Source organism: Arachis hypogaea, chromosome 17 (genome assembly GCF_003086295.3).
Source record: "Arachis hypogaea cultivar Tifrunner chromosome 17, arahy.Tifrunner.gnm2.J5K5, whole genome shotgun sequence".
Taxonomy (NCBI): Eukaryota; Viridiplantae; Streptophyta; class Magnoliopsida; order Fabales; family Fabaceae; genus Arachis; species Arachis hypogaea.
The window spans coordinates 105,160,657-105,225,957 of record NC_092052.1 but is presented as its reverse complement, the minus strand read 5'-3'; the positions used below and the strand labels follow the sequence as shown (position 1 = coordinate 105,225,957).

The window sequence follows — 65,301 nt, the reverse complement described above, 5'->3', positions numbered from 1 at the left end:
GGTTCAGTTTCTAAACCATTTAAAATGGTTTAGTGCAATTTCAGTTCAGTTTATGAAAAAACTGAACCATGAACACCCCTACCCTTTAGGCCACCACCCCAAAACCGTGACCATAGACCCTTTTAGGCCACCCCCAAAACCGTGACCATAGACCCCTTTAGGTCACCCCCCAAAACCGTGACCAATGATCCTTTTAGGTCACCCTTTTTTGAAAAACCGTTACCATAACCCATTTTTTGTCACTGTAAAAAACCGTGACCATAGACCCCTTTAGGTCACCCCCAAACCCGTTACCATAGACCCTTTTAGGCCACCCCCAAAATCGTGACTATAGAACCCTTTAGGCCACCCCAAAACCGTGACCATAGACCTTTTAGGTCACCCTTTTTTGAAAAACCGTGACTATAGACCCTTTTTGGTCACTGTAAAAAATCGTGACCATAGACCCTTTTAGGCCACCTTTTTTTAAAAAACCGTGACCATAGGTACTCTATGGTCACCCTTTCCAAAAAGACCGTGACCATAGCTTTTTTTTTTTGTCACCCTAAAAAACCGTGACCATAGAGGGTCTATGGTCACGATTTTTTACCGTGACCAAAAAAACCGTGGCCATAGAGCCAAAATGTTGTAGTGTGTATTGAGAGTCTAGGATGTTGCCTAGCCAAATCAAGCTTATGTTGAAGTTTGATTTGTCCCAGATAGGATTATGTTGAGTCTTAGGGAACTGGTGTTTGAAACACTTAATTGAAAGTATAGTGAAAATTCACCAACATTGTGGTGAACACTGGATGTAGGTTGCATTGCACAGAGCAACTGAACCAGGATATATGCTGGTGCCATTTTCTTCTTCTCTACACTATTTTGTCTCTCTGCGATTTATGAGACAAAACTAAATTGTCTCCTGTACAATCCTTCATGCAGACAAACAAAAACAAAGTTTCATTTCTTGGTTTTAAGGGTTAATCAATCAACTTAAAAGAAGGCCATAGATTCAACCCCCTTTTTCTAGGCCATCAAGAACCTTCAAACAATATACTAGAAAGTGTTAAAATACAAACTCTTTATGCATACAATAGCATGAAACATAATAACAACCAAACCGAGAGTTTTCTACACAAGAATCTCTCATCCAAAACTAACATTATGATAGCAAAATAGAGTATTTAGCGTATTAAAAGTATTTCAAGTCTTTATCCTTGATCATCAAAATATAGTTTAAACTAAGACATTAAAAGCCTAATGTTATTTATTCAGTAGGTATCACTGATCACTTTTTTCTTGGATGCTTGAAACCAGGATTTGGAATGAACTGGAATATCCTTGATGCAGTACTTTTTACTGCCAGCTTCTATTGTTTAGCTGAGACCCCTCCAATTATTGTAGGTGATGGAATCGATGGTGGAATGTTCGACTGAATGGGGGTGGTTGATGTGGCCTAATAATAGGTTGCTTGGCTCTAGCACTAGGTGAAATTGGTGCTTGAAAATTGGCCTGACCTTGCGACGATGGTGATGTCATAGTTATCTGCATATAACAAGTAATAACTTTTTAGATTGTTAGATTATAACCCTCTGTATTAGAAGCACAACTTATTCACTATCTTTTAACTTACCACGTTAGGCATTAAACTCGAATTTGGTATTTCTGACAGAACCTTATGCGCATTAACATTCATTGATATGAGCTCTCCTTCTATGGGATGTAATCCAGACTTGAACTTAGAGGCAGAAGAATCAAACTAGTACATAGCTTTGTAATCATGATACCCCAACCCTTTGAATAGAGTTTTCAAATAAAAAAACACAGTAAGTCAATGTCTATTTCGAAAAATTTGTCCAATTTTCACCAATATACAACAACACACTCTTATTATCTCGTACAAAATGACCTCCATAGTGAAAAATGGAAACTGCAAAATACTCCATCTACAAACAGAATTAAAATAGAACAACATTAACAAAATCGAAACTACATACTCAAATATACTATTATTTGTTGCTTATAACTACTGAACATGATGTATTCTTCTAACAAAAATAAATCCATACAGACTAAACACCATTACAACTCACAAGTTTTTATTGTCACTAAACTCTAACCATCCAACATAATTAATGGATTAATCAAGTAAAGTATCATTATATTCTATAAATTACCTAACGAAAATTATGTACTCACCTACTACAATGTAAGTATATAGTGAAAATCTTGTTGCTATCGTGGCATCCACCACAACGCTTCGTGCGATTCAAAGACAACGAAAGTAATTGACGGCTGTGACGATGATGAACGGAGTCCTAACATTGACAGTGATGAGGTGATTTGAGAGATGAGGTTACAGGGGTATAGGGTTTCTATGTAAAATGGAGAGTGAATGATGGGGTTTGATATCTTTTTGAGAGGATGAAGACATATGGAGGAAAAAAAGAGGTGAGAATTGGGCATAATGTTTCATCCTATTTTGGATACGACGACGTTTTAATTAACAAGTCAGGGACTGTTTTATCCTCTTTGCACACGTGGACACTTAACGGCCACGTGTGCGAGTTAACGTACCAAGTTAGTAATCTTTATTGATGAGTTATGTCGAAAAATAGACTAGAGACTGAAATGTCTAGCTGATGAAAGAAAACGATGAGGATTGATCTGTGTATTAATTTTTTTGGGAGACTAAAATATCTATTTTTAAAATCTTTGGAGATCGAATGGACAATTACTCAAAAATAAATGAAACGTAATCGTTATGGATAATGGATAGTCCACACATTGTAATTCTAGAGTAACAAAAATTTGACAGAGTTGCCCTTGCCAAGACCAAAAACACAATAAAAGAATTGTTTTGAAAGAGTTAAAACTTAAAACTGAAAGAACTACTTTTGAAGATTATTCATAAACTTAAAATATACCTTTTTGAATATTTATATTCTTTCATACATAAAATTAATAAAGAGGCATGACGAAGCCCTAAAATACAGTAAATTAAAAAAAAAACATAATGTTATAGGAAGTTAACTTTTTCTAATCAATATTAGTCAATTGTTTTAAAATTATTTTGTTTATCTGAGATTCTAGACTCTAATTTATAAACTATTAAGCCTAAATTTTTAAATTATAAATCTTAAATTCTCTAAAAAATTCAAATTTTTAAAATTAAAAAAAGTTAGTTAATATTGTATAATTAAAAATTAATTTCTTATATTTTTTCAATGAGTAATGCTAGGAAGACAAAAAATACAATCAGAACTTGCCTTATTTAGCATTCATTAATTGTCGTAACAATTAATAAATATTAAATAAGGCAAGTTATGGCTATTTTTGGCTAATTTTCTTTGATTACCAAACATTTCCGTTTTTCAATATATATATATATATAAGTAACTAAAAGTGAGCATGTTTTATCGTAACTAGAAGTGACTAGCTGTACAAATATTTTTGCAGTTATTAATAATTAAAAGAAGAGTTTAAAGATATTATTAATATAATTTAATTTTAATATACTATCAATATAAAATAATTTTATACGTTTCTAATTATGTAATATCCCATCTATTTTAATAGCGAGAATAATTGTGAAAAGAACAAATTTGATTAAACGAACTAGTAATAGGTTTTAAATAAGGTGAAAGCTCAGGTAAAGTTGACTTCATGTGAAGTTGATATCTGAGAACAGTTAGATAATTCATCTAACTGTTCTCAGATATCAATTTTACATGAAGTCGACTGCACCTGAGTTTTAACTTTTAAATAAAACTCTTATTAATAACAGTCATTTAATCATGTTACAAGTGGCAGTTATCAAAGTTGTACCGATAAATTTTGTCTATTTTTTTTTCTGAATAAATAAAGTTGGTCTGTTTTACGTTACCTGTAATGTAATAAGCTGGAATCGTTCCCTGCTGTAACTACTGATAACCAGTTAAGTAGCTGGGAGAAAGATGAACATAGATCTAAAATATGTGTCTTTTGAAATAACTAACTAATAACCTAATTGTAAATCTAAATATCACTTCTTATAAGCAGTTCATTAACGATATATATACAGTATATACTGTAGCTTTACGAGGTACGTCACAAATATAATAATAGCGAAATTGCAACCTGGTGCCGGGGTCTTAAAGTATTGGAACTTTAGAACGGTAATAATGAGTATCACTTGCATGGCACATATACTATTTTTAAATAAAAAAGAATATAAATTAGTATTGCTAATTAGATTTTCACGAGAGAGAGAAATCACGTGGCACGGTAGCTGGAAAGAGACCCACGTCAACATCAAATACATCGTCATAGACTCCATCATTTAGAGTTTGAAACCGAAATTCGACAATGTTGTTCCAAACCAGCTCATCGGACCCATTCCCCTACAGTTCTCGAAAGATAATGCATCCAAATACGTACAACAATTCTCCCTTCGTTCAATTTTCCATGTTGGTTATCTGCGCCAAAAATCTCATCCTTTTAATTCTCATCAGAGTCTCAGAGTCACATGAGCTAGATGTTCAAATCAAATTCTCAATCATGCATTCAGTTTTGTCTGATCTTGCATTTGGACCTGTTAGAAGTGAGTGTTAAATAGTTATCAGGCCAGTTTTAAATTACCAAGATTGGAGTTTAGTATTGTTCCCTAATGAGATTATATTTACCTCTAATAGTCATGGTACATCAATTCGTAGATCAGGACATAAAGTTGCGGCAAATCTTCTTGTTCTAGATTGATATCTCCACGAGATAAAGGTGTACACGTACAAAATTTTGACATTCAAGTCGATAACAATATACAGGAAAAGTATAGAATTTTTTATAATATTTGAAAAAAAAAATAGAGAGAATTCGAATAAATTTGTACAAGATAAGTTTGATCTAAATTTCATCTTTTATGAGTTAACATACTTCACTCCAACAAAAATTATTTTCAGGAATAATAACATAATATTTATTATATGTCTTATTTAATTTAAATTTTTTTGACAATAATATATTTTCTGTTATTATTATATGTTATAATGATAATTATATACATTTTGTGATCGTTAAAAAGTCTTTATCAATAACTATATAATTGTTACTAAAATTTTTTAATGGCAAAACATAAATTGGCTATTATCTAATTGAAAAATACTACTTGTACAACAAAATTCAGCCTTTATTCAATCTTTAAATCTAATATTTTATTATTTTAATTTTTTAATTAATTATATTTCCTATTTTTAAGGAACTAATTTTATTTTAAATACTTATCACTGTAAAATTTGTAACCACTTGCAATATATTAATTTTTTGCAAACTAAACCATAAAACTCGTAACAACTTTTTGTGTACTAATTTTTAAAAAATAAGTGAAATTTTCAAAATCAATTAAACTCACTTCAATTATTTTTTTTATTCAAAACATTCAAAACTCATGTCAAAAATACATCTAAAATTAAATAAATAATATAAACACATTCAAAATTATGTATTAACACATCTAAATTATTCTCATTGTAGTTCTAAATTACATATTGAATACAGAAAAATTAAACTCAAATACACATCCAAAATTATAAGAATGCATTCTAAATATTTTATCAACACATCCAAAATTCATGTAAAAAAACTTATATATGTACATAAGAACATAATGAACAACACAAACACATCCAAAATTAAGTATTGACACATTCAAATTAGGTTAACATTACAACTCCCAAATCAAACATATGAGTGCAAAAAAAAAATTATAATCACAAATACATTAAAAAAAAACACAGACACTTCTAATATTATACATAAATTTAAAAAAAATAGAACTTTTTATTAAGCGAAAAAAAAGGATAACATATCTTCATGAATGAACTTAACCAAATTTTTTTAGAATTTTGCAAGCAGAAATACCAGAGACAACAGAAGGAGTGCGACGTGGGGGGAGAGACAAGGAGAAGCGCGGGAGAAGGGGGCGGTTATGCGTGGCGCGAGAGAGGAGACCAGGGACAGAGAGAAGCCCATCGATGGAGGAGGTGCGGGGGTGTACGCAGGGGAAGTGCGCGTCACGGGAAGAACGCGTCGCCGAAGGAGGAGATCGTCGCAGAGGAGTGCCCAATGCGGGAGAAGACGAAAATGGCCACAGACGAGGAGGGAGAGGCGATGCAGCTCTGGATCTTTACGGAGCAAAGATTTTACTAGTGATTTAAGATGGTTTAAGATTTATTTTAGAATTTTAAATTCGAAATTTTGAATTCTAACTAATTTGATTTTTGGATGTTTATTTAAATTGTAATATATTAATAATTAAATATATTAAATCTGAAACAAAAATTTAAAATTTAAATTTAAATTTTAGTTTTATTTAGTTTATATTTTAAATGTGTATTTAATTTTAAAAAGACATTAAATCTATTTATAATTTTTAGATGCGTTTATTTTTTTTTTTTAAATTATTGTAATAAAAAGCTGAATATTGTACAACTTTTAAAGGATACCTAGTTGAATTGTATCTAATTATCGATAAATATATTGGTCATTATTTTTATTCTCACTAAAAATAAAATAAATAATTACTAAAAAAAAATTTTCAACCACCCTGAAAAAAGGCACAATTTTAGACTTAATTTAAAAATTAGAGCATAATAAAAGTTGTATTAAAATTTGTAGATAATTGAAAAATACTAAACCGTTAACATTTTTTCTTATATTTTACATTAATTAATATTAAATAATTTCTCTCTTTTTTATATTAAAAATGTTGGTTAGTACCCTAACATTCATACTTATTTATAATATTAATGTACTAATAATAATATTGATACAATGTATGAGGGATCAGATGTTGAAGAGTCATCATCTTGAAAAGGCATCATCTCCATTGGCTCATTCTTCTTTGATTTAATCTACCCGTAACCAGATAGTTGATATCCTGATGATCACATGTGTGTCATGTGATATTCTAAAGAATATAATTATCCACTTCCTCGTACAAATGTTTTTCTAATCTTAAATAATGATGATAAGGTTTATTTACTTGAGTAATATGAGAGAATTCCAACGAGTCAGATTACCCATTTTAATTAAGATTTGAAATTAAAAAAAAAAAAAAGTCACTTGGATGAAATACAAATTATTTGAGGTCTGACAATAAACAAACACAAATAATATATCAGCTAGGACCGCGCGCAAGGAAAATCAAATAATAAACTGACGACGGTGTTCAATGCAATGGCATGCATATCTTCACCATGTGTTTTCAATCATTCTTTGGCCTTGCCTTGTCTGATCTGGAGCAATATATATATATATATATATATATATATATATATATATATATATATATATATATATATATATATATATATATATATATATATATATATATATATATATTAAATATTTGTTAGTAAAATTATTTATTATGTGACATACTTCTTTTGTTTTGAAATAATCATCTATGTTCATTTTTAAATTTATTGATAAATTAATAATACATGATTTCCTAAAAAATAAAAGAAATACTTATTTAAAAAAAGAGAATAATAATATGGCATTCATATTTCACCAAAACAGTTCCAATTTAAAAGATAAGTTCAATTAAATAACTAACTTTTTATATATTATCACTCAATTTTTTAAATTATAAAATTTAAATTTAAATTCTATAATCTGAATTTTAATCATAAATTTTAAATTCTTCAAAAATAAAGGTTAAAAAATTTATAATAAAAGTTAGTTCTCGAAATTTAACAATTGCAATTGCATCTACTTCCTAGAGGGACAGGAAAAATTAAAGAAAAAAAGTTTAAAAAAGGAAGGGTAAAGCGCATTAGCCGCTTCACGTTAAGGTCTTTCATTTGGACAGGTATGGATCATAATCATGAAGAATGGTGGTTGTGGATTCCTCTCTGCATCGAGTTCTGCAAACTAGGTTAAGAGTGTTGCAAGTCCCTAGCTAGTTCCCAAGTGTAGCCGTGTAGGTAATACTACTATTGCTCTTATTACATAGGTTTGGTTTGGCCTCACAAATTAAATTAAATTGCTTTGATATTGTACTCCCACTAGTCAATCGAATCTGCATATTTAATAGCCTTAATGAGCATACTTTATAGATCAATGTTTTTCCATTATTAATCTTCCGTGTTCCAAAAGTAAAACTTTGATGCCAGAGAAACGATAAAAGGTAAACATCCTTTGTTACCCTTTTCGTTTTATGTCGTGCTTGCTTTACATTTATACCTTGGACATGCCCCACTCTGTTAGTTAGGACGAAATAGAAGAAAATATATAATTTACAGTCCCCACCATAATAACCATTGTCCCAAACCCTTTACAAAAATAAAAATGCTTTTCCATAAAGAAATAAAAAGTTGACGCTACCTATAAGGCAGCAAAGGAGGGCCAGGAGCAAAGCGCATGTATCTTTTTTCATCTTTTTGAAAGGTTAAAAGTTGAAGCAAAGCAGGAAAGTTAATTCTTCTGTATCTTCCTAAAGTCAAAATTATTGTTAGGGTAGAACTGAACATGTTATTAAATAACTAAAAAATGATTGTACGTTGAAATAAGCTATCAATGAAAAGAGGCTAATTCTATAGTATCTACCGCTTTATGTTTAATTTTTGTTTAATTTATTTTTTATATTAAATTTTAAATATTTTAAAATTATTTATTTTTATAATTTTTAAATTAAATAATAATTCCTAACCTTTTTTAACATATTAGATATCACTCTTTAAATATCATAATAATCACCATGAAAAGAATTCAATATCTTTATTAACCGGAGATCATTTGTTACTTCTACATACACTAATTTGGAAATAGCATAATGAAAGATCTAATTTCAAAGGAAAAAAAAATAACGCATAATATGGTTAATATACTCAAATGATCCTTTTACTAATTTATTTATTTGCATATTATGATCTTAATAATTTAACTTACACAAAATCTTTACAGGTTTTTAAGTGAGTTGAAAATGAAGAGTTAAATCAAAAATTACTTTTAAAACTTAATAAATAAATAGTGTAGAATTCTAGTTTTAAAAAATTATTTGTGATTTTATCTCGTCTGATAGTGTTAAAAAAATGTAAAGAATAGAGAACGAATAGAGTAAGACTACGATATATTTTGATTTGGCTATGAAGTATAATGTAATTTATATCCAATTTTTACTATAATAATGATAAAATTTTTACTATAACAAATATAAATTATAAACACCAATTTTAAAAAACTGATATTCTTGTAAACCATTTAAGTTATACTAAACTTAGTAACTCATATAGGTGCTAAACTGCTAACCCAATTTAGTTAAAAAAAACTAAGTGCATTCTAACTCATTAGCACACTTTTAAAATTAAAATACTTAAACAAAAATTAAAATGACTTTTGTATGCACTATTTTCTTTATTTTCTGTATCTGTCAAAGTAAATTTAAATTTAAAAAAAAAATATGAACATACTCAAAAATAATGAGTCAAACATTGTTGCCTTCTTCTTTGATAGAAATCTTAATATATAGAGCTTGATTGCTTTTTTAATGTTAGAATATTCTTAATTTGATCAAACTAGCCATTGCGTCTTTAATGCTCTTAATTGTTGACATTGAAAGGAGAATCTTTTCTTTTTTTTGTTTTAATAATATGCAGGAGCTATCCAATTACTCATAAGCTTGATTCTTAGAGCATTTCTTGTTAAATTGTGTAATCTCTTTCCAAACTTGACTTAATATGATATTCATATTAATGTTGATAATTTGCACAATTCCATCTTGCTTGATTAGTCATACTTAATTGATTCCTATAATGTTAATCATAATAAATTAATTATACTAAAAAATAATTAATTATATTTATCATCACAAAATATTAAAATAATTTTTTACTCAACAACGTACAACAACATTCGGCACATCAGTTAAGCAAAATAACATCAATAGCAACATACACTAAAAGAAAAATATTAAGTACCGTCAAATTTACGTCAGAAACAATTGAATGATATAAAATTTACTGGTAAATATTTACTGTCAAATTTATTTTGTCTGACAGTAATTATTGTTGGAATTTCTGACAGACCACCTGCTCGAAAAATTAATTGGTTACTGGGGAATTTTTTTGACAGTAATATTAACGACAAAAATATGTTATTCCATGTCATATTACTGTCAGATTATTCCGTCAGTAATGACATTTTTTTTTAAAATTGAATAAATTGTCAATTTAAATTTTTTTACACAGTTAGTGGTCAATTCATAAATAATGAAGAATTTTTATTTAAAATAAAAGTCAAGTACATCAAATAAATATATGAAACAATAAAACAAAAATCTAATATCTACAGATTTAGGTAGTCGTCGTTAGTCCCATGGTGCTGAGTCGACGGTGCAGAAGGTGGTGACGATGTCCGCGTGCCACAAGCAGGGTCGATGCCAGCGGTGCGCATATATATGAGCTTGGTACACCTCCATATGAGCCTCCATATGCTACATCCGCTCCCGCAACTCTCTAAACTCTTGCCTAAGCTAATCCGTAGAAGTCATGCGGGTGAGGATCTCCTGATACCTCTCCCCATAATCGTTAAGCTTCTGAACCTACTGGTGAAGGCTGCGCTGGAGCTCTTGCACCTGGAGCCTCAAATTTATGCCTTTCTCTCGATAGACGGCTCGACTGGTGGCGGATGTAAGACCCCAAATTTTTGGAAATTAAATAATAAATTATTTATGATTTATTTTATTTATTTGAGAACATATTTTCAAAGATTTTTATATTAATCAATTACTTTTTTATTATTGATTTAAAGCTTTAGTGATTGAAAAAAAAAAGAGGAATTCATATGCTTTAATGTGAATAATTAGATTTTGAACTTTATTTTATAATTAAAAAAATTAATTTAATTATTTCTAATTTTTGAATTAGAGTATTTCTTTCAAAATAATTTATAAATTTATGAATAAATAATATTTCTTTTAAAGATAAGTTTATTGAATTAAAAATTAGTTTTGGATTATTTTATTACCCTTAAATTTATTAAAAAATACTTATACTAGCGTAGCCCTTTTTCCCCAAACAAAATCCTAAGTCCTTAAAACATATCATCCTAACTCTAATATTCACTAACAGCCGCCACTTATGCCCCAAACCCCCACAAACAACGAAAGAAGAAAGAAAGGGAAAGAAAAACGAAGGGACACGGGGAGGAAGAGAGAGCTGAGGAAGAAAATGGGGAGGGAAAGGAGACGGCGCCAGCGTGGGGCTGGGAGCCGCCGCCGCTGTCGTACACCAAAGGAAGAGAGAGAGATCGACCAAAGAAAGGAAGACAAAGGGAGAAGGGAGCGCGCGATGGAGAAGAAGGAAATTCTGCTCGTGCCGCCGCCACTGGATATTTGGTCATTGCCACCGAGCGTCGCTGAGGGAGGAAGGGCACAAGCTGGAGGAGCCATCGCACTTTGCCACTACCAGTTCCGTCGCGAGTTTTTCTGCTATTGGAAGGGAGTCCGACCGCCCTCATCGCTGGAGACTCTCCACCGAGCTTCTACTGTCGTCGCACCATAATCGCCGTCGCCATCGCCGTCGTCCATTGCCGCCGTCGCATCGCCATTGGAGAAAAGGGGGGAGAAGAAAACGCGGGCCAGTGGCTCAGGGGGAGAAGTTTCTGCCGTTTGTGCCTCTTGCCGCCGCCGCTGTCAATATGTCCACCGCTGTCGTTGCCGCAGGGGAGGACAAGAGAGAGGGTCGTGTGGATGGTGATCACCGCAAAGCTGTCGCTGTTGTTGCTATTTCTCGCCGCTGTTCTGTCACTGAAAAACACAGTCGGAGCTACTGGCGCTCTGTTGGCTTATTCCTCTTCAGCCGCAGTAAGTTGTTCTTGACTTGAAAATCCTTACCGCTAGTGAATATGTGTTCTGTTATGAGTTTGGTGAAGACTCTGAAGTTTTGGTAAAATAGGTTTGAGTTGCGGTTTTTGCATGTCGCGTTTAGATTTGTTGTGGTTGCTGCGAAAGTGGTTTGGAGCCGTGGTTGTGGCTACCACTATTACGGGCTGAGAAATAGGGGGTTTGACCCATTTGCTTTTGTGAATTTCAACGAGTTGAGGTAGGAGTTTTTCTTAAAACTTATTTTCTATTATGAAATTGTTATAAATAGATTTGATGTGAAAAATATATTTCTGTGATTATGTGAGTCTTGTGGATGTGATTGTTTGCTTGATGGAATTATTGGTAGGAGGTAGTATCGTCACCATGGACGGAGGCACGTATTTGGAGTTAGGAACCATGATGAACGGCTGATCCACTAAACCTGCAACCTGTGGCGTCACCGGCGTGGTCAGAGTAGAGGGAGAGGATCCAAAAGACCCGGGTCGGAAGAAATCCTCTCTCTACCTGAACCACGACTACAACCACGACCAGCAGTCTGATCCGCAGCATATCTGCCTATTGACGTGTCTGCAAATATCAAATTATCAAACAATTTCAACAACAATTGCTCAGCAAAACAGTCATCAATGTAGCAATGAACACATTTAGACAATTTCAAACACTTCAACAATTCAAAACCTAATGTATTGAATCTAACCTAACTTAATCAACCCAAATACACTAAGATTAGAAAACTAACCCTGAACTAACTTTGAAACTGATTCAAAATTGAAAGTGAAATTCTAATCAAATCTAAACTAAATTAAACTAAAATTAAACGATCAGTAAACAATCTCAGCAACAATTTCTTAGAAAAATAGTCATCAACGCAACAATTAATACAATTAGATAATACCAAACACTTCAACAATTCAAGACTTGATGTATTGAATCTAACCTAACTTAATCAACTTAAATATACTAAGATTAGAAAACTAACTCTAAACTAACTTTGAAATTGATTTAAAATTAAAATTAAAATTCTAACCAAACCTAAACTAAATTAAAATATAATTAAACAATTAGCAAATGATCTCAATAGTAATTTCTCAGCAAAACAGTCATCAACACAGAAAATAACAAAATTAGTGAATTTTGAACACTACAACAATTCAAAACCTAATGTAATGAATCTAACCTAAATTAATCAATCTAAATTACAAACCTTAAACAAATTCAAATTACAAACCCAAAAATCACAATAGCATGCTTAATTACCTATAAACCAAGAGAAATTCTAATAAAAAAAAATTCTAATTTTACTCTAAATCAACCTAATAGAAAAAAGTAGTTTAACTAAACCAAATTACTAACGAAAAATTAAAATCTAATCAAAGCATAATAAATTTAAAATAGAGAAGATTAAATTGAAAATTGAAAAAATTTCAAAATCAACCTCATAGCAATAAGAGTGGAGCAATGGTAGAGGTGGAGGTTGTGGCGGTGGAAGTGGCTCGCCGGAGTGCGCCTTGGCGGAGAGAGCGATGGACGTCACGATGGTGGAGGCTTGGCTCACGGTGGAGATTCTACTTCCCCAAATCAACGTGGAAAGTTGAGCGCGACCGGCGGTGGAGGTTCTGGCGAGCTGAGAATAGTGGAGCGACGGGAGGGGGTAGAGAACCGGCAGTGAAGGTGGAGGCGGTGATGAGAGAGAGGGGGTAGAGATGAAGAGAGAGAAAGGAAAATTTGAAATGGAGGAGACGAAGGTTTCCATTATCATTTAGGGCACCATTACCGTCGAAAAAATTCGACGGTAATGTTTTTCGTGTGCCGAAAACGCAGCGTTTCACTAAACAAGGTTACTGTCGGATTCACTCGCCGGTAAATCCGACGGTAGTGGGGCGCGCCAGAATTTCTTTTTTTCCTGCCAAATATTACTGTCGGCGTTACCGTCGGAACATTAATTCCGACGATAATATTTTACTATTACAAAGTTATAGCCAAATCCGACGTTAAATTCGACGGCAAACTCGTCGCTAACATCCAACATTAAATCCAACGGTACTCAACGTTTTTCTTGTAGTGATAGTAACAACGATTCTATTAACCATAATAATAATAACAACAAAAAGACTTGGTTTGGTAAAGTTTTTCAAAGAGGCATTTGTACTTTTCAAAAGTACACAAATACCTTATTTTGCATTTGGTAAATAAAAAAGCTCACGTCCTTGTGTTTGCCACTTTTAAAAGGTAAGGGTGCTTTTAAAAGTATCTAAGAAAAACTTTTTAAAGTTGACTTGTACTTATTAAAATTAAAAATTCTAATATAATCTTATACATTAATTAATATCTAAATTTAAGTTTTACATTAATATTTATTATAGTATTTTTTTATTTTAAAAATTATTTTACTAAACGCATTTGTTGTTGTTTGTGCTTATTAAAAACTATTTTTAATTTAATTATCAAATACTTATGCTACAATTTTTGAAAAACTAACTTTTAAACATTAAATTTTATAAGTTACTTTTAAAAAATAAAAACTTTACCAAACTAAGCAAAGACAACGACTACAACCAACAAGAAAATTATAAAGATCACAACAACAATAATAATAATGAGAACAATAATCTATATCCAAACATTTAGATATACAATACATAACAGAAAATTTTTTATTGTTATTGTATAAACACATCAATTTCACAGTAAACTAAAAATTTTACATTCATTTTTGAACTTTTATAATTAAAATTTTTAATTCTAATTTTTAAAATAGTAAAAATTAAATAAAAAAAATTAGACTACATATACAATGGTAAAAACATAATTTTAGAGGTGTTCGGTAGGTCGGGTACCGGACGGTTCGGGTTAGAACCCTGAGGTCAACGCTTCGGATGGTGGAGAAGCTCGTCTGGTCGTGGTTCCCTGGTCCCGGGTGAGCGAGGTCCCGAGCACTTCGTATGGAGAGGGGGGTGCCACCTGCAAAGACACTCCGACGCCCTTGTCAGAATATGTGCAGGCGGAGAGGAAATGGTGTGTGAAAGTGACGTACCTTGGGGGGAGAGCCAATCTCCCCCTTATATACATGTCAGTGGTGGGCCCTTCCAGTGGGCAGGCCCATACCCTCAAAGGTGTTGTCCCACGGCTGTGTGCAAGCCGTACGGGACGCGTGTCCGGGTCGGGTGGAGGAAGCATTACTGGGCCGGCGAGAACTCGGGTCGGGTTGACCCGCGTGAGTTTGGGCCAGGCCGTAACAGTGCCCCCGACGCGTCAGCGATGGCCGTGGGGGCCATTGGTGGCGCGTGATGTTTGCACTCGTGCGTTGTCGTTGGGTCGGCTGATCGTGGGAGGGACGCGTCTGTTGTGCGTGTGTCTCTTGATCTGCTGTGGCATCTGTTTGCCGTTTCGTTCTCCGCGCTGGGCATTTAATGCTCATAATGATTTGAAAAAACCCGTGCGCAAAGACCATCTTGCCCCTGCTTCCTTTCGTGCTTTTGGGGGTGGTTTTTAAACAGTTTTCTCCCTATCCACCTCCCACTCTCACTATTTCCAACTCCCTCTCTCCCTAACATCCAAAGCCTCCTGTGCAAACTCCCTCTTGCTTCAACTTTCAGTCCCAGTTTCCTTCATCTTTCCAGGTAATCTTCTGGTTTCTTTCCTCTGGTATCTGTGTTGTGTCTTGTTGTTGTGCGATTGCTGTTTGCGTTTGTTGCATGGCTAGTTTATTTTTGTTGAGAGGTTTTTCAGTGCTGGGGTAGGTGAGTTAGGGAAGGGGTACCATTCCAGGATAGGCTTTTTTGGGTGGTTTGTGAGGTAGGCGTAGTTTTTAGCCGTATCTGGTCATGATTGAGTTGAAAAGGTGTATTTTCTGAGTTTTTTCGGGCTCCCGACCTCATAGACTAACGGAGTGGTACCCCGCTGTAGGTATGCCTCGCGTTGTCTCCCAGTCTTCCGGATCTGCTGCGGCTTACGACCCGTATGCTTGGGTGACTGACGATATAAGGAGTTCACCCAACCAGATGGGTTTGGAGGAATTGACGGAATTCCGGCAAGCCGGCTACTTGTGTGGGGGTACTGACGAAGAGGCCAACTACGAGGCCATTGTCCCTGCTCCTCATGAGCGTATTTATGAGCTCAATTTTCATTCCCCCCGCGTCCCCGATTGGATCTGGTTTTATAAGTCCATGTTCACGCAAGTTGGCGTTCGGATACCGTTCTCCGAGTTTCAAATGGCGCTGCTGAACCGGATATCCGTCCCCCCGTCTCAACTTCATCCGAACAGCTGGGCTTCGATCCGCTGTTTCGAGATGGTCTGCGAGTACTTGGAGTTGCCGGCGTCGGTGGACGTTTTTCTCTTTTATTTCAACCTTACCAACCCTTCCAAACAGGGGAAGGCGAGAAAAGGATTTCTTTCTTTTCGTGCTGCCCAGGGTAGGAAGATTTTTAGCCTTTTTGAGGACTCCTACCATGGTTTTAAGGATAAGTATTTCAAGGTTCGTCCCGTCAAAGGTCGTCACCCCTTCTGGTTGTCGTTAGAGGGGGAGCGTCTCATCCAGACTTACTGGAGCTTTGGCGCGGGGTCGAATCCTTTTGTTAAAGTGTCGTACAAAAGGTTGTCGGCTGTAGATAAGCGGATAGCGAACGTCCTTCTTGCTATCTTTGAAAAGAACCCCGTGAACCCCCATCTTCTTATGGGTGAACGGGAGGCCGCCAGGAGCTATATTCGTGAGTTGTTTTCCTTGTTTGCCTATGTTTGTCATTGTTTTTTCTCTTTCCGATCTAACGACTAGTCGTGCTTGTTGTTTGTTGTAGTGGAAATGTCTGCCACCGTGACCGGTCTTGAGAATCTGATGAAGACCTTTTTTGAGGTAAGTGATGACGAGAATGCCGAAGAGAAGGACGTCGGCAAGTCGGAGGGTCCTTCAGGGGAGAAAGAGGGTCAGGCTTCTCCTGTCCGGGAAACCGAAACGTCGGGAAAACAGGCCGCAGGGGGTCAGGCTTCTCCTGTCCATGAGGAAGGGGGCGCTGACGGGCACGTGACTCTCACCCCTCATCCGGATAGTGACGTGGAGCTTATCCACACTCCCAAGAAGCGAAAGATGTCTTCCAGCCCGGAAGGGGCCCTTACCGTAATGGAGAGGAATTTTGATGCTTCCAAGTTCATTGACTCCCAACTGATACCCGGGACAGAGGAGCATTTTCATGCAACCGAGCTGTCCGGGCAGGCGAGGTGGATGTATCGCACCTTGCTTCGTGGGGCCGTGATAGCTCGGAAGGCCGAGTTTGAGTTATCCGGTATGGAGGCGCTTCGGAGGAAGCTTGAGTCTTCTGTTAAGGCGAACAATGACTTTAAGGCTCAAGTTGAACTCCTCCAGGGTCAGCTGTCCGAGATGGGGGGAAAGCTCAATGCTGCTGAGGAGAAGTCGTCGTTTGTTGCGGAGAGGTTGAAGGCGTCCGATGAGACCGTGGCCCGGCTTCTTGAGCGTGAGATGACATTGGAAGGTCAACTGAACGCCGCTCAGGGTCGGGTTGTCGCCTTGGAAAAGGAGCGGGAGCAGGCCGTCTCGGAGGCGAAGGCCGCTAAGGCAGAGGCCGTTGAGCTTAAGAAGAAGCTTAAGGTGGCCAAGGAGCAAGGGAAGAATGCCATCTTGATGACCGAAGATGCCCTGAAGGCTCAGCTGAAGATTGCTACTCCTGATTTCGAGACGTCGTCAATTGGTGTTTTCAAGACTATCCAGGACGGGAAAATTGTTGATATGCCGAGGAAATGAAGTCTCGTAACTTAGGATATTTTGTAATGCATTTGCTGAACAACCTGTTGATACTTTGTCGTTTTGTTTGCCTTGAACAATTTACTTGTCCGTTCCGTATTTTGACGCTTTATAAGTTATCGTCGTTTGATTGCTATGATTTTTGCTTGTTTCATTATTTTGTCATGTTGCCGTTATCGTGTTACCGTTTATTCTGGGCGGGCTTATTTCTTGTGCCCGTCTCGCCGTTTTCGCATTTGGCAGCAGTTCGGACCGATTCGGTCGCGTAGTCGTCGAATTGGTTGAGGCCTATGAGCCGTCTGGCTCCCGGGGTGATCAATCCCGGGGTGCCGTTTTAGGTTTTGGTCGCGAGGAACAGATATGAAGTAAGAAAGTTTTAACAAGTAAAAAATTTGAACAAGTGAAAATTACTCGTCAGTTGGGTAAGTATTTGACAAAGTAAGTAAACAAGATGAATTAACATGTGGACGGGGCAAATACTAACTATCTGGCTAGGCTCCCTGGTCGGTGAGCCGGTGGGTCAGGAGTAGAACCTCTTTAGGTTACCTGCGTTCCATGTTCTGGGTATTTCCTTGCCGTCAAGTTTTTCGAGTTTGTAAGCGCCCTTGCCGAGTACCTCCCTTACCCTGTAGGGACCTTCCCAATTTACCGCCAGCTTGCCTTCCCCTGGGGTCGGGACACTGATGTCGTTGCGTCGCAGCACGAGGTCCCTTTCTTCGAAGTCTCGTTTGAGGACTTTTGCGTTGTAACGCAGGGCTATTCTTTGTTTCAGCGCCGTTTCTGTTAGGTGAGCCATCTCCCTTGTTTCCTCGATCAAGTCTTTCTCGACCGCTTCGCTCATGCCCGCGAGTAATAGTCGGGGGCTTGGTTCGCCGATTTCGACTGGTATCACCGCGTCGACCCCGTATGTTAGGCGAAAGGGGGTTTCCCCCGTGGCGCTTTGCTCGGTTGTCCGGTAGGACCATAAGACGGAGGGGAGTTCGTCAGCCCAGTTTCCCTTCTTACTGTCTAGGCGCTTCTTTAGACCAAGAAGGATGACTTTGTTTGCGGCCTCTACCTGCCCGTTTGTTTGGGGGTGTTCTATTGAGGAGAACTTTTGCTTTATCCCCAGGCCAGAGAGGAATTCCATGAACTTCTTGTCGGTGAACTGGGTCCCATTGTCCGAGATAACGACCTCTGGTATGCCGAAACGGGTTATCACCTGCCTCCACATGAACTTCCGGCAGTTGGAGGACGATATCGTGGCCAGCGGTTCAGCCTCTACCCATTTGGTATAGTAGTCAATGGCTACAATGAGGTATTTGACTTGTCCTGGGCCTACCGGGAAGGGTCCCAAGAGGTCGACTCCCCATTGTGCAAAAGGTCGTGTAGTCGTTAGCGAACTTATCTCGGAAGCCGGTGCCTTGTGGAAGTTGGCGTTTTGTTGACACTTCGTGCATTTTCTGACGAATTCCTTTGAGTCCTTCATCATTGTTGGCCAGTAGTATCCTGCTCGGATGAGCTTCCTTGCTAGGGCTTTGCCCCCGATGTGGTGTTCGCAACACCCTTCGTGGACTTCTCTAAGCACGTAGTCCGTTTGGTCAGGGTGCAAATACTTCAATAGGGGCTGGCTGAGTCCCTTTTTGAATAGTTGTCCCTGTATGATTGCATATCTGGCCGCCTCCCTTCTTAAAGCTTTGGCTGCCTTCTCATCTTCAGGCAACTTGCCGAGTTCCAGGAAGTTGGTAATGGGGTCCAGCCATGAGGGGCTCGACTCCGTCAGGTGGAGGGCGACCGTGGGTTCCTTCACCATGCCCTGGATGAGCGACCGGTTACCCGATCCTGGCTTTGTGCTCGCAAGCTTCGACAAAAGGTCTGCTCGCGTGTTCTTTTCTCTTGGAACGTGCTGGATAATGACCTCCTGGAACTGGCTTGTCATTTGCTTAACCTTTTCCAAGTACTTTTGGAGGAGGGGGTCCCGGGCTTGGTAGCTTCCGTTTATCTGCGAGGTGACGACTTGGGAGTCGCTGCATACTTCGACCCTCGTCGCCCCGACTTCCCGAGCCAGCATTAGTCCGCCTAGGAGAGCCTCATATTCTGCTTGGTTGTTCGACACGGGGAATTCGAACTTGGTCGATTGCTCATAGATGACCCCTGCTGGGCTTTCCAAGATGACCCCTGCTCCTCCGGACGTTTGGTTGGAGGCTCCGTCCACATGAAGCCTCCACCGTGTGCCCGTTTCCTCGGGAGGGTCACCCGTTACCTCCACCAAGAAGTCTGCCATTGCCTGGGCCTTGATTGCGTGTCGAGGCTCATACTGTAGGTCATATTGTGAGAGTTCGATGGCCCAGGTCATCATCCTACCAGCCAAATCAGGTTTTTGCAGTATTTGCCGAATCGCCTGATCTGTCCTCACAACTATACGGTGACTCTGGAAGTATTGTCTTAACCTTCGGGAGGATACTAGGAGCGCCAGCGCCAGTCTTTCCAGTTTGCTATACCTCAGCTCTGGTCCCTGGAGTGCCCTGCTCACGAAGTAGACGGGCTGTTGTGTCCTTGCTTCTTCTGTAACGAGGACCGCGGCAAGCGCTTCCTCGGTTACTGATAGGTAGAGGTAGAGCGGTTCTCCGGCTCTGGGTTTCCCGAGGACTGGTGGTGCCGCCAAGATTTGCTTGAAATGGTTGAATGCCTCTTCGCACGCTGGTGTCCATTCGAACGTCATTCCCTTTCTCATTAAATTGAAGAAACGTAGGGCCCTTGCTGCCGATGCGCCGAGGAAACGGGACAAAGCTGTCAATCTCCCAGCAAGTCTCTGGACGTCTTTGATGCAACCCGGACTCTTCATTTGAAGGACCGCTTGGCATTTTTCGGGATTGGCTTCCACTCCTCTTTGAGTGATCATGAAGCCCAGGAACTTTCCGGCCTCCATGGCGAACGCGCATTTGAGCGGATTAAGCCTCATGCCGTGTTGTCGTAGGGATGAGAAAACGTCGTTAAGGTCGCTCAGGAGATCGTCAGGTCGGGCGGTCTTTGCGAGTATGTCATCTACATAGACTTCCACTGTTTTGCCCAGGAGTTCGCTGAATATCTTATTCATCAACCTTTGGTATGTGGCTCCTGCATTTTTTAGACCAAATGGCATTACCTTGTAACAATAGATGCCCCCTGGCGTTATGAACGCCGTTTTTTCCTCGTCGGGTCGGTGCATCGGTATCTGATTGTACCCTGAGTAGGCGTCCATGAAACTCAGATATCTGTACCCTGCCGCTGCGTCGATGAGTGCATCAATATTAGGTAGGGGGTAGCAGTCCTTGGGACAAGCCTTGTTGAGGTCAGAGTAGTCTACGCACATTCTCCACCTCCTGTTGTGTTTTTTAACCAGAACCACATTCGACAACCAAGTCGAGTAATCCAATTCCCGGATGAATCCCGCTTCTAAGAGGCTGGCCGTTTGCTTGGCTACCTCGTCCGCCCTTTCCTGCGACATTTTCCTCCTTCTCTGGGCCACTGGTTTGGCCCCTGCCTTTACGGCCAGGTGGTGCGACATGAGCTGGGGGTCTATCCCTGGCATGTCGGCAGGCGTCCAGGCAAAGAGGTCGGCATTAGCCCTGATCATCTCCATCAAAGGCTCCTTTATTTCGTGCGGGAGGTTTCTGTTTATGAATGTGAATTTATCGTCCTCCTCGCCGACTCTGAACTTTTCCAAGTCTCCTTCTGGCTCTGGTCTGGGTTTGTCGTCTACCCTGGCGTCCAAGTCGGCCAGGAAAACCCCTGACGCTTCCTTGGATTTTTTTTTGAGAGAAAGGCTGGCGTGGTCGCAAGCGACCGCCGTTTCCAAGTCGCCCCGGAGGGATCCCACGGATCCGTCATCGGTGATGAACTTCATCATCAGTAGTTTTGTACTGATAGCTGCCCCCAGGTCGTTAATGGTCTTTCTCCCCAGGATGATGTTATAAGCCGTCGAATATCGTAATATTACAAAGTCCGCCATGATTGTCCTCCGTCTTTGCCCTTGTCCCACAGAGGTCGGGAGTGTGATGATTCCATCTGGCTTGATGAAGTGGTCTCCTAACCCTACCACACCGTGCTGGTGGGTCGTCAGGTTGGAATCTCTCAATCCCAGGGCATCGAAAACGTTTCGGAACATGATGTTTGAGTCTGCCCCCGTGTCTACCAGGATTCGTTTGACGAGGCCAGTTCCGACCCTAGCCGTGATGACCATGGGCGGACTTTCCGGCACCTCGTCAAACCATTGGTCCTCCGGGCCGAAAGAGATAGGTGGGAGACCCTTAAGACTTCTAACAGGTGGGGTGGAGACCGCTAGGACCTTGGCATCTTTCTTCTGCGCCGATTTCGACCTCGGGGCGGTATTCCTGGCCGTCACCACGTTTACCACCGTGAGACCGTGGTCGTCACCCTCTGGTTCCTGTCGTCGTCTTGTTGGTCGGGATCTGTCTTCGTTGTCGTTGTCCCGGTTGCGTCTTCTTGGTTCCCTTATAAGGTGGGAGAAGTCGGCGAGTTTGCCGTCCCTGATAGCTTGTTCGAGGGCATCCTTTAGGTCAAAGCAGTCTTGGGTCTTGTGCCCGTAACCCTTGCGATACTCGCAGTAGAGGTTCTTGTTTCCTCCCGTCCTGTCCTTCAGTGGTCGGGGCTTCGACAGTATCCCCTTTTCTGCTATCTGTTGGTAAACTTCAGTGATCGATGCCGTGAGGGGGGTATAGTTGGTGAACTTCCCAACTCGGGGGAACGGTTTGGGTGGTTTACTCGGACCGCCGTCCCTGGCGTGTTCCTTTGGTCTTTCTCTGGCTTCGAAGTGCCGGGATTGGTTGTAGGCGGGCTGCCGTTTATTGGCAGCCACAACCCGGCTGACTTCCTCGTCATTAATGTATTCTTTGGCCACGCACTGGATCTCTTGCATTGTCCAGACGGGCTTTGTGGTGAGGTGTTTCCTGAAGTCCTCATTCGAGAGTCCGTTCGTCAGACACAAACTTGCCACTGAGTCCGTCAGACCGTCAATTTCCAAGCACTCGTCATTAAAACGGTCCAGGTACTTCCTGGTTGGCTCTCCGGGTCTCTGTGTTACCCCCAGCAGATTAATTGGGTGTTTGGCTTTGACAATCCTGGTTGTGAACTGAGCCAAGAAGGCGTGGCTGATGTCGGAAAATTGGGTCACCGAGCCTTGCGGGAGGTTGTTAAACCACCGTATTGCGGGGCCCGCTAAGGTGACTGGGAAGGCGCGGCATCTGACCTCATCTCCCACCCCTTCTAGGTTCATCCTGGCCTCAAAGGCCGTCAAGTGTTCCAGGGGGTCTTGCGTTCCGTCATATTTCATGTCTGTCGGTTTGTCGAAGTGTTTTGGTAGTCGGACCTCGAGTATAGAGCGGTGGAAAGGGGTCGCTCCTATTATGACGGGTCCTCGGGCAGTTCTTCTCGACTCATTGTTCTCGCGGTGGGCTTCCTCGTCGCCCCTGTTCGACGCGCGCCGCCTTTCGTGTCGGGCGTAGATGATGGGGTCGCGACTTCTCCTCCTGGGGCGTACTCGCCCCCCAGTGCTCTCTGACTCGTACTGGGGGCTCGGCGTGCGCCTCGAGCGGCTCCTCGAGCGGGAACGGGTGGGACTCCGTTCTGGGGAGCGTTGGTCGCGCTCTCTTTCTGCTAGCCTGCGCTCTAAGTCCTGCATTCTATGGCGTAGTTCTTGCATTATCCTGGCGTGGTTATCACCCGTCCCCCCCGAAGGGGCGTCTCTCGTGAGTCTGTGCCGCATCCCTCGGGGGCGACCGTTGCTATTGTTGGGATTCCGTCGCGCCGGCGCCTCCTCCGAGCACGGGAGGCGCTACCTCGGAACCTGTCCCAGTCTGGACCAGCACGAAGTCCATGAACGTTGTCCCCACAGATGGCGCCAATGTTCGGTAGGTCGGGTACTGGACGGTTCGGGTTAGGACCCTGAGGTCAACGCTTCGGATGGTGGAGAAGCTCGTCTGGTCGTGGTTCCCTGGTCCCGGGTGAGCGAGGTCCCGAGCACTTCGTATGGAGAGGGGGGTGCCACCTGCAAAGACACTCCGACGCCCTTGTCAGAATATGTGCAGGCGGAGAGGAAATGGTGTGTGAAAGTGACGTACCTTGGGGGGAGAGCCAGTCTCCCCCTTATATACATGTCAGTGGTGGGCCCTTCCAGTGGGCAGGCCCATACCCTCAAAGGTGTTGTCCCACGGCTGTGTGCAAGCCGTACGGGACGCGTGTCCGGGTCGGGTGGAGGGTGCATTACTGGGCCGGCGAGAACTCGGGTCGGGTTAACCCGCGTGAGTTTGGGCCAGGCCGTAACAAGAGGTTACTCATTCGATTGTTAAATCTTAACATGATATTTTTGTGTTCCATAAAAAAAATATTATATTTTTTTAAAATTATAAACGAGTATCTAAATTTCAGGTTTTATTTATCCAGCAAAATTATTAACTAGATTTTTATTTTCTATTTTTAAAAATTGAAATTAGAAACTTAACTAAAAATGTTGAAAAATAAAATAAAATAAAAAATAAAAAACCTTACATTATTGTTGTCGTTGCTCTATTATTGTCGTTGTGGTTAACTTGTTTTATAATAAGAAAGAAAAATTGTATTTTACCCCACAAAAATAGAAGAGATGAATTTATTTTAATATATTAAACTAAAAGAGACATAAATAAATAATTATTTAAAAAAATCTTGATTAATTTTGATCGTTTAATTAATATATATATATATATATATATATTTTCAAATTATGGTTGGAGTGCTTTATTTCCAAACTAATGTAAAATAGTTTATTGTCAAATATTAAACCCAATATATTATAATCTAAAAAGACTGAATATTACCACTATATAATGAATAATATCACTTTTAATTCAAATAAAATTCTGTTATAAATATATTTTTGTATTGAAGTAATATCATCAAAATAAGAAGTATAATAAACTGAATAGAAAAATTTAAGAACAACAAAATTTATTATTTTTAGCTAATATTTTTAATAATTAGTTTAATTCTTTTAGTCTAAAATTTAATAATATTATTTTAACTCATATTTTTAAACCTTGTTGATTATTTACTGATAAAAAATAATAAATTATGAACCGTTGACCCTAATTTAAATTTCATCAAAATGTACGAAAGGACTGATTAAGCTTGGTTATCATTACTTTACTTAGCTTTTTGAGAACTTTCACTTTTTCGCTATGTCTAGACCAAGAGGAAATGAAAAGAAAGAAATTATAGAAAGAAAAAATGGTAAGAAAATAAATTTTTACCTTCTTGTTTGGATGACATAAACAGTAGCAGAGAAGAGAAAATTCAGCCTGGGTTCCACAATTTTTTTTTTTTTCGCTTGGTATACTCAATAAAGTTATATATGTAATTTTACATATTTTAAATTTTTTCTGTTTTTAATATTTTTTTTCTAAACCCAAACACACAAAAAGAAAATATATTTGTCTACTAATTTTCTCTTCTCTCTATTTTCTTTCTTTCATTTCCTTTTCACAGCCAAACAAAGTATTCGTTGGATTGTGAATATTGCATTAGGGTTTTGCTCACACTAAACGTTTTTTAATACCGTAATTAACTTGGACTAATAAAAACTACAGTTATATCATTATATTTAGCTAAAATCAGTGAGACAGATGACATAATTACAGGCTATATATATATTTCTTTCACAGCCTTAAATGATGAACTAAAACGCATTAAACATAGAAATAGAAGGTAAGTATCTAGTTTTAGTTGCAGCACATGTTTATGTAAGGGGAAAATAAAGCTTCATTGCAATACAAATTAAAGTTGGTACAATTTTCCATTGCACCAATAATTGTAATTCAGCATCAATGCAAGCCAACTGGTCGCACATCAAAAGATTAATATGTTAATTAAATTTGTAGTTTTTTCCCTTTCCGAATTCTTAAAAATAAAAACTCCTATAGTCTAATCAAACCGACTTTATCAATAAAACGGAGAGGTCAGGGGACACGTATTAACATATTTACCTTATTACCATATAAACAGATATAGATATTAATTAGATACAAATAGCATATACACAGATCTTCAGCTGGTATAACAAAAGCATGTTTTTTACATTAACTTTCAGAAAAATTTTAGAAGTTTAATTTTACATTAACAAAAAAATTAGAAGTTTAATTCACTATAATTAGAATCATTGATGAATAAAATGTAGATCATCCGTTTATTTGTTTATCCCATATTTCAAATAATAACATTGTAAACTTCTAATTTTTTTGTTATTATTTAAGTTATTATTTAAAATGAATAATTATTTGACATTACTCTTACAATAAAGTAAAAATTATTGGAGAGAAAATTCGTATACTTTAACCATTGCATTAAAAAAAAGTCACATAAGTTTTTCTTCTTTTAGTATAAAGGAAAGAAGATTTGAAAAAAGAAAAAAAAATTGTTTATTAATATTTCTTAAAAAATACATAATAATCTATTTTAAATAATAATTTAATTATAAATTAATTTTATTATGATTTATTTAAGTATAATTAATAATTAAATAATTAAATTAAATATAATAATTTATTTTAAATAATAATTTAATTATAAATTAATTCTATTATAATTTATTTAGATATAATTAATAATTAAATTAAGATATCATTTAATTAAAAATTAATATATTATAAAAAAATAAATTACATATTATTTTAAAGAGTATCGATATATAGAACTTATCTCATCTTTTTCCACTTTTATTCTCTTCTCGTCCAGGCTCTTCCGGCCTTCTTTTTCAACCTGCCTCTTCTACTGCTACTGATCCATCACCCATCCTCCTATTCAACATTGCAACCTGCCCCCTCCACCTCTTCCACAATCCCAATCAACCGACGCATATATATAGTCACCACCATTACTTTGAGCATCCTTGTACTTGACTGATCTTGGTGTCCCAAGCGAAGCTCGGAGTAGTTGTGGCGCTCGAAGGTCCAAAAACAATAAGGACGGAAAGGGAGGCTCCAAATCTCTTTGGTCTTGGGGCACTTGTCCTTCACATTCACGTGCTCCCTTAACTTCTTTCCCTCCTTTTCTTTGGATCCTCCATCATCTTCAATACAAGTGCTCACAAATTTCATTATGAATCCCCTCTCTCATTACTCCAAGTTAGTCAATCAATCAATCAAATGAATTAACAACACATATAAGTCCTAAATTACTATGCAAATCGAGTAATCAAACCATATCAATAATTAAATGCAAAGAATTTAAAAGGAAACTAGAATTTTTCGATAAAATATTAAATTACCAGTAAATTATTACATTTCTACCTGCAATGTTTAAAATATTGACAAGTATACCATGAAAAAACAAAATTGATGTTGTAGTCATCAAAGATGGACTCTAATACAATTAATATAAAACTTGAGGTATAATTGAGTTTACCTAAAATTGATAGATAAAAACAGTTAAAAAATTTGACTAAATTTTGATTTAACGTTTCTTAATTATTAATTTCACCCGTATACCTCATCCCAAATTTCCACCTCTTCAGCAACACGCCACCCCCACCTTCCTTCACAATCAGTTTCTGCAGTCGTTGTCACAACCGAAGAGTAAGATGGCGACCCACTCCCATACCAGGGAAGGCCAACATACTGGTCGTCGTGCTCCTACACGGAAGCGGAGACGCAAAGGAGCCACTGGATATTACCAATGGAATTATCGAGCTGAAGGCGATGGCGAGGATGATGGTATAGAACCTCTTGATGACGAGGGTGAGAGCTTTGTTGAAGACATGCTCGATTATCTCGTCGACGATGCAGCGCGTGGGGAGCTCATACAAGTGGTTGCTGTTTAATTTTTGCGGCCTGGCTAAGGAGTGCAACAAGCTTCTTTGTCTTAGCCTTGAGTTTTTGGATTGTAATATAATTATTATTCTGTAGATTTTATATGATTATGTTATGTTTATATCTACATTTAAGAAAATAGATTTAACACTATGAATGCTTGATGATATTGGTGCTGTGAATTTGGTGGATAATGTTGCTGACTTTCATTGTTGGGAAGAGTTGGAGTCTTGGTAAGATAGATGGTGGTGGTAGAGGAGAGGTGGAATTAAAGTTATAGTTGAGTACTTAGAGTTAGGTTAGATTATACTAGCTAGGAGAGAAAGTTACAAATTTTAGATAGTTTTTTTAATTGAAATTCATTTTTTATAGGTATAAATATAATATTAAATTTTATGTATTTTTATAAATAAATTTATTAATATTTGGAATATTGTAAGAAGAAATAGTAAATTATTCTTAAATTACAAAATAAAGAGGATCAAGCCGTACAAGATGAGAGGTAATAGACAAAGAGTAGAAGAGAGCTAGGGAGGAGGCCAGGATACCGATGGTTGTGTGGCATAAGAGAAGAAGAGAATGAAGTTGGACAAAAAAAGTTATAAAGAAGGATATAATAGGAATAAAAACTATTTATTTGAATAGAACGGTAAAATTGATTTATGTTTTAAAATATTAGTAGTAAAATTGAAATATATTAAATATTAAGTATTCTTAAAAAATAAATTTACCCAAGGGTGGAGTAGTGTTGAGTGTTGACTATATATAGATGGAGAGTTAGATGCAATGCAATAAATAAGACAGGTAAAAATGGGTTGGTATCATAAATGGATGTATGTGTAAAATTGAATAACGACATACATGGTAATTATTTGTGTGGGAGTTTGTTGTTGTTGTTGTTGTGGTGATTATAAGTATATCGGGGTTTGGTGTCTAATTAAAAGAGCGTGGGTTTGTGCCTTGTGGGCGTGATGAGTGCGACGTATCGGATGACAAAAGGGAAGATTTCATATATCTCTCAGAATTTATTCAACGTGGAAAAAGCTACTAATGATCTGAGGAGAGAAAAGTGTCTTGTGTATGTGAATGCTACCTAGTAAAAATATTATAGATAATAAATATATATATAATTAATAATATTTATATTTGTAAGAGAGTGTGAATTATTTTTTTAATTTTTTTTTGGTGACTAAATTATTTTTTTAATTTAATTGATATAATTAATTATCTTTTTTTATTTAATTAAATTAAAAGTTAATTTTAAATTTAATATAAATTAAATTCTAAAAATTTTTTCCTCTACATTTATAATTCTATAATTTTCTTCTCCTAAATAAAAATTTTAAATTCTTATAATTTTAAAAAATCTTAAACTACCTTAACACATTTTATAAAAAATAAAAATATATTAAATTTAATCGATTTCTATTTATTGAAAATTAAAAACATTTAAAATTATTGGTTTATGACTTACAAAATAAAATAAATAATAATAAAATTAGCACCAATTTTATTAATTATGGATATTATATATATAAAATTATAAATATTATACGTGTAAAAATATGGATGTTAAATTAGAGAATTTAACCACTATTATACAACTCGTATTTTACATATAAATTAGGGCAAAAAACAGAAATAAGCCAAGGGAGAAAATAATTTACGTCAATCAGCCAAAACGAAAATTGCTTCATGAATCCACCAATGCACGTTTATATGTAGTTCGAACCAGCTAAATTCGAACTCCATTTCTACATAATTCGAACCAGCTAAGTTCGAATTATACACAAACACACGCACATACTAATTCAAACCAGCTTGGTTCGAATTACACACATAGTAATTCATGGTATAATTCGAATTATACTGTTAAAAAATTAATAATTTATTAAAAAAATTTTATTAAAAATTTTATTAAAAAAATTAATAATTTAAAAATTAAAAAATATATATTTTATTTCATACGTTAAAAAAAACTAACAAAATATTTAATTATGAGACTTCTTTAAAATATTAATGAGTTATCAATTCGAATTCCATACAATACTTTTCTGTCCATTTTTAATAGCTCATGAATATTTTTTAATAAATTTTTTAATAAATTTTTTTAATAATTTTTCTTAAATTATACTACAAAAAATATTTTATCCTATGCAAAAAAAAAATGGCTTAAAAAATGTTAGGAGTACTATAAAAATTTGTAATGTTCTAATAACTTAGGTAAATACATGCATGTACTCAAATTTTAAATAAAATACTCTATATAGTCAATAATAATTTAGAAATGAAAGAAAATATTTTATTCCATACAAAATAATTAAAAAATATATTTTATTCTATACAAAATAATTTTAAAAAATAGCTTAAAAGATGTTATGAGTACTATAAAAGTTTGTAATATTCTAGTGATTTAGGTAAATACATGATAAAAATATTTTTTCTTTAATTTCTAAATTATTAGTGACTATGTGAAGTATTTCTTTAATGTCCTAAGTCATTAGGACATTACAAATTTTTATAGTACTTCTAATATTTTTTAAGCCATTTTTTAAATTATTTTATATAGAATAAAATATTTTTTTGTGGTATAATTTAAATAAATTTATTAAAAAATATTCATGATAATTTTTTAATAAAATTATTTAAATTATATGGTGAGATATTACATGATTCGAATTACGCATCGAATCACTCTGATTCAAATTATATGGTGAGCAATTCAAATTCTATACAATACTCTTCTGCTCATTCTTGATAGTTCATGAATATTTTTTAATAAATTTATTTAAATTATACCACAAAAAAAGTATTTTATTCTATACAAAATAATTTAAAAAATAGCTTAAAAAATGTTAGAAGTACTATAAAAATTTGTAATGTCCTAATGACTTAGGACATTAAAGAAATACTCCACATAGTTAATAATAATTTAGAAATTAAAGAAAAAATATTTTTATCATGTATTTACCTAAATCACTAGAATATTATAAACTTTTATAGTACTCATAACATCTTTTAAGCCATTTTTTAAAATTATTTTGTATAGAATAAAATTTATTTTTTAATTATTTTGTATGGAATAAAATATTTTCTTTCATTTCTAAATTATTATTGACTATGTAGAGTATTTTATTTAAAATTTGAGTACATGCATGTATTTACCTAAGTTATTAGAACATTACAAATTTTTATAGTACTCCTAACATTTTTTAAGCCATTTTTTTAATAAGTTTTGCATAGGATAAAATATTTTTTGTAGTATAATTTAAAAGAAATTATTAAAAAAATTTATTAAAAAATATTCATGAGCTATTAAAAATGGACACAAAAGTATTGTATGGAATTCGAATTGATAGCTCATTAATATTTGAAAGAAGTCTCGTAATTAAATATTTTGTTAGCTTTTTTTTAACGTATGAAATAAAATATATATTTTTTTAATTTTTAAATTATTAATTTTTTAACAGCATAATTCGAATTATACCATCAATTATTGTGTGTGTAATTCGAACCAAACTGGTTTCAAATTAGTGTGTGCGTGTGTTTGTGTATAATTCAAACATTGCTGGTTCGAATCATATAGAAATGGAGTTCGAATTTAGCTGGTTCGAACTACATATAAACGTGCATTGGTGGATTTATGAAGCAGTTTTCGTTTTGGCTGATTTACGTAAATTATTTTCTCCCTTGGCTTATTTTTGTTTTTTGTCCTTATTATAAAATAAAAAATAAAAAATAAAAAATAAATATAAATAAAAATTAAAAAATAAAATTTTAAAAATAATTATTAACTCGTCATATTAAAATCAATAAATAAGCATACATATGCATAGTAAATAAAAAATATTAAAATTATGATCGTTTGGTGTACATGTAAGATAATTTGAAATATATAAAAGACACATAATTTAAAATTTGATAATATTAATTGTAAAAGCTCCTTAATTATAGATATTATATATATAAAATTATAAATGTTATGAGTTAAAATTATGAATGTTATTAATACAAAATTCTAGATGTTATTTATACCTTACCTAACTATAAATATTATGTGTATAAATTTATGGATATTATTATGAATAAATTTGTCAATTAAATAAATTAATTTAAGTATTTGATATTTTTTTTAAATTTAATTATAGTAAAATTTAAAAATACATGTGAATCAAAATAAATCATTTCACTTTGAAAAACATAAAACAAATTTTTAAATTATCAAAGACGGTTACTTTGATTTAAATGTATAATGTCTTTAAAAAAATATTAAAACATTTTGAATCATAATTTATTAGTACATATGTGAAATACTTTAAAATATATAATAAAATATAATTTAAAATTAAATAATATTAATTATAAAAATATATCAATTATGAGAATTATGTATATGAATATCTAGATGTTATATTACAAATAAAAAAATATACTTTTATTATTATAATGTAAATTAAATAATATAAATATAAATTATGTGTATTCATTTAATAAAAATGTAAATTGATAAACGTATGTATATTATTTAGTATATGTAATTAATATTTTTATATACAATAAATATTATAATAAAAAAATAAGCACATAAAAAGATAATAATTAAATTTTGTTCATCTCGTTAAATAAAATTAAAAATAGAAGATTTTTTACTGATTCTAGTTCTCTAAGTTTGGTTCCAAACTTTTTCCTTAATATAATTATTATTGAACACATGTTTGACCGTTCTCTTTGAAGGAGGCCACGGCACTTTGCTATGTCTATTTGTCTAATCATCTTGTGTTAGGTCAAAGTGATGAACAGAGAATACCTTGGATTCTTGGCTAAGTGGAAGGTAGGTCCTTTCAACGGAATCAAAGTGTGGCTTCGATTTGGGGGTGGGGGGAGGTGTGGGTTGGGTGGGGGAGCCTCCATAATATATATATATATATATATATATATATATATATATATATATATATATATATATATAATAAAAATGAATTAAATAATATATAAATATTTGTATATAGATATATTAGTAATTAATTTTGGTATATATATATGAAAGAGGTTATTTACACATAAACATACATGTAAACAATAATTGTGTTGAATTATATATGGTTACTATACTTTTTGTTTGAAATGTTTTTGACATGTATAATTCACATCCACGGTTAAAATAATTAATTGGAAATTATTTTGATAAAGATGTTTAAAATGTATTTTTTTAAAGATATTTTTTTATTAATTAAAATTATATAATTGATTAAATTATATTATTTTTGATAAAATTAGATCAGATAAATTAATTTGGACAAAAAATTAGTAAACCAAACCTTAAATCGATATAAATTAATATTTTTTTTTATTGAAAATGACTATAATAATCTTATAGTAGAAAATGACTAAAATATTCTTATTAAATATATTTTTAAATTTTGAAAACCTTAAATTCTAACCCTATAACCGTACAGAGAAAAGAAAAGGATTAAAATTTAGGATTCTCAATAAATATATATATATATATATATATATATATATTAAAAATATTTTAGTCATTTTTTATAATAGGGGATATTGTAATTATTTTTTATAAAAAAATATTAATTTAGACCGGTTCAAGATGTAATTTATCGATTTTTTGGCCAAATCAATTTATTTTAGTCTAATTTTAATAAAAATAATACAGTTTAATGATTTAATGTATTAAATTTTAATTATTTAAAAATATCTTAAAAAAAAAAACATTTTAAGAATCTTTTATCTAAGTGGCTCCCTAATTAAAATACTAGTATTTTCAGTACACTTAAAATTCTTCCTAATATATAATCCGCCCTTTTTAGCTTTTATAGCAATATGGATTTTTCTAGCACTCATTATTAAGATTTTTAAAGTGAAGCATTGTTTATGTAGTTAAAAATAAACAAATATAAACATGTAACAAAAGGAAGATAGAAAAGTTTAAGTTATATTAAATTATTTAAAGTTTCAAAAGTTTTCAATATCTTAGAAATGTTTAAAAAGTAGCTTTAAAACTCTAGATGACATTATTAAACGATGTAAATAGATGTCTCGTTTTTTTACATTTATTTATAACTACTGAACATTCCTTGTGTTTTTAAAATAAATATATGCTTTTAAAATTTGATTTTTCACAGATAAGTAAATTAATATTATATTTTTTTACTATTCTTAAAATTTGAATTCAGAATCATTTATTAAGAGAATAATTAACGACGAACTTATCATCTTATCTACTTCCTATATTTATTATGATTACATATGTATGTTTAATAATTAAAAGAATGACTTAACTAAAAAGTCCTCTAAAGACACATTAATTAAGAGAATGAATGAGAAAAATTTTGAACCTTTTTAATATATTGAATGTATAAAGCTTTAAAAATCTAGCCTTTAATTTACATTTACCATAAAAAGCAAGACACACAATTATAAGATGACATTTCAAATAATAGAAGCTAGTATGATTATACATTATACATGTACCCGTATTCGTATTTGGCTAAAGAAGTATAAAATAAAATAAATTATGATACACTTAAATAGTGTATTACCACCTAATAATTTGTGCCAAGACACGCTATGAGTCTCTCTCATATTTATTGTGAGGCTCACAGTGGCATCTTAAATAGGGTAGGAATGTGGTTACCCTTGTTGCCAAAAACTTCCAATCTGAATCTTCCACTTTGTCTATGTGCTGCGGCTGCACTAGCTAGGTGTGAACGACGACTATAGTCCTTCCTTCATTATTCAAGTATATACCAAGCTTGATTGTGTTTGTTCACGTTGGGCTTAACAAAGCGTTGCTTACAGAGTTTATTGGCATTCTGTCCACCTCCTCCGATCTTCATTCTTTTTGACATCAAAATTCTTGGGAGGTGGACATACTGCCAACAGAGTTCTGTTAGCTTCTCTTTGTAAAAACTCTTCGTGATATATACATGTATTTTTATATTTATCTCCGATATCCTTCCTTCCCTTAATTAAGGTAAAGTAAAGTTTATATATATCTACATGCCATCCATAACCACTATTCCTTTTTTCTTTTTGTCTCTAGTATCTCCTATAGAGTAACACTATGGGTTTATAATTATTCTTTTTGCCTAAAATTACTTTTAGTACGATTCGGGTGGTATTATTATTATTATTATTATTTTGTTCTTCTTCATGTGTACTCATGCTTTTGCTTTGATCTTTCTCAGTATTCTTCAGTTTGCTTTAAAAATTTGATGTGGGTTTAGATGATGTATGCAAAGGGTATAATAACCCTTAATTTAACCAGAAGCTGCTTCTGGATTTGGAAAAACCTTGTAATATATGCTAGTATTTGATGTCTCTTTTTGAAACCCTATAGGCTTCTATCTACATATTCTCTCTCTACTATTTTCGTGATTCTTTCTTATCTAATCTCCTTTGTGTACAATTTTCAGTTGATACTTGTTCTGTGATTTGGTTTTAGGGTTTCAAGAAGGTAATGATGATGATATCGATTACATCTCTCCCTTGGAGAGGGGTTGAATGTTTTTCTGTTTCTCTTTCATCATAACCAAATGAAGTTTCATGGTTTGGATCTGCACTTTAATTTTTGCATATGTAGCTCAAGTTTTTTTTTTTTAAATAATTCCCTTACATGAAAGTAGTAGATTTCAGTTTGTGACGGGTTCATGCACGATTGCCACAGATTGTGTCACTATAAATTTGTAATTTAAAAATATGGTTGAGTTAGTCTAGTTTTTTTTTATTGAAAAATCAGTTAAAATCTATTTAAAAAAAAAATTGATCTGATATTCAAAATCTTTTTTAACAGGGAATGAGAATGGCCGAATGGATTGTACTTAGTAGTTAGCATTAATTTAAGGGGTGACCTTTCCATTTACCTAATAAGTTTATACGCTACTCCACTACTTCCCTCTGAATGTAAGTGTAGCCTCATCATTAGGATCTGACATTTATCTCTTATTTTCAATGCAACACAACCAACCACTCTCTTCCCGTGGCGCGTGCATGCTCTTTGCTTAATTTTCATTAATTTTCATATGAATATGAGGGAACAGCTAGTAGCTAGCTAGTAAGTATAGTCACGGTCTATTAACAATTATTTGCATTATATTTTGCAGTAATAATCCTGATATATGTTGTACTAGTCAAAATCTCTTTAATTTGGTTCAAGTGTACGTACAAACCCCACCACACAGAGTGCAAAGGAATTAAGCCTATCTTAGAGGCTTATATTAATTCTGGGGGGACCATTCTATTGTCTTTATTGTAGCCATAAGGCACAGATTTGTTTTGACTCTGAAGTTGTAGACCTTCCCTTACCTTTCTTTTGCACACAGCGAAATTAGCAAACTTGCAACTACCTCATTTACTATTGAAAAATCTCACAGCGAAATAATGTGGTAGAAAAAGAAAAGGAAAATAGAATAAGAAAAAAAAAAGAGAAAATAGGAGTAGTACTACTTGAAAGTTGAAAACCCCAAATTGATACATGTGAACCTTATTACCCTTCCATGTGTTCACAAATTTTGATGGGTCTTAATTTCATAGTAGCCTTTGAACTTTGAAGATGCCAAATTAAATAAGTAGATATAGCTAACTAGCTAGGCATTTATCCAACAAAGTGGACCAAGGAAAGAATGAAATTTTGCATGTAGTTACAGTATATTATCCATTCTCGTTCCACCCTGATGTAATCATTAGTCTAAGTCCTTTTTTCTTGAGTGTTTGGCTTTGGACATTGGTGGTAATGATGAAGCTCCCACATTACAGTCAAACAAAACAACCTTTTGCCACAAACCTATAACATGAAATGAAGCATTGAGGACGAATGGGTGGATGCATGCTTTCCTTAGGATATTTTGGATATTTAATATATAGTTAATGATGCTGCTTTTTTTTGTTCATTATTTCAATTTTTTAATTTTTTTTTAGAACCTGTGTTTTAATTTCCTTATTTATATATAAAAAGAAAAGTTATGCATAGGAATGGATGTATGATGATCACTATGCATATTGCAAAATTAGAATCTTATCGTCAAAATTACCTCAAGAAAAGGAACTAATTAATATCCAAGTTTCATGGGAATTAATTATGCATAAAGGAATGGATGTATATCACTGTGCGTAAGTACATTACAAGAAAATAGGTATGTGGCCATGCTTTTTTTTTTACTATGTTTTTATAATTTTATATTTTCTTTTTTTATTCTTTTATAATTTTATTAGAATGGCCATAGGTTCATATATTTGATTGGAATGGAATTAGAAAAATGTGATCTTTTACTTTAATTAGCAATTGAGGTCTTTTCTTATATTTTTCTTTTACTTATACAGTGAGTACTTAATTTTTTTTTTAGAATCAATAATAGATCCAAAAAATTTTAATAGTAAAAGTAAAAATATATTAAAATAAATTTTGTTAAATATTAATATATATAAATAATATGGAGATATAGAAATTAAAAATTGTTAATCCACAACTTTCTTTTCTAAAATAAATTTCATTACATATCATTTCTAAGAAAATGTAATTTTTTGTTATTTTCAATACTTGAACTCAAAATCTCTTACTTAAATGATAAATATTTTTCTATTTCGAGTTCCTAATTAATTGTATTTTTATAATTTTTACACATTTAATAAATAAAAGAACTAATCAATATACAAATTAAACCTATTAATACATTAGAACTTTTAATTTGAAACTAGAATTATACTGTATATAAGTACCCAAAAAACTAGACTTATATATATAAAAAGTATATTGATATAAAGTAATGAAAACTCAAACTATTACTCATTGCAATTTCAAACTATTGATTGTCTTTCACTCCATTAAAAAGTTCATTTGTTATAATATTTATAACAAAAAAAAACCTTTTTTAACAAAATAACAGTTACAAATAAGATTATTTAAAATTAAAATAAATAATATTAATTAATGAATAGATAAGTAATATTCTTTCTTATAATTAGATCATCATTAGTCAGTAAAAGACTCCTTGTTAAACTTATTTTAAATTCTTTTACTTCTTATAAGGTCTATCAACTTTACGTTTTACTAGTATTCAAAATTTTTACCGAAACAACATTTTAGTTTTTACAATTTACAAAACATAAGATACATAATTTGATTTTACTTAAAAAAAATAAAATAATATTTTAGTCTTTAATATTTAAGTTAAATTCTAATTTTATCTCTAACGTTTAAAATATTTTATTTTTATTTCAAACGTTTTATTTCGTCTTATTTTAGTCTTCTAGTCAAAACTATAAAAAAAATTTCTCCAAAACCCTTTCTTCCATTGTGATTTAATTTTTTTATAGATAGCGACAAAAATCGTAACTATAGTTGTCGCAATATTTGTTGAGTGATTTGAAAGCAAAAGTGACAGAATAATAAGAGAATAAAGAAAATAAGAATAGAAAAAAAAGTCTTTTTTGAGAAGAAAAAAATTTAATTTTGATTAAAAAATTAAAATAAGATAGAATAAAACGTTCGGAATGAAAATAAGATATTTTAAACATAAAATTATGACTTGTCTAAATGCTAGAGGCTAAAATAATACTTTACAAACAAAATTAAAAAACTTAGCATTATTTTTATTGGCTTTTAAATAATTCTATAAGCTAATTACAAACATATTTGTGAGGTCAAAAATATTATGTATACATACAAAAATAATTAATTAATTATTATAAATTTGTATATATATTATTCATGTTAATTTATTTTTTTAACTAAATAATCAGTAACCAGAATAATTAAATTTATTATAATAAAATAATCTATTTTTTTTATACTAGTGGAATACTTTTTTTTATAAAATATCAAATAGTATTTCTATACATAATAACAAATTGTTTGCATATACGTTGGGTTGCATGATGGTTGTGAAACTCTGTTAAAAAAATAAAAAATAAAAAAAGGCACGTCATTCAGTGCAGCTCGGTCAAAAAAGACATGGCTGGGAAAAGAGCTACTTGAACAAGGACAAGTTAATAACTTCAATCCAATAAAACTTTTTAAAGAAATAAACAGTTGCATGTCTACATGCACAGCCCAAACTTCATGTCCATATATATTTCATCCGCCAAATTTAGACCTTCTGTAATTTTTATTATTATGTCTGAATGGTTAAAAGTATTGAAATATCATATTCTAAAAAGGATACCAACATATGTGAACATCTTCCTATACTATATAGCATAATATTGCTTGTGAATATGTTAATAGATTTTGCATTTATACTTTACTTACATCATTAACATTAACCTTTTATAAGTTTCTGATTCTGATTTTACTTGTCATGTATTGCTAGGGATTGCATCCACTGCACCACGTGAATTAGAAAGATGTACGATAACTATATCTTGAATGACTTGCACAACCGATATCATATTGATTAATTTTTGTAGTATATAGTTTGTGTTCTTGTATGGATACCTGAAGGGAGAACTCGGTCTTTAGGAATCGATGCCGAATTGTTATTTTTGGTGCCGACCTTTGAACTTTGTGGTAATCCGAGCTTTACTCCAAGAGGATGTCCAATCATGTAGAGCTTTGAGCAAGAAACAGGGGAGTGCACCTGCAAAGGCACTCCGAAATTTAAGTCAGTATTGAGAATTCAATGTATCTTTTGAAGATAAAATATCATATCTTTATAGGTGAGATAAAATAGGTCGGTTACGTTTCTATTGATCATCTGAATTAAAGAGCAATTAATAGGTTTTAATATGTGATAATGTCTGGTCGGACGTTTTTATTCCAGGATGTAGTCCGTTGAGTCTGATTGTAACGTATAACGCCGAGTTATAACGTAAAGTGTCGAGTTATAGTGCATAATGCCGAGTTATTATATATAATGCCGAATTATGACATCGGATTTGTAACGGTCATATCATAGCCCCAAGCTTAGCCTGACTATATTTTGATAAAGCAGGTTGAGCTTTTTTAGTTATAACTCGGCGATTTGAGTTATAGGTATGGAGCCCCCAGATCAACTTATTTTATTAAAATAATGAATAATTTGAATTTCAGACGTGATTTGAAGTTAACTTGTATTGGAAAGTGTAGTAGTCTTGTCATTGATTGTGCCTTTGATTTTTCCAATGTAATTTTAAACCGTTGATTTAATAAATGCAACGGTTAGGTTTTTTCATGGAATTGAATAGTTAATTTGAATAGTTGTTGAGATGATTTTGATAAAAGTGAATTGGTTGGGCGAGAATATTGAGTTAGTTCACCGTTGTTTGGTGATTTGATTGAGTTTGATTGCGCATGTGTAAACGATGCGACTTTGTGGTGCGGTTATTTTACAACCACACTTACTAACCGGCAAGTGCACCGGGTCGTACCAAGTAATACCTTACGTGAGTAAGGGTCGATGTCACGAGGATTGATGGACTAAGCAACAATAGTATTTGATAGGCTTAGTTAGACAAACAAAAATTGGTATTGAGATGCAGTATAAAAGAGATTAAACAATATAAAAAATATTGAAGAAGGGCAAGTAATTAAGTTGGGAATAATATATGGAGAAGGCAGTTAAGGCTTTAGAGTTATCTATTTTCTGGATTGACTTTTCTTATTAACTATTTTAATTATGCAAGATTTAATTCATGGCAAACTATTTATGACTAGACCCTAATTCCTTAGACCTTCCTAGTCTCCTCTAAAATTTATCAACTGCCAATTCTTTGATCAATTAATTCCAATTAGAGGGTGATGATTGAATCCTAGTTTATATGCCACAAAAACTCTAATTATCCAAGAGGTAAAAGGATTATATGTCACGTATCCTATTAATTTCAGATAATTAAAATTTAGGAGAAATAGTTTTCAAGCTGTTGTTCATGTAAAGAGCTTTTCCAAGTTTTACAAGAATTCAAATAGAAAGAGGGTCATACTTCCGTTCCACCCAAATTCATAAAATAAAGAGCGAAAACAATTCTTAAATTATAAATCCATACATAAATTAAAATAGTAAAAGCAATAAAATTAATCCATAGAAATAGACAGAGCTTCTAACCTTAACAGTGGAGGTTTAGTTGCTCATGGAAAAGAGAAAATAAGGATTCAGGTAAAAATGTACCCAGTTCCAATATGATGGCATCAGATTCCTTTTTATAACTAATCCTAATAAATTTAAAATCTAATATTTAAAATTAAACTTAAAATAATATCTTTTCCTAATTTAAGATTTGAATTTAAATTTGAATTAATTAACAGATCTTCAGTTGATGGGTGGGGACCACTTGTTCTGTCCATTCTGCAGCTTCTAATCTGTGTTTTTTGGACTGAAAATTGAGTTAAAACAGCCCAGAAATCGCCCCCAGCGTTTTTCTGCATTTTCTGCACATGGCGCATGTGACGCGTCCGCGTCGTCCACGCGTTCGCGTCATTTGTGCAGATTCCAGTCCACGCGTTCGCGTCAGGCACGCGATCGCGTCATTGCGATTTCCTCCATTCCGCGCGGTCGCGTGAGCCATGCGTCCGCGTCGGTATTCGCTGGTCATCTCCTTGGCTTCTTCTCTTTCTCTGTAGAAACTCCATCGAATTCCGCCAAATGCTACCTAAAATAAAAGTATTGTACAAAACTCAAAATAGCATCCATAGTGGCTAAAATATAATTAATTCTTAATTAAATTCAACAATTTAGATGCAAATTCACTAGGAAAAGATAGACAAGATGCTCACGCATCACAACACCAAACTTAAACTGTTGCTTGTCCTCAAGCAACCAAAACTAATATAAGCTTAGGATGTGAATTTGCATGAGAATGAGAGTTCAATTAATCCCATGTCTTCTCTTATAGTGGGGTTTACAACTGCAATCCTGAACAGTTTTGACATCTCACTTTATCCTTTGAAGTTCAGAATGATTGGCATCCATAGGAACTCAGAATTCAGATAGTGTTATTGATTCTCCTAGTTTAGTATGTTGATTCTTGAACACAGCTACTTTATGAGTCTTGGCTGTGACCCTAAACATTTTGTTTTCCAGTATTACCATCGGATACATAAATGCCACAGACACATAACTGGGTGAACCTTCACAGATTGTGACTCAGCTTTGCTAGAGTCCCCAGTTAGAGGTGCCCAGAGTTCTTAAGCACACTCTTTTTGCTTTGGATCATGACTTTAACCGCTCAGTCTCAAACTTTTCACTTGACACCTTCACGCCACAAGTACATGGTTAGGGACAGCTTGATTCAGCCGCTTAGGCCAGGATTTTATTCCCTTGGGCCCTCCTATCCATTAATACTCAAAGTCTTGGATCCTTTTTACCCTTTGCCTTTTAAGTTAAAGGGTTATTGGCTTTTTCTGCTTGCTTCTTTTTTTTAATTATTATTATATTTTTTTTTTCAAACTTTGTGTTTTTCACTGTTTTTTTCTTGCTTCAAGAATCAATTTTATGATTTTTCAGATTATCAATAACATTTCTCTTTGTCATCATTCTTTTAAGAGCCAACAATTTTAACATTCATAAACTTCACTATCAAAAAATATGCACTGTTCATGTCATGCATTCAGAATCACAGAAAATACCACCACATTTAAGTAAATAAGACTATTCTTCAATATAGACCAACTTTCTCATGCAATATATCACTCCTATTTATTTAAAAATATTTTTTTTTTGAATTCAAGCTCAGTGAGTAATACATGAGACATCTTTTCAGAATTAAAGCAATTACGAGAAAACTAAACTAGTTCTAGGATTCTAACTAATAAAGGATCATGCAACAAACAAAGAAAAATAGCAGAAAACCGGAACATAACATAGACAAAGAGGGGAGGAATAAAAAATGAAAGGAACTCAACCACCTTAATTATCCTAGCGGTCGCTTTATTCTTCAGGTTGTGCTCTTCAGTGAAGATGATTCGCCTCCCTTTTGGTGCCATAGGAATAAACAGAAAACTTCTAAGCGAAGTGTCAACACCAAACTTAAAGGTTTGCTTGTCCTCAAGCAAAGAAGAACTGAAAATAGAAGAGAAAAATATTAAGATAAAAGAAAAATAAAAGGATAAGAGAATAAGAAAGAATTAGGATTAGGAGAGAGAGAGAAAGAAAACTGGGCGGCGCAAGCGACGCGTTCGCGTGCAGCACGCGATCGCGTACGTCGCGCATTCTTCATAATGACGCGATAGCGTCAGGCACGCGTTCACGTGGATGGCCATATATGCTACTGACGCGAACGCGTCAGTCACGCGTCCGCGTGACCAAATTTGTGCTTTTAGCACACTTCTTGCCCCAAGCTGGCACAACTCTCTGCCCAAACGCTCTTTTACTCTCGTTTGTGCAAAAGGCTCCATTCTGGCGCCACTCCCTCACAACTCTCTGTAACTTTTTATTTTTTTTCGCACCCCTAGATGACGCGTTCGCGTTGGGTGCTTTTTTTTTTTTTTTGAAATATAGCTTGAGGTGTTCGGTTCCTGGAAGAACATAGCTGCATGATCTGAAAATTAGTAAGAACTCAATAAAAATAAAATAACTAAGAAAAACTACTACGAAAAATAGCGAAGGATACGAAATTATCGGGTTGCCTCCCGACAAGCGTTTCTTTATCGTCATTAGCTTGACGGTCAGCTCCTCTAAGGAGGAGGATCATAGGGGCTCAGCTCTTCACCCCTTACTTTGAACTTCTTTCCTGTGTCTCCATAACGTAGCTCAATATGCTCTAGAGAGAGGATTCTGATTACTGTATAAACCCATGCTGGATTGCTGGTCAACACCACCTTCATTCCTGGGGAAAAACCTTCAGTGAGGATCTTTTTGTTTCTCCATCCTCTAGGTATTTTTTTTCTTTTTGGGGACCTCCTCCTTGGTGGATGATGCAGTTCCAATACCAAACTTAGGTTTGATGTCAGGCGGAATTTTATCGGTTGTCACCACAGGAGGTTTGAGTTGCAAATTCTGCTGTGCATCATCAGGGGGTTCTTGAAGGTTTGGATCAATAAGCTCAGCCTGCATGCACCTCTCTTCTTCACCTGTTGAATGTACATCTTTGAAGACATGAAAGACCAGTTGCTCATTATGCACTCTAAGCACTAATTCACCCACTTCTACATCAATCAGAGCTCTTCCAGTGGCTAGGAATGGTCTTCCTAGAATTATAGAGGCATTCTCATCCTCCCCTGTATCAAGAATCACAAAATCTGCTGGGAGGAAGAACTTACCCACTTTGACCAAGATATTCTCCACTAATCCGTATGCAGGCTTCATAGATTTGTCCGCCATCTGTAATGCTATCTTTGTGGGTTGTGCCTCTTGGATCTGCAGCTTCTTCATCACAGACAAGGACATTAAATTGATGCTTGCTCCCAGATCACATAAAGCTTTCTCAAAGGTTGTGCTCCCAATAGTGCATGGAATTTGAAAGCTCCCTGGATCTGGCATCTTTCTTGGCAAGTTATTCTAAATTACAGCACTACATTCCTTAGTCAGGACTACTGTTTCATCTCCCTTTAAACGTTTTTTCTTTGACAACAGCTCCTTCATGAACTTGACATAGATAGGCATTTGCTCCAAAATCTCAGCAAAAGGAATATTGATTTGTAACTTTCTAAAGATTTCCAAGAACTTTGAGAACTGTTTGTCCTTGGTCTCCTTTTGAAGTCTCTGAGGATATGGCATTTTAGGCTTGTATTCAGGAGCCTTTGGCAAAGTAGGATAAGTGTCAAGAGAGTCTGGGAATGGGTTGTCCGCACGCTTTGGAGGGGCGTGTTCTACTTCTTCCTTCTTCTCATCTGGAGCTTCCTTTTCAACTAGCTCTTCATTGGCCTTGGTCTCAGAGCCAGCTACTTTACCACTTCTTAATTGAATACCCTTGCAATCTTCTCCTGGGTTCACCACTGTATCACCTTGAACTGTACTTGCAGACCTCTCAAGTATTTGTTTGCTCAGTTGGCCCACTAGCACCTCTAAGTTTCTAACGGAGGCCTTGGTTTCCTGCATAAATTGTGCTTCCGCACTTGCCACTTGTTCACTTATTATGGTGATAGCCTTGCATTCCTCTCTTGGATTTGGAATTGTGTTACCAGGAAGGCTATTAGTGGTCCTCTGATCAATTTTATTGACCTTTGTGGCTAATTGACCCATTTGAATTTCCAGGTTCTTGATGGATGCTCTGGTTTTCTATCTAAAACCTGTCAATATTGCTTCCAAATCATTGTTCTGCTGGAAACCGCCCTGAGAACTATTGTTGAAGTTCTGAGGTCTCTGAGGTTGGTCTCTCCATCCAAAATTTGGGTGATTTCTCCATCCCTGGTTGTATGTCTTAGAATATGGATCATTGTTGGGATTTCTAGGACCACTCCACATGTAATTCACCTGTTCAGAAGAAGGTTGAGCATAATCATAATTATCATTTTGCATAAAGTTACCTGTCATGTCATAGGAGGTATTTTGGGGTGGATTTTGAGTGTTGATAGCTGAGACTTGCATCCCACCTATCTGTTGAGTAAGTAGATTTATCTGCTGAGACATAAGCTTGTTCTGAGCAAGAAGAGCATTAACAGCTTCTACTTCTAACACGCCTCTCTTCTGAGAGGTCTCAGAGTTCACAGGATTCCTGTTAGATGAGTACAGATATTGGTTGTTGCAACTAATTCAATCAGCTCAATAGTCTCATCTGGTGTCTTCTTCTTGTGCAATGAACCGCCTGCAGAAGTGTCTAGGCTCATCTTTGACATCTCTCCTAAGCCTTCATAAAAGATATCCAGTTGAGTCCACTTGGAGAACATGTCCGAAGGGCATTACCTAGTCAGCAGCTTGTACCTTTCCCAAGCTTCATAAAGAGTTTCACCCTCCTTTTGCTTGAAAGTCTGAACCTCCAACCTAAGCTTAGTCAACTTCTTTGGTGGGAAAAATTTAGTGAGAAATTCCGTGACAACCTTTTCCCACGTATTCAGACTCTCCTTTGGTTGAGAATCTAGCCATAGCTTTGCTTTATCCCTCAGAGCAAACGGGAAAAGCATTAGTTTGTACACCTTTGGGTTCACTCCATTTGTCTTCACAGTATCACATATCTGCAGAAAATCAGATATAAATTGATTTGGGTCTTCATGAGGAAGACCATGATACTGGCAATTTTGTTGCACCAGGGTGACCAATTGTGGCTTCAACTCAAAGATGTTTGCAGTTATAGGAGGCACCACAATACTTTTTTCATAAAGATCCGCAGTAGGGGTAGAATAAGAGCCAAGCACCCTCCTCTGTTGATCATCCCCATTCGGATTTACCACATTGGCATTAGCATTATTTGCCATAGTGGATTCTGCAGCCTTGCAAAGTCTTGCTTGTTGTAAACGTTGCCTGAAAGTTCTTTCAGGTTCAGGATCAAAGTCTAAGAGCTGTTCTTTGTCTCTATTCCTGCACATACACAAGCAGAAAACAAGAAAAAATGGAACTCTCTACGTCAGAGTGCAGAGAAATCCCTGTGAGGTAACCTGTGTAAAATAATAAAATAAAAATACTAAATAAATAAATAAAAAATTTCGAAAATTTAAAAGAAAAAATGAACAGAAAAATTAAAATAAAATTTACTGGATAACACCAAATTTAAATTCAGAAATAAAAAATTTTAGTGCTATTTATTTATTTAAATATATTATTTTTTTAATTATTTTTTTTTATTTTTTTTTCAAATAATAAAAATAAAATAAAAAAAGGATTACGGTATAAAGGGGAGGGGATAAACGAAAAAGAAAAGAAGAGAAAAAAAAATAATGTAAACGAAAAAAAAGGAAAAAAAGTAACGTAAAGGGAAAAAAAAATTAACTAAGGAAAAAAAAGTAACGTAAAAAAATGTAAAATAAAAATTAATAATAAAAAAAATTATCTAATCTAAGCAATCAAACAACGAATAGTTGTTAATCACTATCAATTTCCGGCAACGGCGCCAAAAACTTGGTGCGGTTATTTTACAACTACACTTACTAACCGGCAAGTGCACCGGGTCGTACCAAGTAATACCTTACGTGAGTAAGGATCGATCCCACGAGGATTGATGGACTAAGCAACAATAGTGTTTGATAGGCTTAGTTAGACAAACAAAAATTGGTATTGAGATGCAGTATAAAAGAGATTAAACAATATAAAAAATATTGAAGAAGGGCAAGTAATTAAGTTGGGAATAATATATGGAGAAGACAGTTAAGGCTTCAGAGTTATCTATTTTTTGGATTGACTTTTCTTATTAACTATTTTAATTATGCAAGATTTAATTCATGGCAAACTATTTATGACTAGACCCTAATTCCTTAGACCTTCCTAGTCTCCTCTAAAATTCATCAACGACCAATTCCTTGGTCAATTAATTCCAATTAGAGGGTGATGATCGAATCCTAGTTTATATGCCACAAAAACTCTAATTATCCAAGAGGTAAAATGATTATATGTCACGTATCCTATTAATTTCAGATAATTAAAATTTAGGAGAAATAGTTTTCAAGCTGTTGTTCATGTAAAGAGCTTTTCCAAGTTTTACAAGAACTCAAATAGAAAGAGGGTCATACTTCCGTTCCATCCAAATTCATAAAATAAAGAGCGAAAACAATTCTTAAATTATAAATCCATACATAAATTAAAATAGTAAAAGCAATAAAATTAATCCATAGAAATAGACAGAGCTCCTAACCTTAACAGTGGAGGTTTAGTTGCTCATGGAAAAGAGAAAATAAGGATTCAGGTAAAAATGTACCCAGTTCCAATCTGATGGCATCAGATTCCTTTTTATAACTAATCCTAATAAATTTAAAATCTAATATTTAAAATTAAACTTAAAATAATATCTTTTCCTAATTTAAGATTTGAATTTAAATTTGAATTAATTAACAGATCTTCAGTTGATGGGTGGGGACCACTTGTTCTGTCCATTCTGCAGCTTCTAATTTGTGTTTTCTGGGCTGAAAATTGAGTTAAAACAGCCCAGAAATCGCCCCCAGCGTTTTTCTGCATTTTCTGCACGTGGCGCATGTGACGCGTCCGCGTCGTCCACGCGTTCGCGTCATTTGTGCAGATTCTAGTCCATGCGTTCGCGTCAGGCACGCGATCGCGTCATTGCGATTTCCTCCATTCTGCGCGGTCGCGTGAGCCATGCGTCCGCATCGGTATTCGCTGGTCATCTCCTTGGCTTCTTCTCTTTCTCTGCAGAAACTCAATCAAATTCCGCCAAATGCTACCTAAAATAAACAGTATTGTACAAAACTCAAAATAGCATCCATAGTGGCTAAAATATAATTAATTCTTAATTAAATTCAACAATTTAGATGCAAATTCACTAGGAAAAGATAGACAAGATGCTCACGCATCACTTTGAATTGAAGAGTTATCGCGAATGGATCAGTGTTTGTACTTGTATGATATGTGATTGAGTTTGTTGACTGTTGATAGTCATAGTTTGGAATTGAAGATTGAGTTTGATTGCGCATGTGTAAACGATGCGACTATGAATTGAAGAATTATCGCGAATGGATAATTGATTAAAGATGGTGTTTGATTGCGCATGTGTAAACGATTCGACTTTGAATTGAAGAATTGTCGGGAATGGATAATTGATTGAAGATCGTTGATATAGATCTGATGATAGTTGATATAGATTTGACAATGACTGATAATGATTGATATAGCTCGGATAATGATTGATATAAATCTGAAAACTGAGATAATAGATATAGATTTGAAAATAGAAAAATAGGTATAGATCGGCGAATAGAGACAACAGATATATGTTAGCAAATAGAGAAGATAGATATAGATCGGCAAATAGAGATAACATGTTGATCGACAAATAGAGATTACAGATATAGATAAGCAAATAGATATAACAGATGTAGATCGGAAAATCAGATATAGATCGGCAAATAGAGATATCAGATATAATTTGTCAAATAGAGATAACTGATAAAGATAGACAAATAGAGATAACTGATAAAGATCGGCAAATAGAGATAACTGATATAAATCGAAAAGTAGAGATGATAGATATAGATCGGCAAATAGATATAACAGATGTAGATCGAAAAATCAGATATAGATCGGCAAATAGAGATATCAGATATAAATTGGCAAATAGAGATCAGATATAAATTGGCAACTAGAGATAACTGATAAAGATAGGCAAATAGAGATAATAGACGTAAATCAAAAAGTAGAGATGACAGATAGAGATCAGAAAATCAGATAACAGATATAGATCGGCAAATAGGGATAACAGATATAAATCAAAAAATAGAGATGACATATAGATCAGAAAATTAGAGATAACAGATATAGATCGGCAAATAGATATATCAGATATAAATTGAAAAATAGAGATGACAGATATAGATCGGAAAAATAGAGATAACAGATATAAGTTGAAAAATAGATATGACAGATATAGATCGACAAATAGATATAACATATAGATTGGCAAATAGGGATAACAGATATAAATCGGAATATTGAGATGATTGATATAAATCGGAAAATAGAGATGACTAGTATAAATCGGATAATAGAGATGACTGTTATGGATCGGCGAATACAGATTTTTTATATAAATCGTTAGTTAGAGATGATTGATATAAATCGGACAATAGATATAAATGATATAAATCGGATAATAGAGATGACTGTTATAGATCGGTGAATAGAGATTTTTTATATAAATCGGCAGTTAGAGATGATTGATATAAATCAGACAAATAGATATAGATCGGCAAATAGAGATGACTGATATAAATTGAAAAGTAGAGATGATAGATATAGATCGGCAAATAGATATAACAGATGTAGATCGAAAAATTAGATATAGATCGACAAATAGAGATACCAGGTATAAATTGGCAAATAGAGATCAGATATAAATTGGCAACTAGAGATAACTGATAAAGATAGGAAAATAGAGATAACAGACGTAAATCAAAAAGTAAAGATGATAGATATAGATCAGAAAATCAGATAACAGATATAGATCGGCAAATAGGGATAACAGATATAAATAAAAAAATAGAGATGACATATAGATCAGAAAATTAGATATAACAGATATAGATCGGCAAATAGATATATAAGATATAAATTGAAAAATAGAGATGACAGATATAGATCGAAAAAATAGAGATAACAGATATAAGTTGAAAAATAGATATGACAGATATAGATCGGCAAATAGATATAATATATAGATTGGCAAATAGGGATAACAGATATAAATCCGAATATTGAGATGATTGATATAAATCGGAAAATAGAGATGACTGGTATAAATCGGATAATAGAGATGACTGTTATAGATCGGCGAATAGAGGTTTTTTTTATATAAATCGGCAGTTGGAGATGATTGATATAAATCGAACAATAGATATAACTGATATAAATCCGATAATAGAGATGACTGTTATAGATCGGCGAATAGAGATTTTTTATATAAATCGGCAGTTAGAGATGATTGATATAAATCAGACAATAGATATAGATCGACAAATAGAGATGACTGATATAAATTGAAAAAATAGAGATGACAGATATAGATAGAAAAAACAGATATAGATCGACAAATAGATATAACATATAAATTGAAAAATCGAGATGACAGATATAGATGAGAAAAACAGATATAGATTGACAAATAGATATAACACATATAAATTGAAAAATCGAGATGACAGATATAGATCGGAAAAACAGATATAGATCGGAAAATAGATATACTAGAATTGAAAAATAGAGATGACAGATATGATCGGAAAAATAGATATAGATCGGCAAATAATTATACTAGAGATTATTTGAAAATAGAGATGACAGATATTTGATCGGAAAAACAGATATAGATCGGCAAATAGATATACTAGAGTTGAATTGAAAAATAGAGAGATGACAGATAATGATCGAAAAAACAGATGTAGCTCGGCAAATAGATATACCATAGATGAATTGAAAAATAAAGATGACAGATATTGATCGGAAAAGCAGATATAGATCGACAAATAAATATACCAGATGAATTGAAAAATAGAGATAACAGATATTGATCGGAAAAGCAGATATAGGTCGGCAAATAGATATACCAGATGTAGATCGAAAAATCAGATATAGATCGGCCTTTTTCGGACCTTAATGATTTACTATATGACCTTTGTTTACAAAGGTGCAGGTAAGTTTGAAATCATTGGAAGGAAATGGGGCCTATAGAAAGAAGGGTGTTTATTTCGAGGCCCCACGGTGGGTGCCAATTGTTCTTGTATGGATACCTAGAGGGAGAGCTCGGTCTCTAGGAATCGACGCCGAGTTGTTCTCTTCGGTGCCGACCTTTGAGTTTTGTGGTAATCCGAGCTTTACTCCAAGAGGATGTCCAATCACGTAGAGCTTTGAGCAAGAAACAGGGGGGAGTGTACCTGTAAAGACACTCCGAAACTTAAGTCAGTATTGAGAATTCAATGTATCCTTTGAAGATAAAATATCATACATTTATAGGTGAGATAAAATAGGTCGGTTACGTTTTTATTGATCATCTGAATTGAAGAGCAATTAATAGATTTTAATATGTGATAATGTCTGGTCGGACGTTTTTATTCCAGGATGTAGTCGATCCATTGAGTCTGATTGTAACGTATAACGCCGAGTTATAACATAAAGTGTCAAGTTATAGTGCATAATGCCGAGTTATTATATATAATGCCGAATTATGACATCAGATTTGTAAAGGCTATATCCATTTGTATCATAATATATTATTAGATCTAATAATCATTACATAATAGATTTCAAAAGTCAAAAGATTAACGTATATTATTATATTAGTGATTGTTTCCTCAAATTTGACCATCCTTACAAATTACCCAAAGAAAATTTGCCATAACATATAAAATACCAAATGTCCTAATAATAATAACTTCCATGACATATTGCTTGACAAATTGAAAACTACTCCATACTAAAACCACGTACTAATTCACCCATAATATCAAAATACCACCTAAAATACTCATATCCAAAATATCTTAAAATTATTTCAATAATATCAATTATCAGTCTCAAGCATCTACGTCTTATGCCTCTTGCCAATCTTGCGACCAAACTTATTGGTTGATTATCCAAGTTCATCTTTATTATCAATAGTAATGGGGATAACCTGATTTACACCGATAAGAGCTCTTTTAATCAGAGTTTTGCAATTGAGACTTGTGATGCTTTCTTCCACACCATCCTGTATATGTTGACACAGTTACCTCTTATAAGTAATAAAAAGGACATTGGTTGATCTATGTAAAAAGACAACCAAAAGTTTTAATTATTGTTACCACTTACTATAGTATACATACCGAGACTCATCGGAATCATGCTTAAGATTAACCAAAACCGATAATCCTAATTAAATATCTAATGATAATTCATAATTGAATGCTTCACTTTAAGCTGGTTACAAATCTAACTATAACACATACAATTTCAGTAGTATATGGGGTGGTGTGCAAATCCTTTGGGTGATTCATTTCTACAATTTCCTTGTCATTGCAAATGTTTAATGTAAATTTTGCGAAATTAATAAATAATTATTTAATAAATTAATTATTATTTTAAAAAAATAAAAAATTAAATTTTATACTTTTGAGATGATAAAAATATTTAAAATATGAATTTAGACACTAATTTTAAAAATTTTAACTTAAAATCGAACTAACAGACCGAACTAATTGGACCGGGTTCAAACTGGACCCAAAAGTCCATCATATAAATTATGAGACTCAGCCTTTCTTTCCTTCAATTAAAGGAATCATGCTGAGATTTTGGGGGTGAGGGGAGCAACAAGAACCCTAACCTTATCTCAAATTTCAATTCCCCATATCTCTCAATCCAGAGCTCCGATCGGCATACTGTTTGCGGTTACGCGACCACCGCGTCGAACTCTTCAAAACTGTTACGGACCCTCAAGGGTCTAGCCCAACTCGCCGTCGGGTCGCCCCTGACCCAGGCCCAAACCTTCCCATACAGTTGGAAGAACCCGACGGGTCGGTTCCTGGCACTCAACCCGGGCCACACCCGACTCCACCTGTACGGCACAGACCACCAGTCGGGTCGGTACCCCCGGGGTAGCACCCGAAGCCCTGACCTGGAGTCCGGCACGATTTGACCCGACCACGTGAACTAGGGCAGCTCATAGAAGCTCCTTGGACAGTGGGCTAGGTCATTTCATGGGCCCACCTAGCACCATATATAAGGGGAGAAGTCAGCACTCCCCCAAGGTATGCGTCACTTTACTAAATTCGGCCAACATCTCGTACGGACACTAACTTGATCGTTGGAGTGTCCTTGCAGGTGGCCACCCCCCTTCACGTCATCTCCGACGACTTCAGATCTCACCTCATCCTCGACTCCACGTCAACCCAGGGTGCAACCCACACTTCACCTCGTCTCCACCCGACCCATTGAATACCCGAGGACCCCAGGTAACGAACATTGGCGCCGTCTGTGGGGACCTTGGAGCTGACATGGAGTGACTCCCCACATCGGAGGAGCTTCGTGAAGGAGGAGGAGCTCGCCTGAGCAGGGCAAGCTCGACGGCTCGTGCCGCCGAACACCCGCGATCCTCCATTCAACCTGATCAAAGGATCTACACCAAGACCCCCGAAAAATGCCCCATCGGAAAAACGGGAGTCGATAGTGCCAAGATTATGCAAGAACTCAGGCACAGAGTACAAAACCTCAAACGAAAGCTGGCAGCAAGGAGCCGATCCCTCGAGGACCCCAGCCGCTCCCACGGCGAGGCCAGCCGTTCTCGTATCCGCACCTGCTCCCCCTCCCGAAGATGCGAGAGCCGGGAAAAGAGCCCAACAAAGCGTGGTGAGACACACACACAGGTGACCTCCCGCCCTTACCAGGACAGATCTGAAGGACGAGGGGAATCCCAAAGAGGGAAAGCCAAGAGACAACAAGAGCCCATCATCATGGGGCCACCCCTTTCCACCCCTCAATCTTCAAGGTCCGACTCCCGAAGAATTTCGACAAGCCGACGGACATGAGGTATGACGGGACTAAGGACCCCCAGGAACACCTCACCGCCTTTGAAGCAAGAATGAACCTGGAGGGAGTAGGCGACGCAGTGAGATGCCGAGCATTCCCTATAACGCTTGCCGGCCTGGTGATCCGGTGGTTTAATGAACTCCCACAAGAATCCATCACGGCCTTCCCGGACATCTCCCAAAACTTCCTAGCTCGATTCACCACACGCATAGCCAAGGCAAATCACCCAATAAACTTGTTAGGAGTCACCCAAAAACCCGGGGAGCTGACCAAAAAATTCCTGGACAGATTCAACGACGAGTGCCTAGAGATCGATGGCCTCACGAACTCAGTTGCTAGCCTTTGCCTAACAAATGGCCTGCTAAATAAGGACTTTAGAAAGCACCTCACAACCAAGCCCGTATGGACAATGCAAGCGATTCAAAACGTGGCCAAAGAGTACATTAATGACGAGGAAGTCAACCAGGTCGTAGCCGCCAATAAACGGCAGCTCTCTAACCCCCCACCTTGGCAGGCCCCCCAGATCGATAGGTTTATGGAGACTCCTAGGGACAGAGCCCCGACCAAGCAACACAAAAAACTTCCCCGAGTTGGAAGGTTTACAAACTACATGCCACTCATGGCGCCCATAGTAGAAGTCTACCAACAAATTATAGACAAGGGAATCCTATCCAGACCCAGGCCATTGAAAGAGAGAACAGGAGGCAACAAGAGCCTCTACTGTGATTACCATAAGGGCTTCGGCCACAAGACTCAAGACTGTTTCGATTTCAAAGACGCTTTAGAGCAGGCCATATGGGAAGGAAAATTGAGTGAGTTCTCCCGACTTATCCGAGAATCGAGGAGACGAGAACGGGACCACTCAGAAGAATATCATAGCCGAACTGTCAAAGCCAGACAAGAACCCATGGGGAACGTTGATAAGCCCCCAACTTTTGTGGTCAACGTTGTGGTCGGACGTAATACCCCTCCAAATCTAGGTCAGCAGCAAAGGATACCTGGGTCCTCTCTATCTCGACAGGGGGTCCCACCACTCCAAGCAAAAAACCTCCCATGATATCCTTTGGCCCAGAAGATCAATGGTTCTACGACCTCCCCGAGAATCCTCCCATGGTAATCACGGCAATGGTGGGAACCGAGTTGGTCAAGAGAATCCTCGTTGATACCGGAGCTGACTCCAATATCCTATTCAGGAATGTGTTTGACGCCATGGGACTCAAGGAGTCCGACCTCAAGAGCCACCAACACGGGGTCATGGGTCTAGGCGACAACTACATAAAGCCTGATGGGACAATCTCTCTCCCAATCTGCCTGGAAACTGGGGAGGACAGGAGATCGGTTATGGCGGACTTCGTAGTCCTCAGAGACTCTACGGCCTACAACATCATTTTGGGAAGAATGACCATCAACGAATTTTTGGCCGTGATATGTACTAAATTCCTAACAATGAAGTTCGTAACGGACAAAGGGGCAGTTGGCTCCATTAGGGGGGGCTTAGAAGTGGCAGTCGCCTGCGATAATGCCAGTCTCTCTCTAAGGAAAGAGTCCAAAAAAGCGGCAGGCATGTTCTTAGCAGACCCAGAGGTGGACATGGAAAAGTTTCAGATAGGGAAGTCGGCAGAACAGTTTACCTTTGTAAACAAAAATCTACCCCACGAACTCAAGGGCCCTCCCATGGAGATGATAAAGGCAAACAATGACCTCTTTGCCTGGACACCGTCGGACATGCCGGGCCTGGACCCCGAGGTCATGTCCCACCGACTAGTCGTCAAACCTGACGCCAAGCCAATAGCCCAGCGACGAAGAAAGATGTCCCTAGAAAGGGCTGATGAGGTCGCTAAATAAACAGCCAGACTCCTAGAAGCAGGGTTCATTAAAGAACTCGAATACTCAACATGGCTATCCATTGTCGTCCTAGTCAAGAATGCCAGCGGAAGGTGGAGAATGTGTGTTGACTATTCCGACCTAAATAAGGCATGCCCAAAGGACTCTTTCCCTCTACCCAACATCGACACCTTGGTGGACTCGGCAACAGGATATCTTTTCCTCAGTTTCATGGATGCATACTCTGACTACAACCAGATCCCAATGCACGACCCGACGAGGTCAAAACGGCGTTCATAACGCCAGGGGGCACCTACTGTTATAAGGTAATGCCATTTGGGTTAAAAAACGCAGGAGCCACCTACCAAAGGCTAATGAGCAGAGTCTTTCAATACCTCATCGGTAGAACGGTAGAGGTATACGTCGATGACATCCTGGTAAAAATAGCAGAGCCAAGCAGTCTCATAGACAACCTTCAAGCTGTCTTCGAGGCATTAAGAAAATACAAGATGAGGCTCAACCCACTCAAATGCGCGTTCGCCATGGAGGCCGGGAAGTTCCTAGGCTTCATGATAACACAACGAGAAGTAGAGGCCAACCCGAATAAGTGCAAAGCCATCCTCAAAATGACAAGCCCAGGGTGCGTCAAAGATGTACAACGACTTACCGGGAAGCTCACGGCTCTGTCCCGGTTTCTCGGAGCCTCGACAGAGAAGGCCCTGATACATAAAAATTATAAAATTTATTTCACGTATTTACTACGGCAAGTATACCGGGTCGCATCAAGTAATAAAACTCACAAGAGTGAGGTCGATCCCACGAGGATTAAAGGATTAAGCAATCAATAGTAAATTGATTATTCTAGTTAGACAATCATTTTGGAGTGATAAGCAAACAGGAAGTGTAAATGACATGAAAGTAAAGTGCTGGAAAGTAAAATTGTAAGAAAGTAAATGACGGAAAGTAAAGATAGAAAACATAAGGGATTGGAGATGTTGATTCCTCTTGAATCAATGGGTCTAACTCCTTCTCAATCATGTAAGATAGATCCATGGCGGATTATGAGTAATTAAACCCCAATCTCTTGGTGATTTAATTTCTCTTCACATAATCAATTGCCAATCTCTTGTTCTAATTGCTCATGAGAAGAGGTGAAGTTTAATTTCTAATCCAAAAGCCACACAACCCTCAAGACCTCAACTCAAAGAGGTTATATGTCACGTACCAACTAAGAGTATATTGATCAAGAGAATTATGAGATAAAAGCCTCAAACTGAATTCCATGATCCCTTTCTTAAGGCTCACATGTAATTCAAGTAGATCCAATCCTCCTCTCGGTAGTAATTGGATCCATGAAGCACAAAGACTCTCTCTTAAAAAAACAAACATGATTTCTAATCTCATACTACATAAACCCAAAGACCCAATATTAGAGTGGTTATATGTCACGCACCAACTCTAAATCAAGAATCAACTTCATTATGCCAAGAGAATTCAAACTGAATCCTATGTTCCCTCTCTCAAGGTTCACAATAGGATTCTAATAGATCTAAGGATCTTTGAAGAACAAAACTCTCTTGCAAGGATTCTAATAGATATCCAAGTATGAAGATAGAGTGAAGAAGAAAAGAAGAGATAAACATAAATTCAATCAAAATTGAAACAGAGCTCCTTTCCCAAATGCAGAGGGAATTAAGGGAATTAAGTGGTCATTGCTCTCAAATAAAAACTAAATTGCATGAAATTAAAGTTCATGAAAATAAAGAGTGAGAATTTAAAACAGAAATTGAAAATTCAAGAATTCATAAATAAAAATTACAAATTAAACTACACTACTACTAAGGAAGAAGAGAAGAGGAAGGGAAGAAGAGTGTATGAAGGGGAGGGGTCCGAAGACCCACTCCCAATGGAGTGTGCCAATGAAGTATGTGTGTGTGATCTCCTTCCGTCCTCTCGCCGTCCCCTAATTCTATGAAAATAAAACCTATTTATAAGCTAGCCTAAATTACAAATTGAAATGAAATTAAAAGCAAATTACAATCAAATAAAAATTAACTATTCTAGATGATTCTTGTGGCCTTGATTGATTGAGATTTATGAGCTTTGTTCTTGTTGGATTGGTTGGCTCCTAAATGGAATTGCAGCACCTTCAGGAAAACAGAGATCTTGTACACATGCCTTAGCAATTCTGGCCCATTGAGCACGTTTTTGGTACACACGCCCTTGCATTTTGCAATTTGGTAACGTGCTCAATAATTCTCCCTGGGCTGAGATGTTTTTTAGGGCGTTGCCAACTTGGTTTTCAAGTTAGCAACGTGCTCCTTTGTGCTCCTTGGATGTCAAACTCTTTGTTCTTGTTCTTGGAGCTTAAAGATGACTCTGGTTTGAGCTTTAATTTCATGCTTCACTATGGACTATTATACATTGTTGGAAAGCTCTGAATGTCAGCTTTCCAATGCAACTGGAAGCACCTCAATTGGATCTTTGTATCTCAAGTTATGCTCCATTGAAGGAGACATGGTCAGCCTGCCAGAATCGTAGGAGTTGTTGGCAAACACGCCTTTGTATTTCCAAGTTGCCAACGCCTTCAAATTCCGAAGCTCTAAATGAAGCCAGCATTTGAAGCTTTAAACGAATGTCAAACCCATACTATAATATATCATTAGAAAGCTATGGATGTCTAATTTCCAATGTTGTTGAGAGTTCATCATTTGAAGCTCTAGAGCTCAAGATATACTCCATGGAAGGTGAAGAGGTTAGCTGGCTTTACTACATGTTGATACCATATTCATCTATGCACTTTCGGGGTAAGTTTTCTCCCTCAATTTTAGTGTCCATCATGTAGTGTCATATATGCTTGGAAAGCTCTTGATTCCCACTTTCCAATGCCACTAGAATCACCTCATTTGGAGCTTTGTAGCTCAAGTTATTCTCATTTGAAGGAAGCAAGGTCATGCTGTCAAGAAGCTCAAGTTGTTGTCAAACACGCCTTCACATCCTCAAGTTGGCAACGTGGGTTACCTTCTAAGGCTGAAGTTCACCAGCGTTTTTGGCAAACACTCCTTCATTCCCTCACGTTGGCAACGTAGGTTGCCCTCCAAGGCTGCCTAGCTTGCTGGCGTTGTTGCTGAACACGCCCATGCAATTCCAAGTTGGCAACTTGCTTCTCCATTCCAAGGTTGCCTAGCTTGCTGCGTTGTTGATGAATACACCCATGCAATCCCAAGTTGGCAACATGCTCTTCATTCCCAAGGCTTGACAAGCTTGCTTGGCGTTGGAGGCAAACACGCCTTCACATCTTGAAGTTGCCAACGTGCTTTCCATCCTCCTTGAGCCAAAATCTTGTGTTGGAGTTGCCAACTCAAGTTGGCAACGTGCTTAGTGGCTTCCCTCTTGCTCTTGAGCTTATTTTGTGCTTTTTGCTTCTTTTTCTACCATTTTCTACAAAACAAATCAATTCAAAGAGATCAAAGCAATATATAACTTAAGCACAAGAACATTACATAATTAAGCTCTAAACATTAATTTCTTGTGTGAAAAAGCATAGAAAATACAACATGATGCCCATGCATCAGGCCCCCTTTCTTCAATCTAATAAAGAAGGAAATTGCCTTCGAATGGACCCCATCATGCGAAGAGGCGTTCATTCATTTTAAAAAGGTACTCTCCGAACCATCCGTACTCAACAAACCCAGAGAAGGAGAACCTTTGTACCTATACCTAGCAGTGACCACCCAGGCCATGGCGGCAGTTCTTGTCCGAGAAGAAGACAAGACCCAACGCCCAATATACTTCATCAGTAAAGTGCTCCAAGGAGCAGAGATGAAATACACCAAATTGGAGAAACTGGCTTATGCTCTGCTAACCTCATCAAGAAGGCTCAAGCAATACTTCCAAGGCCATGTAATCATCTTGAGAACCGACCAAGTGATTCGGTAAGTCCTCCAGAAACCAGACTTTGCTGGGAGAATGATGACATGGGCAGTAGAGCTGTCCCAATATGACTTGCAGTATGAGCCCAGGCAGGCAATCAAAGCCCAGGCAATGGCGGATTTCTTGGTAGAGGTCACCGGTGAAGCATTTGACGCGCCGACCCCACGGTGGAAGCTCCACGTTGACGGAGCATCCAACCAAATGTTCAGAGGGGCTGGAATCGTCCTCGAGAACCCGACGGGGCTAACTTACGAGCAGTCAATCAGGTTCGACTTCCCAGTCTCCAACAACTAAGTAGAATACAAAGCACTGATAGGAGGACTAATCCTGGCCAAAGAAGTGGGAGCATCAAGGATAGAAGTAAGTAGTGACTCCCAGGTCGTCACATCCTAGATAAACGGCAGCTATCAGGCCATGGACACGCTACTACAAAAATACCTAGAAAAAGTAAGGGAATTATGCAAAAACTTTGAGAAAATTATAATACAACATGTGCCTAGGAAAAGGAATACCCGAGCAGACCTCCTCTCCAAGCTAGCGAGCACAAATCCCGGAACGGGGAATAAGTCGCTAATCCAAGGGATGGCGACTGAACCAGCAGCAATCATCTTATGCGCGAACCAGGCACCAAGCCTCCCCTCATGGATAGACCCTATCTCCCGATACCTATAGCACGGTGAAACACCCCAAGATGAGAAAGAAGCACAAGCCACCAAGAGGGAAGCTCCCAAATATATGATCATACAAGGGCAGCTATACAAGCGAGGGCTCCACCAACCCCTGCTCAAATGCTTACGCCCGACCAGACGGACTACGTCCTAGGCGAGGTCCATGAGGGGTGTTGTGGGCACCATATCGGAGGAAGGTCGTTGGCAAGGAAGATCATCCGAGCAGGATATTACTGGCCCACAATAATGTCGGATGCTCAGGAATTCGTCAGAAAATGCAAAAAGTGCCAAAAAAATGCCAACTTTCACAAAGCCCCGCCCGAAGAGCTTAGTTTGATGATGGCACCTCGACCCTTCGCCCAGTGGGGAGTCGACCTCCTGGAGCCACTCCCACCTGGGCCAGGACAAGTAAAATACTTGATAGTGGCCATAGACTACTACACCAAGTGGGTAGAAGCAGAACCATTAGCCAGCATATCTTCAGCAAACTGTCAAAAATTCATGTGGAGACAAGTAGTCATAAGATTCAGAATCCCGGAGTCCGTCATATCGGATAACGGGACACAATTCACTGACAAGAAGTTCAAAGAATTTCTCTTAGGGATAAGAATCAAGCAGGAATTTTCCTCAATCGAGCATCCTCAAAGCAACGGACAGGTAGAAGCAGCCAACAAAGTCATCTTGAAGGGGCTGAAGAAGCGACTCGAAGGGAAAAAGAGCTCATGGACAGACGAGCTAGCCTCAATTTTATGGTCTTACAGAACCACCCCCCAGTTATCTACTAGGAAAACCCCATTCTGACTCACATACGGGGTCGATGCAGTCATCCCAGTCGAAATAGGAGAGCCAAGCCCAAGACTACTCCTTGGGGGAGGAAGCGAGGCAGTGGAAAAGGACCTGGTTAATGAAATGAGGTAGATGGCGCACCTGGCAGAGGCATCAATCAAACAAAGAATAGCCCTAAGGTATAACGACAAAGTACTCAAAAGAAACCTCGAGGAAGGCGATCTGGTCTTACGACGCAATGACATAGGACCACCAACCCCAAGAGAAGGCAAGCCATCCGCGAACTGGGAAGGTCCTTACAGGGTAAGAGACGTCCTAGGGAAAGGAGCATACAAGCTAGAAAGGCTAGACGGAAGCGAGGTTCCGAGGACATGGAACATGACAAACCTAAAGAGATTCTACTCATAAAGAAAGGTGGCTCGACCTGAGGACCCGACGACCCCAACACACCCGCTTTAACTTTTCTTTATTTGCATTCACTTCAACTTTTCTTTATTGCCTCCCTTATGATATATATTGCATCACTTTCTCATTTTGAAACGAGTTTTGTCTTTGCAAGATTTACACCAAATACGACAAATAAAAACAACGGCAAACGAGTGGTCGACCTAACAGAAACCCGGAACTGATCACCCTGGGAACCAGAGGGACCCTAAAAACAACTTAAAGCTACGCGCAACAAAAACGATAAAATACCACGAAAATGGTAAACCAAAAGGCCACAGCAGCCCGGATAGAGCGAAAACATTAAAAAAGGATATAGCCACGATGGCCCGAACAGACGAGCAATTATCATAAAACAATAAAGACGAAAGGCCACGACGGCCCAGATAAAGCAAAAGCAATAAAGTAAAGCCACGACGGCACGAGCAGGCAAGGAATTATCATAAAATGACCTAATTAAAATAAAGCATCAAGTGTTCATTACAACCAAAAGGCACCTTAAAAGGCCCAAAAAAGCAAAGCAAGATTACAGAAGTAAAATAAAAAGTTGAAAGGAGGAGTCCATCTCAAGGCTTGAGGATGTCAACAATTTTCGCACCCTCCACTGTCTTGAAGGCGCTCACCTGAGAAAGGTCGAGGTCGGGAGCCAACACAGCAAGTTGAAGCTTGATCCCCTCTTCAGTCAGCTTCACGGCCTCCCAGGCTCCCTTAGCAATATCCCTATTCTTCTTCTTCAGGTTAGCCGCCTCCTGGCGGGCAGCCTTTTCCGAGCTCTCCGCTAGCTTGAGCTTTTCCTCCAAGCCCTTGATCTTCTCCTCGGCAGCAGCAGCCTCACCACGAGCAGTGTTCAGATCTTTCATCAAAGCGACATCCCGCTCCACCAGCCTAATGATTTCCTCAGCATCCACCCTAGGCTTCTCCTCCTGCTCCGACAGCTTCGCCTTTAAGGACTCCTCCTGGGACCTCGAATCGGTCAGATCCTTCTGGGAGTTCCGAAGCTTCACCTCCATGGAATGAAATTTTCCCAAAACAGGTTTCACCTTCTTGGCGATAGCGGCAACACGGAGAAGGCTACGATAGATCCACCTCACCTGACCCGAAAGGTCAGCATCCTGAAAAAACTCCTCAGTTCCAGGAAGCAACTGGGACTCGATAAAACCCCCAGCGTCAAAATTCTTCTCCATGACGCAAAGTGCCTTCCCCGAATCCCGCTTCCTCTTTTTTAGGTTGCCAACAACCTGCAGGTCATTGACGATCAGGTTTTTCTATCGGTAAAGAAATATAAAAATATGATTGCGTTGTAGATATAGCTTCTAAACCAACAGAAAATCCTTTCATACAAACGTTTTGGTTGTCACAAGTAACAAACTCCTTTAAAATTGATAACCAAAGTATTCAAACCTCGGGTCGTCTTCTCAAGAAATTGCAGGGAGGTATGACTTATTATTAGCTATGAGTTTTGTAAATTGGGGGTTTAAAAGTGAGGAACAAGTAATTTAAATGACAAGTAAAATAAATAAATAACTAATAAATAAACTCTTGACAAGGTATGAAAATTCGGAAGTCCTATCCTAGTTACTCCTATGAGAATGGAAGTTAATCCCACTTAGTTAACCCTTATGAAAGCATGGGAAAGTCAAGTGAACTAATTAGTTAGATTCCCAAGTCCTAGCCAACTCCTAAGAAAAGACTAGAGTTAGTGGAATACCAGTCAATTTAGCCGACATAACAACCAATCACGGATAGTTGATAACTCAAGAGCTTCCAGTTAATCAATTAAATCCAAGAATATAAAAAGCTAAATAAGAATCATAAATCTGAAATACCTCAAATTATTAATTAAAAAAATCAATCTAAACATAAAGAGTTCATAAGCCAATTTGGCTAAGAAGAGAATCAACAAGAAAAATAGAATAAACTAGAAAGCTAGAACAAATAAAAGTAGAATAGAAGTTAAATTAAAGGAACATTGAACTTGTGATGAAGAAGAAATAATCCTAAATCCTAAAACTACATCCTAAGAGAGAGGAGAGAACTTCTCTCTCTAAAAACTACATCTAAATTATGAAAAGTAAATTATTGTAGGCCTGTTGATGAATGGATGCATTCCCCCACTTTATAGCCTCTAATCTATGTTTTTTGGGCCGAAAATTGGGTCAAAAACAGCCCAGAAATAGTCCCCAGCGATTTCTGTTACGTTCAGGTCGCGGCAAAGTGACGCGGAGGCGTCGTCCACGCGTTTGCGTGGATTGCATTTTTTTCCAGGTCATGCGTCCGCGTGATCTACGCGTTTGCGTTGCCTGGCATCAAGGAAGCTATGACAAATTATATATCATTGTAAAGCCCCAGACGTTAGCTTTCCAACGCAACTGGAACCATCTCATTTGGACCTCTGTAGCTCAAGTTATGATCGTTTGAGTGCGAAGAGGTCAGGCTGGACAACTTAGCAATTTCTTCAACTTCTTGTATTCCTTCCACTTTTGCATGCTTCCTTTCTATCCTCTGAGCCATTCCTGCCCTGTAATCTCTGAAATCACTTAACACACATTTCAGGACATCTAAGGGTAATAAGAGAGGATTAAACATAGGGAACTTAAGGCCAAAGAAACATGTTTTCAATCAAAGCACATAATTAGGAAGGCAAATGTAAAACCATACAAATAGTATGAATAAGTGGGTAAAGAGTTGATAAAAATCACTCAATTGAGCATAAGATAAACCATAAAATAGTGGTTTATCAACCTCCCCACACTTAAACATTAGCATGTTCTCATGCTAAACTCAAGAAAAGCTATAAAAGAGTGAAGAGGAATGGTAAAATTTATGAAATACAACCTATCTATATGAATGCAACAACAAAATGTTTCTACCTACTTGGTTAAAAGTAAACGAGTTCTCCAAGACAAATATAAATCAAATTTCCACTAATTCAAATCGTACAATAAAAAGCAAGTAAACTTGTAAGAAGACAGCTCATAAAAGCAGGGAACATAGAATCAAGCCTTGAACCCTCACTGGTGGTGTATATCACTCTAGTCTTTCAAGTGTATAGGGTAATTCACTCTTCTCTTCTCTAATCATGCTTTCTAAACCTTGTTCTTCATCTAACCAATGAACAAATATTTAGTATATCAATGCAAACATCATGAGGTCTTTTCAGGGTTGTAATAGGGCTGAGGTAAAGGCAAGGGTACATGTATGGCCAAGTGAGCTATAATATGAATCTTTGACTAACCTAAGCTCTCACCTAATATACATACACTCTATATACTTTTAAATTTATGCCTAGCTATCCATAATTCCCACTTTTGTATGATTCCCATACTCATGTACCAAATTTTTTATATTTCTTTACTTTTATCACATGTGTATTAATCTTTTCATTAACTTAGCATTGGGGTAATTTTGTCCCCTTATTTATTTACTTATTATTATTTTTTTTATTTTTTTATTTTTTTTTGAATCATAAAAGCAAACATGACTTATCAATGCACATGGATTTTTTTAAATTTTTTTTCTGGTTTTACATGAGTAGGTTCCCAAATTCCCAATATTCAAATAAATAAGAAACATGATACATTCCCTTATTTAACCCATGTTCTCATAATTTTCCCACACTTAGTTAATGCACAATCTCTATCTTAAGCTAACCAAAGATTCAATTGGGGTATTTAATTTGTTTTTCTGCTTAAGGCTAGTGATGTGGTAAAATATAGAATAAATGGGATTAAAAAGGCTCAAGGTGGCAAACAAAGGTGATTGAAAGGGTAGGCTTATTTGGGATAAGTGAGTAAAAATTCAAATAATGGCCTCAATCATATGCAAGCATGTAAATATACTAAATAATGGACATACAGACTGAAACAAAATATAGATTACAATCATAGAGAAGGAAACACACAAGAATAAAATATTATGGTTAAATGATGTAACCATATAAATAAGCTCAAAGTCTCACAGGTTGTGTGTTCTTTGGCTCAAAAACCATGTTCCAAATACAACTTCAAACAAGTTTTAACATAAAAATTTTTCAATTTAAATTAGTAAAATTTTTCAAAAATAGAGTCCTAAAAAGAAATTTATTACTTTAACCAAGTAGTAACTAAATGCATAAAATCAAACAAACATGCAATTAAATATACAAAAGCAACAACTAATTTAACAAAGAAAATTTTAAGCATTGGTGTTGAGACATGAAGGTACTAACCCACGGAG

General features: G+C 36.1%; 2 protein-coding genes and 1 long non-coding RNA gene across 3 annotated transcripts; all 3 read left to right on the top strand.

The window, feature by feature from the left end:
* Positions 1-33,991: 33,991 nt before the first annotated feature.
* LOC112767459 (uncharacterized) lies at positions 33,992-35,141 on the top strand. Its single transcript, XR_003184913.3, has 2 exons — positions 33,992-34,404; positions 34,876-35,141. It is a non-coding gene; the product is annotated as an uncharacterized lncRNA (long non-coding RNA).
* Positions 35,142-53,426: 18,285 nt separating this feature from the next.
* LOC112763609 (uncharacterized) lies at positions 53,427-54,488 on the top strand. Its single transcript, XM_025809237.1, has one exon. The coding sequence runs from the start codon at positions 53,427-53,429 to the stop codon at positions 54,486-54,488; it is 1,062 nt and encodes a 353-aa protein (XP_025665022.1).
* A 68-nt stretch (positions 54,489-54,556) lies between these two features.
* LOC140180668 (uncharacterized) lies at positions 54,557-55,276 on the top strand. Its single transcript, XM_072221936.1, has one exon. The coding sequence runs from the start codon at positions 54,557-54,559 to the stop codon at positions 55,274-55,276; it is 720 nt and encodes a 239-aa protein (XP_072078037.1).
* The last annotated feature ends 10,025 nt before the right edge of the window (positions 55,277-65,301 follow it).

Coding starts and splice junctions, on each gene's coding strand:
- LOC112763609 (XM_025809237.1), top strand. CDS start 53,427: ATGAGGTATGACGGGACTAAGGACCCCCAGGAACACCTCACCGCCTTT.
- LOC140180668 (XM_072221936.1), top strand. CDS start 54,557: ATGGTGGGAACCGAGTTGGTCAAGAGAATCCTCGTTGATACCGGAGCT.